This window comes from Gobio gobio (genome assembly GCF_949357685.1).
Source record: "Gobio gobio genome assembly, chromosome: 10".
NCBI classification, from domain to species: domain Eukaryota; kingdom Metazoa; phylum Chordata; class Actinopteri; order Cypriniformes; family Gobionidae; genus Gobio; species Gobio gobio.
The window spans coordinates 26,074,440-26,146,528 of NC_137116.1; the positions used below are offsets into that span (position 1 = coordinate 26,074,440).

A 72,089-nucleotide genomic window follows, 5' to 3' on the forward strand; every position below is an offset into this window, starting at 1 on the left:
TATCTAGCACTCATTTGTGACATGATGATTTAAACGGAGTCTATACCATACCCTTTGTTGAAGTTTAAAAACCGCTGAGTAATTAAATCCTTGGAATGGTTATTACTAAGGAGGACAAAGTGCAGCTGGCTTCCCCTTTGCCTAAGCAGCATGTGGGTGATGTAACTTCATGTTTTAGCCAATGGAAAGCATTCTGCTTATCAAGTTACAGTAGATAAAATAAATAAGTGTCACTGGAAGAGAACAGAGTCAGGACTGCTGGCTCTGTGCTCAGTTACAGTCAAAATGAAGAATAATTCTATGAATTTGCGTGTGCGGCTCCCTGCACTAATTTTTGCATTGGAGGTCATACTTGTGGTCCTCTATGTTGTCTTTGTAACGTACGATGATCATGCTAATGCACTTCTACAGAACAATCAGACAAGGCCCATGGAGAATTCATTGTATCAGAACTATCCATTTTTTGCTGACATTCAGGTGATGATATTTCTTGGATTCGGCTGCCTTCTGGCCTTTTTCCGCCGCTATGGTTTTGGTGGAATGGTGTTTAACTTCCTAATCGCCACATTTACCATTCAGTGGGCCATTCTGGTCCAGGGCTTCTTCCAGTTTTACTATGATGGGAAGATTCATCTTGGTGTGCTGAATCTGATTAATGCTGAGTTTGCCTGTGCCGTTGTGCTGATCTCTTTTGGAGCAGTGCTGGGAAAGACAAGCCCTGTGCAACTCCTGGTAAGTTTATCATTTTTGCAGCACCAGGTGGTTTGATATTAGATAGTCAAGTCACCTTTATTTATATAGCGCTTTTTACAAAGCAGATCGAGTCAAAGCAGCTCCACGGTGGTACAGGAAAATATGCAACAGAATATTGCAACATGTTCCATTGTCCATTGCTACACTACTTAATTACACTCAAAATATACAGTGGAAAGATGTGGTGAACATTCACAGTATATTATATTATACAATTCCCAGCCAAAAAAAAGTTGCTGTTTAGATTTAAATTGGCAAATGTTTAAGAGTCATTGATTGGATCATTATGGATCAGCCTCAAATTGTTCAAGAATCATTTTTACACATGAATTTGCACCTCTGAGTCCAGACCTTAAATTCATTGAAAGTCTTTGGGATGTGCTGGAGGAGACTTGACAAAGTTGCATTGTCAATACAAGATCTGTACCAAATGATGCACCTCTTGATGTAAATAAATTTTGTGATGTTAATTCCATCAAGAGGTGCGTAATTTTTTGGTCAAGACCTTGTGGACTCAGAGGTGCCGATTCATGTGTGAAAATGATTCTTCATGCTCCCTCCCAACCATCCCTTCACAGTTTGAGCCTGATGAATCTAAACAATGTCATCCTGGAATATGGCCATGATGTGTTTAAGCGGTTAAGTAGTCATGTGGTTGTTTAAGAAATGAAAAGCTTAAAAATGTAATTATATGAACTCCATCAATTAGGGTTAGAAGTTATTTGGTTTCCAAACATATAACATGCACTGTAAAAAGAAATCAGGTCTCCAATGGAAAATTTTCTAGTGACTGATCACATCTACATTTTTTAGTTGGCCAAATTGAATTTCTGTGAATTAAATTGCATCAATTCAACTAAAACCTGAACATTTTCAATTGAGGACCTGTTTTTTTTTTTTTTACAGTGTACTAGAAACATAATAATCACTGCAAATAATGATCCAATCATAGACTCTCAAGCATTTGCCTATTTAAATCCAAACAGCGACTTTTATATTAATTATATTATACATTCAGTCACACAAAGTAAAAAGAAAACTTCAACTGTTTTATGTGTGTGATAAAGATCTGCCATGCAAAATTAGTTTATATTCAAAGTTCACTGCCTATACTGCCAAAATCATCTTCCTTCTAAAGCAGCATCCCAACCATCATTGGGAGTTCCTTACATAGGCAGCATCTCTGTGTGAGATAAACTGTTAAAATGTTGCTACACTTGTGAAAAAGAAGTACACTAGAAAACTGTCTTAAAAACTTTTTAAACATTAGTCATTTTCAAGTGCAGCTTTTTTTCAGTCAGCATCAGTTTTGTTTGATATTACGGCCCCACTTTATATTAGGTGGCCTTAATACTTACATCAAAAAATAAGTACAATGTACTTATTGTGTTCATATTGTATTTGCAAAACACCTTTGCTGTTATTGAGGTGGGATACGGGTAAAGTTAGGGACAGGTGTGGTGGTATGGGTAAGAATAAGGGTAGGGTTAGGTGTAAGGGAAGTGTCAACAGTGTAATTACAAATGTAACTACAGAAATGAATTACAGATGTAATTACATGCAGGTATTTTTTAAAATGTTAGTACAATGTAAATACATGTATGTACACAATAAAGTGCATTGTATCAAATTATTAATTAAAATGTTAGTACATACTAGTTAAGGCCACCTAATATAAAGTGGGTCCGACATTACACTTTAACAATTTATAAGTATAATTGGTCCACTTATATTAAATATAAGTACATTTTTAAGTGCACTTTTCACAATGATAAACACATGATACTCATATAAGCATAAAAATCCATAGCACACATACAAATGTGGGGTAAATTCATCCTTTTTGTATTTGCATTGAACTATTTTATTGATGTTTCTCATTATAGGTTTAAATGTATTCTTATTTTTTCACTAAGCTTGGAGCAATGGATTCTGGGTTTGTGTTCTCCGCAATAGATGCATTAGATTCTGCCTTAGAATTTGGTTAAATGATGCATCCTATTGAAAAAAAGAATAAATTATAACTTTTTGGATTGAACATATGAAACCTTTTGTGTCACACTTTTGTTACATTTATTTCAGAAAGATGAATCTCTTGTTGTTTTCCTCAAAGTCACTTTGGATAAAAGGATCTGCTAAATGAATATGTACATTTGTACATATTTCACATCCTCATACATATTGTGTATTGTTTATAGGTGATGGCCTTGCTCGAGATCCCTGTGTTTGGTGTCACAGAATGGGCCGTCCTGAAATATTTGAAGATCAACGATGCTGGTGGCTCCATCCTCATCCACATTTTTGCATGCTACTTTGGACTGGGTGTCACCTTTGTCCTCTACAGACCCAGCTTAAATGAGGGACACCCAAAAGAGACGACAAGTTACCAGTCGGATCTGCTATCTGTGATGGGAACCCTGTTCCTCTGGGTGTTCTGGCCCTCTTTCAACTCAGCACTGACCTTCAAGGGTGACGACCAACACCGAGCCGTTCTTCACACGTTCATAGGTCTCAGTGCCTCCACGATCACTGCCTTTGCCCTGTCCAGCATGCTCAGCAAGAATGGCAAGATCAGCATGGCTGATGTGCAGAACGTAACGTTGGCAGGTGGTGTAACCGTTGGGGCCTCAGTGGACATGATGATTTCACCGGCCGCAGCTTTTATACTGGGGATCCTGGGATGCATTGCGTGCATGCTGGGGTACAAATACCTAAGCCCGTTCCTGGCGCGTCGGCTGCGACTGCAGGATCAGTGTGGCATACACAACCTGCACGGCCTAACGGGACTGATTTCCAGCCTAGCAGGAATCTGCGGCATCCTGGTGGCGACTGAGGAAACGTACGGCCCCAGTCTCTACCAGACCTTCTCTCATCGGGCACCTCCAGAGGGAGACCCTCTGCTAGCGGAGTTGCAGGTGTTTATCCCGGACCTGGAAGCGGGATTGGGTCGGAGCGCAAAGGAACAGGCACTCTTTCAGGTGGCTGCCTTGTTCACTACCATTGCTGTGGCGGCAGTGGGCGGTGTGCTGACTGGCGTAGTTCTCAAACTACCGTACCTGGCTTCCCCCAGTGATGAGAAATGCTTTGATGATGAGCTCTTCTTTGACGTTCCTCCAGATTACAACTGCGTAAATGGGCCACAGGATGTGTGGTCGTACGTTCTCAAGGACACAAACAAAACTGATGCTGACTGAAAAATGACTGATGTTTGACAAGAGCATTAAACAAAAGGAATGAATCTCAATGTTGGACTAGACCATAAAATATTATGAACCTTAGAATTGAGTACTGTGTAGCTTATTATTTTTTTAAATAGTTTATTTTAATATTTGAAGGGATATGGTTCATACTGTAGATGTATCAAATATATAATATATATATATATATATATATATATATATATATATATATATATATATATATATATATATATATATATATATATATATATATATATATATATATATATATATATATATATATATATATATATATATATATATATAATATAAATATATCATATACATATATACATATATATATGAATCACAAATATTTCTTTATATCAATTAATCAATTTTCCATGTATACATTTTAGATTATCCTTGTGAAAAAGTGAAAACTTTGGAATAAGAAAATACTGCAAATTGAATGTAATGTTTTTGGACACTTAATTGCATGTTATTTGCAATTAAATTAAAATGTATTATAGTTTAAATATTAAATGCAGTTTTTTGACCCACTTCTTTATATGTAATGTCATAATTACTTCTATTAAATATGTTAAAGTTTAATGTGAATGATGCTGATGTACATATTTAATCAGTAAACTAAAATATACTTTAATGCCATTTCTATTGAAAATTGTATGTCATGTATTTAGACATTTGTAATTACACATTAGCGAATTGCAAGTTGGTACATGTAAAAACATTAAAATAGTTATTTTTAAGGTAAAACGTTTGATTTGACATTTTTACACATTTTCTTTTTAGAAGTGTACTTGAGTGTCTTGTCTCTCTTTAAGTTCACTCTTTTATTTAATTAAAATGATATCATCTGCAAGAATTTTTTTTTGTATTTTGAGTGCAGCCAATCTGTGTTTCTCATTGAGTAACGACAGCAACACTTCCCTCATTGATCAAAAGATAAAACAGGACTAAAGTTAAACAGTTAAAAAACTGTGAAATATTATTTACATTACATTAACAAGAGATAAATGTTATCTTGATGAAAAGTTATAAATTAACAGGTTGATTATATTTCTTGGGGTCATGCACTATCCCTTATCTATTCGTTTGATTAGACAGATATGCATATTACTGCATGCATACATACTTTCCTTTAAAATACTAGCTCTGGTTATAATTTTATCAAGTTAGGCTATAAATGCATGCAGTTAAAATGGGATAACTATGTCCATTATAAATGTAATGATTTAACCTTGTTAAAACTAAAAGTTCAGATCAAGAAAAGAAACGTTGTGAAAGGGATTTTTTCCCCAGGCTGTTTTGGATGTTTACCATTAAATTGTAACAATACTTGTTTAAAAAATAAAAATTGTAGGTTATATTGTCTTTTTAATGTTTAAAACTGTTATGTCCATAGATATTGGGAAATATTAGTTAAGGGTAAATGGGAATATAAAATTGAAAAGTGTGTGTGTGTGTGTGTGTGTGTCTCAAGGTGGAGGTAGGCCCTATATATGTCTGTAAAAGAAGAGGGTAGACAGTATGATTAAATTTGGAAAAAAAATAATAATAATCCAAGTGCAAAGTGAAAAAAAAAAATCTAAATAAGAACAATACAACAACAAACAATGGTGGGAAGGTGAGCCTGAGAGGCGCCAAACAAAATAAATAAATAGAACAAAACACCTCTAACTTTTTACCAAACTAAACCAAAAGAAAGGTCTTCAGCATTTAAACTAAACTAAACTAAACTAAACCCCAACTAAACTAATCTATCCAAATAAACAAAACATACAGAGGGTGGCACTCTCTCCTAATCCTGTCTAATACATTTCCTATGTTTTGCAGTGTGTGTCATGTCACTTACTTCCCTGCTCCCTCCTTCCAAGCATAATATAAAAACATGACGAGGCTTAAGAGGAGAGACAGAACAAACGCAAGTTGGTACACTCTACATCCACAATACTAACATAGAACTTTTCGATCAAGTATAGTACACTCATATACAGGGGGTAGTCATGGCCAATAGTTAGAAAGTCAGACAGGGAACCCATAGATTGCGGGTTCAATTCTCAAAACTGGCAGGAAATGACTGAGTTGCCCTTGAGCAAGGCACCTAACCCCCAATCAGTCCCCGGGCGCCACAGCAAAATGGCTGCCCACTGCTCCAGGTGTGTGTGTGTGTGTGTGTGTGTGTGTGTGTGTGTGTGTGTGTGTGTGTGTGTGTGTGTGTGTGTGTGTGTGTGTGTGTGTGTGTGTGTGTGTGTGTGTGTGTGTGTGTGTGTGTGTGTGTGTGTGTGTGTGTGTGTGTGTGTGTGTGTGTGTGTGTGTGTGTGTGTGTGTGTGTGTGTGTTTGCAGTGTTCACTACTCACTCCTAATGTGTGTGCACTGACTTGGATGGGTTAAATGTAGAGGCAAAAATTTAGAGTTTAGGTTACCACTTGGCCTTCACGTCAGTTTCATTCACTTTCATTATAACTCCAGTAACAGCAATAAACAAGAACACAAACTAAAGCTAATAACAAGAGGGTGTATAGACACGGCAACAGCAAACAGCAAAAATCTGTTGACATGGTCATATTTATTTGGAAGGGTCAAAGGTGATTGGCAGCATGAATCGGGACAACATCTTTCATAATGAAGAGTGACTGTTTGTCCAATGGAATTTGAAACACAAAAACAGACTAACCCACATAAACACTGTACACCATGGACTTATATACACACGCATTCTTCTGTGTAGGCTACTTTAGCGTACGTCACAAAAACATTTAATGAACATAATTTATTATATTTTAGGGCTATCACAATTAACATTAACGCAATTGAGTTGTGTTTCGCATTTGAACAGACAAAAACACACAGAATTCAAAAAGTGTTATCGTGTATCCTCATAAGCATTCTTAAATGAGTTAAATGTGTTAAATAAACGTAAAGAGTTGTGAGAAATGTGATGCATGTCAAATCCAAGTCATGTGCGACAGGTCTTAAAGTGACAGCAGCCTAATACACCTGCTGCTGTCTGTGATTAATGTTAATCAAGAACAACAGACAAATAGAAAATCTTTCACTACTCTTGACTGAATTGCTTACATAGCTTTAATAAGGATTAATCTATATTCAATTTATAATTTATGCAGTGAACACTCTGTGTCGATTATCTATATGTCTATATTTACCTGTTAGACCTATCTCTGAAAATCTTAAAGCACTGTTTACAAGATTACACGGGTCAAAAACAATAAAAAAAATTGCTTTTTAGCTGGGCAAAAATCTGAATATGCCTGACTAGGCCAATAAAAAAAACCTTTTATTTTACATTTATTACAATGGGTTTATGTGAACATTGTTTTAAGTTCACTTAAACATTGTGTTTAAAATTTGTTAGGCTATATAACTGATATTTCATATAGGCCTACTGTATGTTGAATGGCTATAAAGGGATACTTCAATGCTGGAAAGATAAATGTGTATTTAAAGTGGCACCTATATGGTAGAAATGTGAAATTATTAGAAGTTGGTGCCTTCTAGACTGAGAAAAGCCAGAAAATGTATTTAACCAGATAAAATATAAATAAAAAGAATAAAATAAATAGGCCTACACTAAATATTTTTCACTTAAATAATTGCCAAATTAAGATAACCAAACGAAAATACACTGAATCCGTTTTAAGCTTTGAAGAACCGGAATCATTTTTTTTTTTTTGTCAAATAAAAATAGCAAGCTTATCTCAATCCACACTTTGTATGTTTTTTTCGGGTTTTTTTTAAGTAACATGTCTAAGTGATGTGGGTAAGCAGAGGACGACTCGGGGTAAAAGTTCAATAAACCATCAGGAAACAGCGGCGAGAAGAACTTTCGCGACAATGTTTACTTTAGTAAACTTGACCAAAACCACACTATTAAAAGCCTTAAACAAGGCTTCAGATAAAAAAAAAAAAAAATCAAAAATCAAATCACTTTATTGTCACACAGCCATGTACACTAGTGCAACAGCAGGTGAAATTCTTGGTGCAGTTCCGAGCAACATAGTAGTCACGACATGACATGTACAACATTTAGAGCAGCATCAGATTACACTGATGCGCCCACAATTACTCACAGCACAGTAAACTCTACAATAAACAATAAATAATTTACACAATGTGAGTGTGGTTCTCACAGCTTTAACCAATATACACATACTTACAATATACATATACTTTAAACAATATACTTTAAACAATATACACACTAAAACATACATTAAACAATATACATTACGCTATAATAATAATAATATACAATGTACAGTATACATTGTATATTGTAGATGGCACTGTCTCGGGAATACAGAGATAACGCCTCGCTAGAGCGGCCAGCGCCTTTCATTTGCTTTTCACCAGTCAGCCTACTGCTGCTGTATTTTTTATCGAAATGGTCCCACACAGTAAGCTTTCCATTGCTTCATTTTGTGAGATATATCTGGTTTGTGGTTGCACATGTCGACGCGCTCCGTGAGTGAACAAATAACGCTATACAGCACATCTCATGCATCAAAAAAAAAAAAAAAAAACGTTAAAAACATTTAAACCATTTAACTAATAGTATTAATCGGTCAAAGTTCTTAGTTTCGGTTAACGGTTAAATGGTCAATAGCATCTCTACACTGCTGTGGACGTTGTTTACTTAATTCATGTGTTTACTGTGATAATGGACTGAGGATGGGAGTAGGATTAGGTATTCGGTTTCGGCCGAATCTTAACCAGTGGATTCGGTTTTCGGCCGAACCCCAAAATCTGGATTTGGTGCATCCCTAACTCTATTACACACATGCAGTGCGTGTCCAGTCTGGCGCGTTTTCAGTTCATGCCTATAGAAGCTTAACTTTCACAGGAATTCATTGAAAACACTCACTTTGCTCCACTCCGTTGAATGCACGGGCGGCCGTGCACATTTTACATTCTGTGAGTGAGATATGGGCAGGTTGAAAACATGTGGAACTAACTCCTACTACTGGCTGTAGGCTCGTCTCTCTGGCCGAAAAAGCCTCCAATGACGCTAATTGACAATTTTTGCGTCATCTGAGGTTTTTTTCCAGACAAAAAAAATACAGAAATCTCTGATCTCAGTGGGAGAGGAAGGGAAGCATGGTCATTCGAATATACTACCGGGCTAAAACTGAGAAAAAATAAATACATTTGATTGAGACATCAGCGATTCATAGTCTCTATGTTGTTTTTACATTATTTTGGAGATAGGAAAGTATTACAATATAAAAATATATTTAAAGCTTCAATGACAGTGTGATTAATTGCGAATTAAACAGAAAAATATATATATTTTTATATATTATGTATATTTGACAGCACTAATAATAATGTAGCCTACATAAATTAAGCTACATTTAAATTACATTAATATTCATTTATATATTGCCCGTGACGTTATATACATGATATGAAATGACTCCGCCCGTGTTTACAAAACGTTTCTGCGATGCATGTGGGAGTTGTGCAATAACAGAGCAGCTCTATCAACGGGGATATTCATAGAAACAAAAGCACTGCAAATTCTGCAAGTGTAAGTAAACCGGAGAAAAAGGAACTCAAAATCTACTTTCCCTGACTTTTATCTACATTACGAAACGCTCGGAAGCCCTGCCCCCTTCAGCGTCCATTTTGGGGAAAGCAGGAAGTTGTCTTGTGGGGGAAAACCTCATGACAAACAGAACGGAGCTTTTAAAATATCCACAGATATATATACATCTATATTTATTTTTGTTTGAATGATTGTTCGGTGTATGTGTTGCTCGTCTATAGGCGGATTCGACCGTTTGTTTTGCAGTTGTGCTGAGTGTCAAACTTCACACGCGCGTAGCAGAGGTCGCGACGACAACCGGAGTCCTAAATAAAACCAGGTAATTTTTACCAAAAAAAAACAGTTATTGGTCTAATTAAGAGTTTGGTTCAGATTTAAATGTGGATATTACATACGTTACAGTATGCTGTCAGTCAGGATATGAGTGTGGCGTCTAAATTAGCTGCTTATGTAATGCTGTTGTTGTGTCTCGAGAGCGTTAGCTGCAGAATCGAGCGTGTTATTTAAAGAACAGCAGCACCACAGCTCGACTGTAAGATGTTTTTTCTTTTTGGTTTGCTTTGTCGATGTAGCAAAGGTACTAAAATAGAACCGTGAGCTATAACTCCTGAGTTTGGCTGTGTTTGTAAACCGTATGTTGCTTCTGTTTTTTTCCTCCATTTACAGCAGGTCAGAATGGCGGATGACTTCGATGTTGAGGCCATGCTGGAAGCTCCTTATAAGAAGGTGGGTTGGTAGACGACCGGAAGTTACCGGATCTCAATTTTTTTGTAGGCTTTAAATGATTAACTCATCCAAAATGAGAACAATCTGTAATATTTACATACTGTTCCAACCCGTATGCATTTAATTATTATGAGGAACAAAGCATGGCAAATTCAGAAAATTACTCTGGTTACTTTTAAATGGATAACGTAGTTCACCCAAAACCGAAAATTCTGTTTACTCACCCTCAATTTGTCCCAAACCTGTATGAATTTCTTTCACAAAAGAAAATATTTCAAAGAATATGGATAACAAAACAGGCCCAGGGCCCCATTGACTTTCATAGTAGGTATGGGGAAAAATACTATGGAAGTAAAAAATAGATATTGGATACACTGGGGCCAGTTGCATAAACTAAGCCATTATGTTAAGACAGTGTCTTAAGATCTAGTATGAGCCACTAGCAGTTAGGCAAGTGGCATTCAGTCTTACTTTTCGTATCAAATTAGGCCAGTCTATGTTTTTATGTAACTGATTTAAAAAAAATATGAACATTCTTAAAGAAAAAAATGTATGTCTAACTTGTAAGACTAGTCTTAACGGTTTATGCAACCGGCCACTGGTAAGATAATTAGTCTCGCTACTTTTAATGAAGATTATTGTGTTTCGGTTTCATTTGCGGCACTTTACACTCCAGGTTGCTGAAGAGATCCTCAGCTTTATCAGCAGCGTTATCATATCTGGCTATAACGTCATATAGCCTATAACATGCTCACAACTTAAAAATGTTTTTTTTAAACACATTTTGGGAGGAGTAAAATTCACACATGTAACTAGATGCATTTACATAGTCCAGTTTGGAATGCGTCTTAAACCACCTCCTTAAAGGTCCCATGGCATGGCATTTTTCTATTATTTTATAATGTTTCCTGAGGTGTACTTATATTGTTAGTATGATTTTTACATCATAAAATGTAATAATTTAGAAATAAAAGGCATTTTTTCTATACAGCTGTTTGCCCTGTGGCTGAAGGCCCTGTTACAAGAGGCGTGTCTGCTGTGAGACTTCAGTAAAAACGCCCACTGTTGTGATTGGCTGACATCTTTGCATTTGATATGAGCGGAGGGGGCGTGGTTTAACGAGGTCTACGAGGCACGAGCAGGCACGAGCTGCTGCCAGAGAGATGATTGGACCTGAGTTCACTTCACATCGGTTCTGTCAGTCTCAGTTCAGTGAACTGTTTTAGTTACAGCATATACTTCAGGTTATTAGTCTATTTCTAGTCGGAGGGACTGTCACTCATGTCAGAAAGTTAGTAACTTTAGTAAATTATGGATCAGCGCTGACTGGAGACGCGAAACGTTTAGAACGATTCAGTCCGATTTGGTGAACTGATTCGGTTCACTAAAAAGAACCGGTTCAAAAGAAAGATCGTTCGCGAACCGGACATCACTAATGTACCAGAGACTGAGCTTAGCGATTGCTAACAAAGTTATTTATAGTAGCTACTGAGTTATGAGAGCGCTGTCAGTCAGCGCGAGTTTATTGTGTTTGTATTTGAGAGTTCTGAATAAACACGAGTCCCAGTCACACCGAGTCCGTCTTCATCATTATTACCAACTTTGTAACACATGCAAAGTACCATTACAGCTGTCGAGATGAACGAGTTATGAGTAAGTGTTGATAATACCTTTATTTTTAGATATGTTCCTATCATATGTAAAGCGTCAGTGACGAGCATTGAGTACACAGCGCAAACAAAGACACAACAGCAGTAATCGAATGTAATCCAGTTTATTGTGGGAATAGCTGGCTAGCCTAGCCGGATACCCTCACGCTTACCCCCCTTCTGCTTAATCTCGCGCCGCGTTTGGTGCCTCCGCTGTGGGCCAGATGCAGTACTGGGGGTCGGGGATGTTGGAGGCCGACCGGACAGTGCAGCCCGAGCCTCGGCGTGTGTAAGGTTTATCTCTAAAGATGTGACTCTGCATGTTGAGCAGAAACGACTGTATGCACATTGTAGAACAGATAGACGCGACGAGGACGTACAAAAACACTGACTCACAAGATAGAAAACACGAAAACACCGCTCTGTCGGGAGAGAGAGAAGCCGCAGCGTGTGCACGAATAATAAATAATTAGCTACACATAAGAAATCACTGATCACAGATCAGAAGGAACTGAAAAAAGACTTCTGTTTTCATTTGTACATCCAAACACTGAGAAACTGCCAGCGTTCACTCGTTCACAAGCAATGATCTCTCGAGCGCTTGCATGGGCGTGCCAGATTCTCTGGGTGGAGGAAAGGGAGTTAACCGTTCCTGCTTGGACGTCAAACCAGGAGACTTCAGGATTGGCTAGTCTGGCCTGTCATTTTCTCAAAGGCAGAGAAAGACAGCCAGAACTCGGGGTTTACACCGATCAACATCTCTATCCACTTGGGGACAATATTCAGGCTAGGGGAACTCATATTAATGTTGAAAAACCTCATAAAATGAAAATTTCATGCCATGGGACCTTTAAGTGGTTTGGGTGATCAGATTTAAATTTGAGTCAAGTGTTTCAGAGGGCATTTACACCTGGTCTTTTCTTAGTCTGATCGCTATCCAATCAGTGAAAACGCATGAAGTGAGGGACCAGGTTAAAACAGGCCCATAGTGTACAACATTCAGGTTCCGTAAGTAAAAATCCCATTTATTTAAAAATAATTTTTAAACCATTAAAGACAGACCTGCTATGAGCCTGTCAGTCGGTGGTATAGGCTTTTGTTAAAGCCTAATTTTTTTTAAATAGTCGTGAATAGTGGAATTATTGGTGGAAAAACTACATTACCTACATTACTACATTACATCGGCAAAAAAAATCCCCAATCACAGAATAATGCCAAAAAGAGCTCTTGTAGCATGAAGCACTGAGAACCATGTCCTCAAACTACTTAAATATTTGTCTCTATATGTAGGGCTGCAACTACTAGTCGATAATAATCGATAATGTAAATCATCGACTACGATTCTTATAATCGATTAGTTGGGTCTGCTCTCTATACGCAAAGCTTCCACGGTACTTTATCCAAGTGGCCCAAACATGAGAATTCTTTATTTCAAGCGAATGCATTAGTGTTAAAAAAACATACCAGTCATTCACTTTGACAGATGCATTTGTGTCCTCAGCGCAAAACGTTCATTTTAAGGGTTATATCCTTATTTGTAAATGTTACTAATTCACGAGAGTATTTCCATTTTGCATGAAAACGTGTCCTGACAGCCGATGTGGCGGGCATGCGCATCAAACAGACAGAACGCAGTCGAGAGGGAGACAATTAATATTCAGTGCAAAAACATTAATTTAGCTTAAATATCTACTTTAGGATGCTAAATTTAGGTTTAAAAGTCAACATGTAATTCAAGTATTTTATGAGAGTAGTTACTGTAAAGGGATAACCGTGTAATTGAATATAAATGTAAGAAGTTTCTTATAGCCTATTTAGAGGATAAAGAAATGACAGTAACAGTTTACTTTGTGTGTGTGTTTCTGCAAAACATTCCTCTAACCTGCTAACACTGAGTTTGTGTCTTTGTTTTTCTTCAACAACATTTTAATGTAGGGATTTAAACAGTAATTTTGCTTGATAACTTTTTTGCACATACTGTATATATACCCTTACTTATTATAGTAAAACCATGTGTTTTTGTTTTTGGTGAATTAATTACCATTTGTATAACCACACAAATACCATAGTTAAACTATCGATTTGAAGCAAAACCATGGTTAATTTGTGGTTACCATGGAATAACTACAATAACCCACTGTTATTTATTTATTTATTTATTATTTTTCTTTGTTTGCTTGTTTTATTCGTTGTAAAACCATGGTTAATTTTTGTAATGGTAGATAAATTCAGTTTGTATGTTTTCATAGCACAGCTGATACGTTTGTTTGAAGGACCGCATTGGGCAGGATGTGGAATAGTGCGTTTCGTCAATAAAATAAAAAAGGGGCTTTTATCAGATTAACCGAAAAAATAATTTAGCAACTAATCGATTTATCAAAATAATCGTTAGTTGCATCCCTATAAATATGCATATTTTGCAATAAACAAATATATATATATATATATATATATACATATACATACATACATAAATGTATGTATGTATGTGTGTCAGAATCTTTAAATCAATAGTTTTATATATCCCCCCATCACAAATGCCTGATGGGATTGTAGTTTTTTCCCTCATTAAAGTGGTCAAGTACCTTTGTTTTTTCCCTCTGATTTTGAAATACTTTGTTTGTTTTTTTTCTTCTTTACAAAGTTTGTAATGTTGTTTCCCAGAAGAAAGAAAGTCATTCAGGTTTGGAACAACATGGGTGGATGACAGAATTCAAATTGTTATGGGAAATGTGTGAACTGAACCTCCTTGTGTTGTCATATGGATACTCAGAAACCCTTTTTTTGTCTGTGTCTGACTAAAGTGTAAGATTGTGTAATGTGTATGAGAGAGTTATGTTGTGTCGTGTCATCTTGAATTACAAATAAATGCCCGTCTATCTCTCTTTATAGACTTGCCTAATGATATCTCACCTCTACTCCCCTGAATACATCTTTGATTCCAGTGTGAACTGTGAAAAAAAGTAAGGTAGTAATTGCGCAATGTATTAATGTACTTTGATCCCTTAGGTAAAAAAACAAATAGAACGCCACCTTACACCATCAAATCAATTCGGTTTCAGAACGGCGAATGAATGGCAATAGATGAAACATTATGTGACATGGAGCAGAGACAGTATTCAGTGTTTGTAAAAATCTGTTGAAGAAGAAACTAATGGAGTGGCATAATTTATACTGCCGTTCAAAAATTTGGGGTTGCTAATTTTTTAAAAAACATTTTTTGGAAAGAAGTGTCTTCTACTCACTAAGGCTGTGTTCACACTTGCCGTCTTTTTAACAAGAAAAAGTTGAAGAGCACTCTTTGAGTAAAAAGAAAAGCTGGTAGTGGTAGCAACAGCTGCAACGAGTGCCGTGTAGAGCACAGCAGAGATACAAAATGTCAAGAAAGAGAAAGTTGGCTTTTGAAGTTAACTGGGAGGAGAATGTCAGTTCACAATGGCATTTGTGTGTGCACGACATTATGGGGAAGAAAATAGAATGGCTCCAGACTCATTGTTATTACATATTATTTCATATATTATTATTATATATCATTGTGTTCATATCATATATCTCTTTGTGCTCCGACACTAGCACAATTAGTCGATTTACCGGCACCTTCTCAATTTTTCTTGTTGTTATGGAAACAAGTAAGGTCTTGCTTCTTGCTTGTCATTGGTCAGCTGTCAAAAAAGGCGCTGATGTAGGGCGTTTTTATCAGACAAGTTTAACTTTTTTCAAAATCTTTGAAAAGATGTAAAAAAAAAAAACTGGATTTGAAGCAAAAAGCTGAGCTGCAGAAAAATACTTTTTTGAAAACACGGTTTACTCCATAAGATTATTATGTAAAACAGACGCTGGCTGCTTAAAAAAAAGACGTCAAGTGTGAACACACCCTAAGGCGGCATTTATTTGTAAAAAAAAATCAGGTAAAAACAGTAATGTGCGATTATTAATACAATTTAATTTTTAAGTCTTCAGTGTCACATGATCCTTCAGAAATCATTGAAATATGCTAATTTGGCAATCAATGTTAAAAACAGTTGTGCTGCTTAATATTTTTGAGGAATATTTTTACTTTTTTTATTCCGTATTCTTTTGTGAATTAAAAACTTCTAAAAAAAATTATTTGAAATTATAAATGTTTTGTAACATTATAAAGGTCTTTTGAACATTTTAATGGATCTTGGCTAAATAAATATACTAATTTAAAAAAAAAAAAAAAAAATTTTACTGACCCCAATTCTCCTTTAAATGAATTAAGTGTATAAATATGAATACTGTCTCTCACCCAGTCTTGTGATGGTCTCTAAAATCGCTGGTTTGTGCATGCCCTTTTTAGTAATATCTCTTTATCTTAAAGGGGTCATGAACTGCATTTAAAAAAATGTGTTTATAATGTTTCCTGAGGTGCACTTATAATGTTAGTATGATCAAAAATAGTCATAATTTAGAAATAAAAGGCCCTTTTCTACAATGATTTTTAGGGATGGGTATAGAGAACTGCTTCCAAATTTCCCAGAACCGGTGATTCGATAAGAAACACGCATTTCGGTTCCGCTTATCGGTTACATGTGTGTGCATTTTAATGTGATTTTTTTTTAAACTATTCAAGCTCAAAGAAGACTTGCATACTGTTTTCTGTGCTGCAGACAGACAGACACACACACACACACACATACTGCACACACACATTTGCGCACAGAACGACTTCTCATGATGAATAATGCGCGATAATGAGTTCTCTTCCTTGTCTTTTTGTACAGCACACAAACGGACTAAATATTCTGAGCTTGCTTTCAATAATTAAAGCTGTTTTTGAACAACGAGGAAGCTTTGAGTTCTGAAACTTACAGGATGTTTTAATGGTACAATGACCTCTTCTATGTCAAAAGATTGATTTCAATTCATGACCCCTTTAAAACTGAATCAACCAATAATCATTTCTATCATTTAAAAATATAAATAGAATTTTTGTTTTCTAATTAACAAAAAATAAGTGCCTGCCATAGTTTTCAAAATGAGGCAAATGCTGGAAAAACCCTTAAAGTCTTTTGAGGTTTTAATTTGTATCTTTTTTGGCTGACTTTGATGCGGTGTCTTTTGGGAGGCGATATGACTAAGCCGTGTAAATCCCTGTCTGCTTCAGGACAAGCTGTGAGACAGAGATGGCATCAAGCTCTCACAGTCCAACAGCGCTTACTGGGGAAGATCACATGGACTGACAGCCTCGACTCTGGAATGCCCTTTAGCATCTCTATAGCGTGACAACAGCAAGATTTAAGCTTAAAATAGCAGGTTACCTATACTACGGCTCTGAGGGTCCCCTAAAAACATGGCCTAGCATGTCAAGACCTTGAACGTAACTGATAGTTTTCAGGAGTTGAAGACTGTCCCCGCCAACATCTTATCTAAGAACAGACCATTTGATTATATTCAATTTGCATACGCTTTTCTCCAAAGTGATAAAATAAGGAAAATCAAACAATTTATCATGAAGGAGCCAACTATAGTAGCATTTCTGTCTTCTCTCTTATCCCCCTCCCCTCTCCACATTCCATTGTTTCCTCTCAATCCTCATGTTGTTCTTTTATCAATCCTGTTCAGGGTGAAAGCAAGTCCTCGAGCGCCAATGGTCATAATGAGGAACGCAGCAAAAAGTAAGCAAAAACTATCTGTATTCTGTTCATTCTTCTTGATTTTAAGCTTTTTGTGTAAAATTAGGATCATTAATGAAATTGTGTGTTTTTTGTTGTTGTTTTTTTTCCGGAAGGAAAAGACGCAGCAACAGTCGTAGTCCGAGTCCAGGCCGGCGGAGGAGTAGCGGGGGGCACAAGAAGACCCGAGAACAACGCAGGAGCCGCAGCCGCGAGCGAAGACGTTCACGGAGCAAAGAGCGCAAGCGTTCACGATCCCGCAGCAAGGATCGTGGCGGACGTTATCGTGGACGCAAAAGCCCCTTGTGAGTTTAAGCCCTGATCATTAAATCTTATTTTTCTAGTTTGGTAGGTTTAAAAACGATGACTGCAAGAACAGGACAAAACAAATGGCTGTGGCTTCTGAATTCAGGATTGTAAAAAGCCTCTCTGTCATCATCAAAAGTGTAAAATAGTTAAAGGATAGTATTTCTGTCTTCATTTACTCACCCTCATGTCCGTCCAAACCCATAAAGATATGTTATGGCTTTATTATGACATATAAATTATAAATTTTATTCACATATAAACTAGGGATGTGCGAGACTAAATGATTAAATGATACTGCTGCTGCTAGTTGACTTGGAAATACTAGTCGTTTTTCCATTTTCTTCTGTGTCATGTCAAACTAGTATATAACAATTAACTTTGCTTATAGGATTGTTATGCTACCCATTATGAGGGACAATACGGTATTATTATTATTATTTCGGATTAAATGAGAAACGTGAAAGAAACTTGGCTCTTGAACAGTTTCTATATCGACATCCTACGCTTAGAATACGCTTAAAGGGGTGATGAATTGAGAAATCAACTTTCCTTTGAGCCTTTGGTATATAAAAGTTCATCATGATATAAGAATATCCTGTAAGTTTCAGAGCTGAAAACGTCCTTGTTAGTCAAAGAAAAGCTTTTATTGACACCAGGCCCAGAAAACAAGAGCTCTCACAATATATGTTGACCACTGACGTATTAGGATGCAGAAGCACTGCCTCAAGCCTGCCCACCGACTCGTGGAGCTAATAAACGAGGACGGTTCCAGCTCACGTGCGTAAGACATTGCATTTGTTCGCTTCATTTCACCGCGGAATCAATTGTAAACAGGATAGAGGTCGAGACTGGATTTGCAAACATATTGAGATTAAAACAACACAATGCTGTTCATAAAAAAAACAGTTCATGACACCTTTAAATAATGATTAGTTGTAAGTAGAGTCTGGCTTTTCTTGTGATTTTGCCACCTGTCATGTGCACATGTACTTTTTATATATGAGAAGCGTAATCAAACCCAGACACACAAGTGGTTGCCGTGATAACAATACCTTAACGTGCTGACTTGTGTCGACTAACTTTTATTTGAGGAAAACTGTTTATAAAAAGCTATTTGGTTTGAACTTATTGGTCTTGCGCTGCCTATTGACTCTGTTGTTATGGCCTATTGTTTATTTGAATAAATGTCTATAATGGCTAATGCTTAATTAAATTAGTTTAATACAATGATCAAAATGTAAGGCACTAGGCCTGCACTTTATATCACTTTAGCATAAATATCATGATGTGCGCATCTGTGATCGTCATATCGCAGGATGTGCGATGTCAAGTAAAGGGATTAACGCATGTGATTCGCAGATTAGTTGCAAAGTTTAACCAGCATAGAGTGAAAGTTTGTCATTTGCATGTGTTAAGTCGAGTCAGGCATCAAGCGCATGAGGACTAACTCTTGCTGTTTTCTGTGCACACACACAGAGTCGCGGGTGTGTGAATGCGTTTTTTTCTTCTTCTTCTTCTTCTTCTTCTTCTGAGCTTAAACTTAAAGCTTGTAATTTGTTTATTATTTTCTATGCAGATTCACTCCCCTACAAAATCACTCCAATTATTCTAGAATGATCAATTCTTTTCAAATAGAGCTATTCATCTGGTGAAATTGTTTTTATATCGCAGAAAAACTAAATATTGCAATGTAAGCTTTTTCCAATATCGTGCAGCCCAACAAGGCACCCACATTGCATGTATCTGGCCTATTTTTAGCGGCATTCAGTATGGGATGTGACTGGATCAGATATTTAGACTGAAATTATATCAGACTAATATAAACATACATAGAGCTCATAAAATATGGCAAAAGGAAGCTTAATTGCCCAAACCTTGTTGGTTTTCACGTGTCAAGCGATTATGGTTGAGCTTTCATTTACCGTATTTAATTAGCTCAATATGTGATATTTAGAAGCCATGCAGGTTTGGAACGACGTGAGTAAATGATAACAGAATTAAAATTTTTGGGTGAACTTTTCTTTAAGACAGACCATGGGCCAATTTGAATTTATTGCTACATGTTGTGTATTTGGGAAGTACATCACTGTGCCCAGTGTCTTGCTTAATCTGCGTTTGCTTTGCTAAGAATACAGAAGTACTTTAATCTTGCATTGTCTTACGGCACATTCCTGAAGTGAGAATTTGACTGTATTTTTGGAGATACTGCCTTTTTTTTTTTTTTTGAGGAATTCAGAAAATACAAAACCAGGAGGCAACATCTATCCAGGCCTACTGTGTTCTGGTTCATGGGGTCCACCTTTACCACAACTTCATTGGCCAATTGCTGACAAATGATTTAGCATGCCATTAAGCATGACTTTTTCAGGGTGCTTTCACACTAGCATTTTTGGTGCGCACCCAGGTTTTTGTTTGGAGGATGTGAACGCTGAGCGATGTGAACTCCGGCTTGCACCCATGAACCGTAATCTGGTCTGCCTAAAAAATGTGGTCTGGGGTACAGTTCATATGAACGGTACGGTTAACTGCTGCTATGAATGCAATTGTATTAAATCACGGAAGTGATCTGCTATTGACTGACGCACTCCAAACAGAGAGAATGGATATCTCATTTCTGCCCACCTTCAGCAGAAATTATCTCCCGTGTTCATTAGAACCTTTACAGTACATTCATGGCAGATAGATGTCATTATGTGCTGACTCTTTGGAAACAAATCCAAAGGTAAAAAAAAACAAAACAACAAAAGTGATATGAGCAACTCAATTCATTTTGGCACCTTCTCCTTCATAAGCCGTTACCTAGTAACATTGGTAAGCGACTGCAGCTTCATGACGCAAGTGCACCGCAGTTTGGGCCCAAATAAAATAATGTGAACAGAGACCAGCAGGGGAGGGGGAGTAATTGAACTGTGGTTAAGTTCAGCAATCCAGTCCAAGCAATCGAACAAAGTGTGAAAGCACCATCATTGACCATGGTTCCAGCAGTATTTTTTCCCATTGGGAAAAAAAAAAAAAGATTTTATTATTAAAGTGATTGGCCAATGGCCATTAACAGTGATTGGCCACTTCTTCAGTGACCATGGTTCCTGAAGTAATATTTCCCCATATATTTCCTAAAGTATATGGAGGTAATATTAACAAATAATTATATAAATATAAATGCTCTGCTCTTATGGCATGGTTCTTGTTTGCATGGTAACAGCAATGTCATCTGATTGGTGGATTTAAAGAATTATGGGTAGTGTAGTTCTCCACCTGAATTTGGCTATTTAATATGATTTCTAAAGCATCCAAAACTTGTCTCACACTTGTCTTCTACCAAAGCCAATATAATCACATAACAACCTAACAGCTCACGTTCTGTCTGTTTTGGGTTATCATTGTAAATCAATATTTCTGTGAAATTATTTTTTTTTTTACCTCTGTAACCAATTGTTTTTCCTTGGCTAAAACCGCATTTGATTTTCACTGTATGCTTGCCCCCTTGTACCAGTATGTAGTAGCCCTCGAATGGCCACAGTGGCTGAAAGTTGACTGGTTTAACACTGAGACTAACCCTTGTTTTATGTGTCATAGTATGGGCCCGAAATTAAATGGTGGTCCTGGAGGGAAGACCGGCCCACAACATTTCACCAAACACAGGTGATCTCATCTGTGACTCTGGCTGCCTGTTGTGTGCTGAATGTGTGTGTTTGTCTTGAGTAATCTTACACGGATGGGCAATAAACACAGACTGATGGAGTATTCTGATTCTAGTCGCAGGCGCTCTCGGAGCAGAAGCCCATTTAAGAAGGACAAAAGCCCCGTCAGGTGAGACACTCATCACTGTCTGTCTGCTGTAGTACTGACATATTGTAGTATTTCCACAAGTTATTCCATTGCCATGTTATTTCTGAACAATGAATTGCATTTGCAATAATATCACGATAGATTTTTGAACCGCAAAGGCTGTGACTACACTCGTGAGAGCAAAGCAGTCTGCAGAAGAAGCATCAACTTGGCATGCTTCACTGTTTTTTGGCAGTAGCCAAAACCAATTTTTGTCCCGCTAAAGCCTTATTTGATCAATTATTGTGATTTATGAGCGATGTTGACTGCTGCGCTTGTGAATAGGGCACATGTTAACTGAGGGAGAGAATGAGCAGAGAGCCCCTCCCCCCCTCTCTGTCTTCATACTAAGCACTGTCTTTGCGCTCTCTCCCTTACACATATTAATCAAAATCAACTGACACGATGTAAAAAATTTCTCCGGAATTACCGTGCATTGTGCTCAAATAACGTTGCCTCTTCTCTTACTGTGCGTTCACACCGCCGCCGGCGAGAGCGTCAAACTTCGCTCTGGCCGCCCTGCCATCGACGCTGTAGAAAATTCGTGGACGCGCTGCCGCTCTGACGTAGATCGAATGCTTGGTCTTTTTTGAAACAGCATTTAAAGGGGCTGCAAAGCAAACACTCATGTTGATCGGCGTTTGTGCTGACTGACCACAAGTAGGGTATAACCGTATAATATAACCTCATGAAATCATTTAAATGTGAAAGTTAAAAAAAGCAGATCGATGGAAAGAACTTAACAATTATAGTTACATGTTTGCTAACGAAATAAACCAATTAAAAGCCATTTGTGTGGTGTATAAATAATGTTGCGCATCTTCTTATCAAACCCGCTGCACCAGCAGTGATCAACCTCTCTCTATTTTGCTTGGGAACTAATGTGGTCGGAACCAAAGTTTACAGTGCTGCGTTCTCTAGAATCATCTCAAGCGGAGCACTTCTACATTCCCATTGGTTGCCGCCGGCTGCCGCCGAAGTGCGTCGTAGCTCATTACCATAAAGTTGACCTGATCCCAAACTCTCCTCGACGCCCAAATCGTCCAAGACGCGCCGCGCCGCTCTCGCCGGAGCTCGCCGCCGGGCTCCCATTGAGAATGAATGACTTCCGGCCACTTTGACGCTCTCGCCGGCGGCGGTGTGAACGCACAGTTACATGCATTCCGCACATGCAGCTGACATAAACCACACTTTTAATAAATGGGGGGGAAAGAATTCCTATCCAGTGATAGTGTTTTCTTTTGAGACAAATCTTTTGCCATGTCCTAACAGCTGGGATTAGCACACAACGCCTCCACTGTGCGATTCGCGACCTAATGACTCCTTTGACCCGATTCATTTTAATGAATGGTTGAAACAATTGATCTATGTCCAACACTGAACTCACGAGATGTCACTGTCTAAATCGGTGTAAAACAAATCATTTAATCATAAATACCTCTGAAATGAGAATGCAAGTGTGCTAACTCTTGCTAACTCTCCCCATTTAGCAAGAGTAGCTCGTAAGATTTAGACTTAATAATCCACAGTATTTTCAGGTTATTTATATGACAATGTGTAGTAAATTACCCATAAAATAATTTAGTTTAGACTTAGGGGTGAGGTGAAACCAGAACAAAGCACAAAGAAATTGGAAATAACTGCTAATTGTATTCAATTGCATATGGTAGAAAATTAGACTATTAGTTAAAATACACTTTTTAATGTTTCTTTTTAATATCGATTTGATTATATACCAAAATAATTATCAGGTCTAGCAAAAAAGGATCTTAAGATAGCTATGAAAGCCAGTGGGGAAAAAAATCAAAGAGGGCAAGAAAGCATGACAGTGAGAGTGACCGGTAATATCTGTGTCTGATAATTGCATAGTCTATATATAATTTGGAAGAGGTTGTAAACTGAATAATTCTCAGCCGCAGTCCCGAAGAAAATGAGGGGCCAAAAAAAAAGAATGAGCAACCAAGGGTAAACAATGACGAACAAAAGAAACAAACATCAAGGTAAGAAATTATGCATAATATGAGATGTCAGAATAAGATAAGCGAAAATCACAAACTGTTTCATTGCATTCATTTTAAGTTTATTGTCTTTATTGGACTCTCAGATCCCATGGGTAGGGTACTTTTTACTGTGTGTGTGTGGATGATTATGTCTGTCAGCCACCACCGAAGACCATTTTGACCCAGGTAACATATAGGCCCTGTAACATATAGGCCTGGCAGTTTGTATAATCTATATGATATTGTGTTGGTCATACTATACAATGGTTGTCTTTGTTGCATAAAACAGAAGATGAAGAGCTTAAAAAAAATAGTAAATTAAATCACAATCACAATATTGGTAAAAAAAAAAAAATCGTAATTAGATTTATTTTTCAAAATCGTTCAGCCCTACTAGATAAGGCAGAGCAAAATCAGCCATCTTGGTGCGCATAAAATGAGAAGAGGAACTGAAACTGGTGGATGCAGTTATTTTTAAAAGGTGTTAAAGGTAATCGTTCACCTTCCGTCTCACAGTAATACTCTACATCAAGCCAACAGCTCTCTGTAAACCTGCCATTAGCTCATTACATAAGTAATGTAGAAATTACAGTATATTACAGTCCATTTGGCTTGACATGAAAAAGTTTTAAAAGGTTCACCATCATAGACAGAAAATAATTTAATTATGTTATAGTATGTTAACTTTATTAACTTGATTCGTAATTCTCAGAGTTTATCTAAATTTGGTGTCATATTTACTTATTTGATATCAAAATTAGGCCTTGTCCACACTAATACGTTTTTGTTTGAAAACGCATCTTTTTCTCTCTGTTTTGGCCTTCCGTCCACATTGAGACAGTGTTTCTGTCCTGTGGAAACTGAGCTTTTTGAAAATATTGAACCGATAGATATGTATGTTTATACCGCTATTCACTTTCACACAGTTGCTCTTGATATCGCAATCCTGCAAAGATGACCGAGAATTCCTGTCCTGCGGCAAATCATGAACAGTTACATTTCATACAAAACATATGTTTTATGTTATATGTATATGTTTAATCATACAAAGAGAAAAATCTGTATCACTCATATAATGAGTGTGACCTGGACACATCAGTGAATGGTGAGATATTTACTAAATAAAATGATCGTGCCTGAAGAATAGCGTGAGAACTTTTGAGAGCCTGTTCCATCTGTATCATAACAGTGCGCTTTTATGAGGTTTTACGCGTTGAATTTAGCATTTTCCGATGTTTCCAACTTTTGGAAAAACGCTAGTGTGGACTGAGAGCACTTTGAAACGAAATTGACATTTTCAAATGTATCCGGATTAATGTAGACGTAATATAGAGTCATTGATTAAATTCATTAATGTTGTTCAAAATGGTCAAAAATGCACAAAAACACAATGTATTATTTTATTAGAGAATGTTAAGGTCCATTTGGCCTGACATGAAAAAAGTAATGCAATATATAATATAATTTATTAAAGTTGCAGTAAGCGATATTTGAGAGACGCTGTGAAAGTGCATCAGACTGAGCACCACAACACACTTGTAGCCAATCAGCAATAGGGGGCGGAGAGGGAGTGATCAATAGGGAGCTTTGAAGAAAGACTGTAGAAAGCGAGATGGCTGAGAGACATTACTAAAGATAAGATGTGTAACTGTGTATTGGATTATACAGAACTCAAAACATTATTTTAATGTCAGTGCAATATCTTGTGGCCAAGAGATATGAATTCAAACCTAGTAGTTTATAATATACATGAAAAACTTTATCAAATGGTCATGATCTTTATTTATGACTACAGAATGGCTTATGTCACGGGAATGTCCATGAGAGATTAATTTGCTGTCATTAGCTTTTTTCCAGAGGGAATGACTTGTTTCAGTGGTTGATAACGTGTGTTTCTTCAAACAGGCAACCGATAGATAATCTGAGCCCAGAGGAGAGAGACGCCCGTACAGTGTTCTGCATGCAGCTTGCTGCCAGGATTAGACCCAGAGATCTGGAAGAATTCTTCTCCGCAGTGGGAAAAGTATGATGCCCCAGATTTGGCTGCAATTTTTGTGTCCTTTTTCTCCTTAATATATTGAATATATCCATCTTTTAAGGTCCGTGACGTAAGGATGATCTCGGATAGAAACTCTCGAAGGTCAAAGGGCATTGCCTACATTGAGTTTGTGGAGGCCACTTCAGTACCGCTGGCAATCGGCCTGACGGGGCAGAGAGTTCTGGGAGTGCCTATCATAGTCCAGGCTTCGCAGGTCAGTGCATTAACGCAACGGATTGAATTACTAATCCAATGCATGCAAATCATTTTGTTGAATTGTTTGCATATTTCAGGCTGAGAAAAACAGAGCCGCAGCCATGGCCAGCATGCTCCAGAGAGGTGGTGCAGGGCCCATGCGGCTGTATGTGGGCTCCCTGCACTTCAATATAACTGAGGACATGCTCAGGGGCATATTTGAGCCGTTCGGAAAGGTGTGGTTGGCATTTGAAAATTGGTTTTGCATGCATAAGCAGTTAAACCCGGATAAAACTAACATGGGGTGAATCTGCTAATTTTTCTGAGTTATTTTTCTCTTTTCAGATTGAGGGCATCCAGCTAATGATGGACAGTGAGACGGGCAGGTCGAAAGGATATGGCTTCATATCAGTGAGTTCATCAAAATCCAAATTTACTAATGGTAAAGGGATGGCCCCTTTAGCCATGCCACATTTTATTCTAGTCAGTCAGTGGATGACTACTCAAATGCTGGTCCTTCCTTATTGGTCCTTGGAGTAGGTCTGCACGATTTGAGGAAAGAATATAATTGCAGTTTGTTTTAATAATAATTAAAAAAAAAAAAAGCTAAATAGTTTTCTTTCTTTTTTTTATCGCCAGGTTTGCTGTGCTTGTTTGTGAGCTGTACAATTTGGCCAAAATGTATGTTTATATGACTATATTATAATAATAATAAAAATGGTTGTTATTAAACAAAATAAGAAATATTACTATTGTAAAACTTGTTAAATTGATCTGTAAAATTAAGAAATCTAGTATTTAAGAAAAATAATATAATAATAATTTTACAATACTAATATTCTGTCTTCAATACTACTATAATTTCCTTATTTTTAAATAAAAATATAATCCTTCAAGCTTTTATTTTGGCTGCAAAACCGCAGGGAGTCCTTAAATCTTCGCTTTTTGTTGAAAACATCCTGTGTATAGGCGTTTCTCGTTACATAGCATATGCAGCGCATATATTTGTTTAATTAAATCCCAACCTTTGTGATATAATAATTGCACCAAGCTATGTTGAGATTTTGGATTTATTTTAATTCATCGTGTAGTTGTGAGGTCATTACTGTGATGATATCTGAATGACCAATTTTTGCAGCTTTTTTTAATAAATCTTTCATTTCAAAAAGATGAGGACAGTCTTATTTCACCATTCCCATGCTGATTAGCTGTCTTTTTGTGCAGTTTGCAGATGCAGAATGTGCAAAAAAAGCCCTGGAGCAGCTAAATGGTTTTGAGCTTGCGGGACGGCCAATGAAGGTGGGTCATGTTACAGAGCGTTCGGATGCCTCCTCGGCCAGCTCATTCTTGGACAATGATGAGCTGGAGAGAACTGGCATTGACTTGGGCACGACAGGTCGCCTTCAGCTGATGGCAAGACTCGCAGAAGGTACGGATTGAACACTGCGTGTTTCTGTCTCTCATATGTGCCAATGACTGTTTCAACCTACCAAATAGTATTACCTTGTTGTGAACTCATTGAAATGTGTCTCTGGGATGTTTTTTAGGCACAGGACTGCAGATTCCTGCCGCTGCCAAGCAGGCCTTACAGATGAGTGGCTCTGTGTCCTTTGGAAATCTGGCAAATGGTGTGTCTTTGAGTCCTTTTTTTAATATTCCTATCTTAGAATCCATTGAATGGGCTGTGTATATTGATCTAAATACCTTGATCTAAACGAATGCAAAATCTGGTCTATATAGCAGATACAATGAGTAACCATGTCATATCTTTCGCATTAACAGAGAAAACAGATACACAGATCTTCCTCAACCTCATTGTACTTATATCTCATTCATATAAGATGCATACGATTCCTGAATCCTACAATGAGGCTGTTCAAATGTTTTAAATAAAATGCTAAAAGTGTGAACAGGTCCCGATCTTAAACTGTGCAAACGTAACACAAACAAGGACGGCATTCTGTCATATGGACTTAAATGCAGAAGTTACTGAAGTCAGCATTTACGTGTCCAATTATAAGGTGATTTGTGTTTAGTAGAAAAGTTGGGTGCAGATGAGGAGAGAATGAGCAAGTCCAACAAGGACTTTTGTATAGAGCAGTCACTGCTCTAGTCAAGCACTTCACTATCCCTCCACTGACTACTTTTGCATCCACATTTAAAGAGTGACCAATGAACTACCAGTATGTAAAATCTTTAAAGTGACTGCCGTCAGTACACATTTGTGACTAATGTCGATCTAGAGCAGTGCTTCTCAAACCTGTCCTGGAGACCCCTCACCACTGCACATTTTGCATGTCTCCCTCACCTAACACATCTGATTCAACTTATCAGCTCATCAGTACAGACTGCAAAACTTGAAATGGTTGTCTGATGAGGGAGACATACAAAAGGTGAAGCGTGGGAGGTCCCCAGAACACTGATCTAGAGTGACTTAAAAGTCGCTTGAACTCTGATATGACTAGAGGTGTAACGATACATCGTTATTAGGGATGAAACGGTATGGAAATTTAACATCACGATTATAGTGACCCAAATTATCACGGTTATCAATATTATCACGGTTTTGTTCAAACGAGATGAAAGTGTTCAAATAGAACAGATGCACACACTTAAAACATTTCAACAAGTTTTATATTTGAAAATCAACAAACAACAAATAACTAAAGCAGCTCTATGCACTTTTTTAAGCTAGATTCTGTGGGATTTCCTTCCTTATAATGGCCGTTGTCAATAGGAACGCATAAATAATAATAATTTGTCATAAATATAATCTCTAATATTATCTCTGTAAATATATTCTCAAGCAATATTCTCATCAGTGTTCAGCAATGATGCATTTAAATCTAGCATATTTTGTGTAAGAGCCCAAACAGTATCCTGGTGAAATAATGCATATCCATATTTCCGTTTGATTTGACAGTTTATTTGATTCAATATCAAAATGTGTGCATCATACCTGACACCTAAATGATCACTTTACAGTCAGTTTTATGACTGTCATTCTCTTCAAATGCTATTGAAGTCAGAAACGTGTATAACGTTACCAAGGTTGTATGTAACTTTAGAGACGGTCCCTAAATTCGCCAGTGTTATGCCAGTCATATCAGATGCGCTGTAGCTCTTCTGTTTTTGTTTGAAACTATTTTCGCTGCTGAAATAGAACTAAAACAGTCAACCTCTGTATGATGAGTGAATCTCCTGCGTACATCGCACACACATCTCCGCTTTTAGTGTAGATTTCAGCGAGTGAGAGCGGCGGGTGCTCTGAACATATCCCCGGCTAATCTGAACGCCTCTGATTATGAGACATTGCATTCAACAGCCAGAGTGGCTAGTGTGCAGCCGAAATAACGTTACGTTACACCCGCAAATGGCGGTTGTTGTTAATGTCAAGCCTGATTATTATCCCTTAAATGTCACCTTAGTCTTGTCTGAATTTGTTAGTTCGCTTCACGTTATTATCTCTCAGACGTAGTTTTGGTATTGAGGTCAAAGTCCACTTGCCTTGCGTTCGTAGTTTTGAAGTGTTCCCCCTATTACAGCGACTTTCTCCTGGCATGTTCTGCAGACAGGGTGACCATCTTCGATTAAAGGGTTAGTTCACCCAAAAATGAAAATTCTGTCATTAATTACTCACCCTTATGTCGTTCGAGACCCGTAAGACCTCCGTTCATATTCGGAACACAAATGAAGATATTTTTGTTGAAAGCTGATGGCTGAGAAAGGCTTCAGTTAGGCCTCCATTGGCATTCAGTACACTTATATTCCCAAGACCGATAAAAGGCACTTAAAATGTCATTACAAAGTCCATCTCACCACAGTGACTCTACAATAATCTTACGATGCGACGACAATAGTTTTTGTGCGCAAAAAAAAATCAAAATAACACCTTTATCCAGCTTGTTATTGCCTTCCACGACGCATGCGCGAGAATATGACGTAGCGCCGGGGCTCGGGATTCCATGAAATGCACACTCTAACCCCATTTTGAGCACTACGCCGAGACCTAAAGCACGATCAATGTAGAATCCAACAGCTGAGATACGTGCGTCTTCCTCTGATTGTAAACAAATCACTTCTGGGTCATCTGTCCGAACGCCGGATCTGCGTCATATTCTCGCGCATGCGTCGTGGAGGCACACACGGAAGGCAGTAACAAGTTGGATAAAGGTGTTATTTTGATTTTTTTTGCGCACAAAAACTATTGTCGTCGCATCGTAAGATTATTGTAGAGTCACTGTGGTGAGATGGACTTTGTAACGATGTTTTGAGTGCCTTTTATCCGTCTTGGGAGTATAAGTGTACTGAATGCCAATGGAGGCCTTTCTCAGCCATCAGCTTTCAACAAAAATATCTTCATTTGTGTTCCGAATATGAACGGAGGTCTTACGGGTCTCGAACGACGTGAGGGTGAGTAATTAATGACAGAATTTTCATTTTTGGGTGAACTAACCCTTTAAGTTCCCCTCAGGACTTTTGTAAAAGCCAAAAAATGACAACGCCTCAGATTTGGTCCTTTTAGAAATCGGATCAATCTCCCGGCGCTGTCACTGCCTTCTGCCATTTCTTCTCATTCAAACAGCGGTGCGCTGCGCCAAACTGACGCTGACTGGACAAGATTTACCGCGAGTTTTCACAATCGTGATAATCACACGCGGTTTTAATGATAATTAAATTTTATACGATATTACTAACCGTCACTAAATTTTATCGTGGTTTATCGTGAAATCGGTAATCGTTTCATCCCTAATCGTTATATGTCAATATATCGCGATATGTTTCGTTGATGTAAAAGATATGATTCATGATTTATAGTTAGTTTAATCCAAGGCTCAACTTACTGTATTTATAAGGTATAATTTACCCAAATAATGTCAGTTCTGTCATCATGTACTCACCCTCATGTAATTTCAAACCTACATGGTTTTCGTTCAACTTCCAAACACAAATGAAGATATTTTTAAAGGGGTGGTAAAACACATTCTTTTGAAGGCTTGACTGTGTTTGTGGGGTGCACTGTAACATGTGTTCATGCTTCGTTTTAAAAAAAAAATCCTTATTTTTCATATATTTGACCTTTATTCTACACTGCTCTGTCCCTCCTTGTAAAACGGTCTGATGCTTTCCGGGTTGTATGAAGCCAGTCCCTCAAAAATACGCGATGGGCTCTGATTGGTTAGCTGGCCCAGTGTGTTGTGATTCGCTAACCGCCTAGTGCACGTTTGTAGGAAACGTCACACCCCTTACCTTTATCGGAGGCTGTGCTTTGGTCAGTATTAGAAACAATGGCGTCAATAAAACCATATGAGCCCCAATCAGACCCAGAACATTTGAGTGAAGATGATCGAGCAGAACCTGTTCAGTCCTCAAGAGTAAAGACTGCGGATCTATAGTGATCGCTACTGAATGGCACTTTAACTTTTGTATTTTTAGAACGATTATAGCCAAATATCTGTCGCAAGAACTAACCCAAAACGAACACTAAGCACTGGCTTTACTAGTAAGTTAGCCAAATCACACAGAACCATGTTTAGCAAGCCTGTAGATAAACAATACATAAAAGCTCTAATCAAAGAATCATTTACACTAATGCCAGGTTCGCTGTTGAGATTTTAACGTTAGTGTTTGTAACGTTAGGTGTTCGTCGGATAACGTTAAGTATGAATGAGCATTTAACAGACTGGTTTGCAGAACAGCGTTGTCATCTGTTTACTTCCTTGCTACAATGTACAACCTATTACAGGAAAACACATCGATGAAAAATAAATCAGACTTACAGGTTGTGGCCCGTAAACAGCTTCTGTTTGTAAATTCCAGCTTTCAGGACAGAGGTTGTGCATATCCTGTATTGAACTCGCGAAGTTTGTGGAAGTTGTCCTCCGTGAAATGTGCAGCGCGCGCGTCGTGCATCCAGGCACTGGCAGTGTTTTTTTCACGCAGCAGACGTTGTGCAAATCCGGCATTGAAATCGCGAAAACGGTGGATGTTTTCCTCCGTAAGATGTGCTGCAGGGAGCCCCGCGCGCGCCTGTTCCCCGCTGTCTCATACACACGTGCATATAACATGCTGTATGTTAAACGCTCTGCAAGGCACCCCCGTCCCAAGGAAGGCTGAACAGAGCAAGTACCCCAGACCTGCAATCCGGATGAATATAACAGCGTTTCCTTGGCATCGCGGCAACAACACTCCAGCCTAACTATACCACAATAGCACCGCGATACAAAATGGCCTCACCCCCCCTTATTTAATATTCTCGGAGGAGGGGTTTATGTAAATATTGAGCCTGTTGATGTCACCAACCCTGGAGGAATGTCTGTAGTCGCCTAGCGGCCGTTTGCTGTAGTGCTTAGAAACTGATTTCTTTAAAAGCAAATATCTCCCTTTGCTTTAAACTTTGAACGTTGTTACTATGCAGATGTTGTTTATGCTCAAGCAGCAACATTACACGCTAGCTAAAGTTAGAATAGTGAAATCGTGGTTTACCACCCCTTTAATGAAACCTGAGAGATCTGATTCTGTCTGTCCATTTAAAGTCCATTCCTCTAAAACTTAAAAGATCCAAAAAAATGTCATAAAGGCATCGTAAAAATAATCAATCGAGTGGTCTAATCCAGATCCAAGTCTTCTGAAGAGACACGATGGCTTTATATGATGAACAGATTTACAAGAGATGCTTGCGTGATGCACTAAAACAACACGAGTGAGTAAATGCAGAATTAATTTTTGGATGAACTAACCATTTACATTTTGGGAATAGTCATTTTTACACGATTGCTTGCGATTAGAGCTGTGATTGATTGCATTGATCATCTGAAGCTGGCAATGGTGAAATATTTGTGGATTATAAAATAGGCATGCACAATATTATCGGCACAACATCGGAATCGGCCGATAAAGGCTTAAAATATAAAAACCGGCATGGCCGATATAAAAAAATTATGCCGATATGCCTTGCCGATATGATAACGTGTTGATATGCGCCTGCAATAACTCACGTGTGCAAGGAGTGCTATAGCGATAAGATCATGTAAGCCGGTCATTCTTGGAGTGAAAACAAGCAAATACATTGCATGTATGGTGATTTATATTTACAGTTTTTAAATGTTGCCTTGAATTTGTGAATGCGTGTATAGAAGGACATGACCGTCAACACAGGGTAACTACAAAACAACTAACAAAACTAGCCCAAAACGAGCACAATCGCGTCTCCCCACTCTCTTTTTTTTATTTGAAGCTAAAGACCGCATCAACTGATGCCATACCACCCCTATTTCATGTGCCCAAACATTAAATCCAAAAATAAAATATTAAGGTTACAACTGCATCTGTCTTGGGTGAAAAATTACTGACTTTATTATTGTTATTTTCAGAGCTTTAAATATACTCTTATTTTAAAAAGAACTTTATATTAACATTTATTTAACTTTAACAAGTATCTTTTTAGTAAGGAGACCACAGAAACCTGAAACCAGAATGAAATTTATTATTTTTTTGCTCAAAATGGTGGAGGGAAAAAATAAACATATATCGGTATCGGCATCGGCCAAAGTGAGTTGAAAAATATCGGTATATCGGATATTGGCAAAAATACAATATTGTGCATCCCTTATAAAAAAAAAAATATTCTTTTGATAATAAAGTAGTAATAAAAAAAAAAAAACCTCTTTATTTTGTCTTAAAATATCACGATTTGTATGGTTACACCCCTAGATATGACTGTTCAAACTGAAGTCGCATTGCAAAACATCAGACCTGTATCTGATTAAGGACCACATATGGAAGTGGCCCAAATCAGAATAAAAAGATCAGATTCCATGTGGTTTGTGCTGTTCACACTGTTATAAAAACAAATTGGATCTGAGTCACATATCCTATGAGCCTATGTTGCTGATGTGGTTAATTTGAAATGCACTGAGGTCTTGAGAATTTGCCTCCAGAGGAGATTTGAAAAATCCAAGCAGAGCTTGTTGACCTGCTGTCCTGTTCCCACCAATTATTTGTTTTTCAGAAGGCTAACAGTACATTTTTGTGGCAGTGACAGTTATTTCAATTGACTTACAGTGGGGCAAAAAAGTATTTAGTCAGCCACCAATTGTGCAAGTTCTCCCATTTAAAAAGATGAGAGAGGCCTGTAATTTTCATCATGGGTACACTTCAACTATGAGAGACGGAATGAGGAAAAAAAAAAATCCAGAAAATCACATTGTCTGATTTTTAAAGAATTTATTTGCAAATTATGGTGGAAAATAAGTATTTGGTCAATAACAAAAGTTAATCTCAATACTTTGTTATATACCCTTTGTTGGCAATGACAGAGGTCAAACGTTTTCTGTAAGTCTCCACAAGGTTTTTACACACTGTTGCTGATAGTTTGGCCCATTCCTCCATGCAGATCTCCTCTAGAGCAGTGATGTTTTGGGCTGTCTCTGGGCAACACGGATTTTCAAATCCCTCCAAAGATTTTCTATGGGGTTGAGATCTGGAGACTGGCTAGGCCACTCCAGGACCTTGAAATGCTTCTTACGAAGCCACTCCTTCGTTGTCCGGGTGGTGTGTTTGGGATAATTGGCATGCTGAAAGACCCAGCCACGTTTCATCTTCAATGCCCTTGCTGATGGAAGGAGGTTTTTACTCAAAATCTCACGATACATGACCCCATTCATTCTTTCCTTTCCTTTGGTTTCATCTGACCATATGACATTCTCCCAATCCTCTTCTGGATCCTCCAAATGCAAACTTCAGACGGACCCGGACATGTACTGGCTTAAAGGGAGATTATCAGTGGTCTTGAATGTCTTCCATTTTCTAATAATTGCTCCCACAGATGATTTCTTCACACCAAGCTGCTTACCTATTGCAGATTCAGTCTTCCCAGCCTGGTGCAGGTCTACAATTATGTTTCTGGTGTCCTTTGACAGCTCTTTGGTCTTGGCCATAGTGGAGTTTGGAGTCTGACTGTTTGCGGTTGTAGACAGGTGTCTTTTTACACTGATAACGAGATCAAACGGGTGCCATTAATACAGGTAATGAGTGGAGGACAGAGGAGCCTGAGCTGTGAGAGCCAGAAATCTTGCTTTTTTGTTGGTGACCAAATACTTATTTTCCACCATAATTTGCAAATACATTCTTTAAAAATCAGACAATGTGATTTTCTGGATTTTTTTTTTTTCTCATTCTGTCTGTCATAGTTGAAGTGTACCCATGATGAAAATTACAGGCCTCATCTTTTTAAGTAGGAGAACTTGCACAATTGGTGGCTGACTAAATACTTTTTTGCCCCACTGTATTTCCCGAATCGCATGAGTGATGTAATGCTTACCTGTGATCGTAACAGTTATTTGTGATTTTGTGCCTCTTACAGCCTCATCCGCACCTCCTGTTTCTAATCACGGGATGAACCAAGCTATGAACCTTCCAACCCAGCCTCTAGCCACACACTGTTTACAGCTCTCCAACATGTTCAGTCCACAAATGTGAGTTGCACTAATTATTAAAACTTTCCATGACTATATGGTGTATGATGTCAAATAAGATGTGTCCTGGTTAAAATAAACTTTTTGATGTGTTGCTTTGTAGGGAAAACGAACCTGGCTGGGACATGGAGATACAGGATGATGTCATCGAAGAGTGCAAAAAACATGGAGGAGTTATTCACATATACGTCGACAAGAACTCTGCTCAAGTAAGTGATCACCTTTATACAGTGGCTATAAAAGTCTATACCGCTGTTAAAATTGCAGCTGAAATGTAAAGTCCATGTCAGATCTCTTTCCACCTTTAACCCTCCTAATGCATATCCATAGTTTTTAGTACAAAAATTTAACTTTGGATGTTTTAAGACTCACTTTTAAATAAAAAATGTGAGATATAACAATTTAAACTAAATTGCTACACCTTTTGCGTTCGGGCATTTAATTAATTATTTTTCTACAAATTCTATAATTTGCCTCCATCCCAATACTGAACAACGCGACATACATTCACATCACACGTTAGTGGTACAGTTATACTCACAGAACACTAGAGTTATTCACAATCACCAAAGTTCATTATTTGCATGCGTTTTAAAGCCTTGTCGGCTCATTCGCATGCACTTTTTTTACATGCGCTTTTCAGAGCGCGCGCACTAAAAGCCTGTCAAACACGTGATTACAGGACTAAATAGTCGTCTTACTGCGCTAATACTGTCAAATACACGCCAGGTTAACATAAACACAGTCGGTTATGTCTAAAGTGAAAGTAAAATCGTGTGTGTCTGTATATTAGATGCACGCAGGTCTTAAATTGACAGCACAGCCTAGTGAACACGCTGTCCTTAAAGGGACAGTTCACCTCTAAAATGATGTTATTATTTACTCACTCTAATATTGTTCCAAACCTGTATTTATTTCTCGATGACAGAATTTTCATTTTTGAGTGAAATATACCTTTAATGTTAATACAACAACAAAAGACAAAGAGAAAATCACTCACTGCTCTTGACTGAAAAACTAATACAGTAGCTTTAATAAGTATCAGTGTATATTTTATAGTGAAGTCTATGTAGTTTTATTTTTATTTTTCTGTTTTATTTGTTTTTGTTTTTCATTCATTCAATTTCATACTTAAATGCAGCTGTACAGCTCTGAGCTGCCAGTGTAAATCTTTATATATATTTATTTTATATTATCCAATACACTAGGAATGTGCACTAGGAAAGGGTTTTTTTTAAATAAAGTTTTAAGTTTAAGTAAGGTTTTTCAATTCTTTTAAGTAAAATAAAGAAAGAGTATTGCAATAAAAAAAAGTATTTTTTCTCCTTAACCTCTTGCTGCTCCTGTCACCTAAGAATAGAATAACAAAAAATGTATGTGACAAGCCATCAGAACCGAACCAAAACGAAAACCGTGGTTAAAAACCGAGGTATGTATTGAACCGTGGACTAACTGTATTGTTGCATCCCGAATATTACACACACACACACACACACACACAAAAAAAAAATTCAAAATGTAAAAAAAAATTAATGAGAAGGACCTGATCAGATACTATATGGTTTTAGTTGAAAAATATTAAATTATGACTTAAAGCTTACATTCCACAAGATCCAAACAGTCCCAGTATTGCAACAGGTGTATACAACTTTTTAATGCATTATGAGGGTTAATATTTGGTCTTGTTTTGTGTGTGTGTTTTGTGAGACTCGCCCTTGCATTTTATGGTTACATTTAAGATCATTAAAGCCTTTTGTCCTCCCAAAATCCCCCCACCCCCAAATTGACATCTTCACTTTTGCTCTTGTTTGGCAGGGAAATGTTTATGTAAAATGTCCAACCATCCCAGTAGCAATGGCTGTTGTCAGCGCTCTGCACGGGCGGTGGTTTGCAGGTAAACCCATTTTCTCCTATCGACCAAGTTTTTCTCTTTTATAGGACTGCCTTGAATGGGCTGTGTGTGACAATTAAACGCAATTGCTTTCCTTTTTACAGGGAAAATGATCACAGCTGCCTACGTACCCCTCCCTACGTACCATAACCTGTTTCCAGACGCTGCCACAGCCACAGAGCTCCTGAGGCCCATGAACCGGTGATCCAGCCCGTCGCTTCGGCTCAGACCCTTGCCACCTACTGACCCTGCTTCATCTGGAACTCCAATGCATCCGTACCCCTTCCCAAATGAACTGCTTGTGGGCCTGAGACAGTCTTGTCATTGAGGGCCACTTAATGTATGAAGTTAGATTTCACAGTTGGACTGCATTTTCAGTCTTGTAATTGCAAAAGCAAACTTCAGACCAGCTCTCAGCTTTATGTACAGTGGTATATTGATAAGTGAACCTGTAACACCGTCACCCTCTCTAGATGAGTTCTTGACTCTTGAAAACCAGTTTGGAAGATTCTGGGGTTTTTTTAAGGTATTTGGCCTCTTTTGTTTGTTTTTGTAAGGATAGAAAGAAGGTTTCTTCTGCTGTTTGGTCGTCAAGTCAAGAAAGTTTTCAATGGTCTTCATCTTTTTAAGACAGGCATTGTGTTGTGAACTATTGGTTCATTTTTTTCATTCTGTTTCTTCAATTTTAAGCAACAAAGGACAACCAAAAAAAATTGAGTATTGTTTTTTTTTTTCTTCTGGAGAGAGTCAACTCAAGCTGTTAAGCTTTCTAAAACAATGTTGAATTTATAACTTTTCATAATCAAGAATTGATTTTTCTAAAATCTTCTACGATTAAATGACTTTCACAACACTGTGTAAAAATAAGTTTTGTCTTTGTATTAATAATGTTATGACGTCCATGTTGAAAGACAGCCTGTTTTATTAAGAGCAGAACTCCTCTAGAGGGAGCTGTTAGTTTGTTTTACAGTCTAGTTTTTCTAATAATGAAGTTTTCATAAGTTTAAAGGGAAAGTTCACCCAAAAATGAGAATTCTGTCATTACTTAAAGCTAGGGTAGGCAATTTTCTTTCATAAACACTTTTTGGTACACTGGTTGAAACCATCTCAACATCCCAATAGCAATCAATAATGGAAGTGGTCTAAATATTAAAACGTGTACATACATCATCTGTGGAAGTCTCAGGACCAAAAGCAAACAGCGGCAGCCTTTTCAGTTTTTCCTGAACAGTCATCTCATGTCGTATTCCACTATCAATGCCGTACTCAACCTGCAGCAGTCAGTACAAGTCAAAGCTCTAAGTTGTTACATTCACTATTATTATTGTAAAGTTATGTGCTTTGAAATATGTTACGAGGTCTCTTATCATGCTTTGCTGAATCTGCTCTGGCTGTGCATGACATGCACGCATTCATGTTTTCCGGTGGGCAGATATGTTGTATGCACCCCTTCAATATCAAATTTGTATAGGAGGAGAATATTTGGCATCCAACTCAAAATAACTGCTTTCAACGGATCAATCTTTATTCATAAACAAATTTATTGTGTATAAAAGTCGAAGAACATTCAATGGAGACTCCAAAAACTGCATCTATCTTTTAATCTTTTGAATATGAAAACACAGCATTTGTCTTAAAGTGGTGGAATAGTGCAGAACAAAGTGCAGCCATTATGTTGCCCTAACAGGGCATTGTGTATCAAAAAGTAAAATGAAAATAAATAAATAGACGAATTATGAAAAAATGACATCTATATAACAAAATAGCCCCATAGTATTCAATGGCTGACTGTAGTAGGTGATTTCATATAATTATGTAAATGTAAACTCATTACTTGTCTGAATTTCCACATTATAATGGAATCGTAACTAGTCATAAAAAGAATTAGGGTCCTTGACTGATTAGAATGAAATGCATCCATTCCAAACTGGATAAAGGGTCCTCAATACTTTGGCCCTTACAAGACATATCATAAAATATGATATTTTTCCCTATCAAATTAAGGTCTACTGTACAGTAGAGATGTCAGATAAAGGGTTAAGATATGTTTTAGGTGTGATATTATGAAAGCAAAAAGCATTAAACAAGACCAAAAATCTTGATTTATTAACCTGTTAACACAGTATTCCCCATTATATGTACTTACAAGTCATTTGCCCACCGGCAACTATAGTTTCCGCTTGGGCTTTTGACTAAGTATACAAAAAACTATAGATCTGTTGTAAGAATTTTGTTTGGATGATTCTAGAGACCTTCACGATTATGTAGATATATACACTCACCTAAAGGATTATTAGGAACACCATACTAATACTGTGTTTGACCCCCTTTCGCCTTCAGAACTGCCTTAATTCTATGTGGCATTGATTCAACAAGGTGCTGAAAGCATTCTTTAGAAATGTTGGCCCATATTGATAGGATAGCATCTTGCAGTTGATGGAGATTTGTGGGATGCACATCCAGGGCACGAAGCTCCCGTTCCACCACATCCCAAAGATGCTCTATTGGGTTGAGATCTGGTGACTGTGGGGGCCATTTTAGTACAGTGAACTCATTGTCATGTTCAAGAAACCAATTTGAAATGATTCGAGCTTTGTGACATGGTGCATTATCCTGCTGGAAGTAGCCATCAGAGGATGGGTACATGGTGGTCATAAAGGGATGGACATGGTCAGAAACAATGCTCAGGTAGGCCGTGGCATTTAAACAATGCCCAATTGGCACTAAGGGGCCTAAAGTGTGCCAAGAAAACATCCCCCACACCATTACACCACCACCACCAGCCTGCACAGTGGTAACAAGGCATGATGGATCCATGTTCTCATTTTGTTTACGCCAAATTCTGACTCTACCATCTGAATGTCTCAACAGAAATCGAGACTCATCAGACCAGGCAACATTATTCTCCACTACATTTTTCCTATTTGTAGTGGAGATGAGTGGTACCCGGTGGGGTCTTCAGCTGTTGTAGCCCATCCGCCTCTAGGTTGTGCGTGTTATGGCTTCACAAATGCTTTGCTGCATACCTCGGTTGTAACGAGTGGTTATTTCAGTCAAAGTTGCTCTTCTATCAGCTTGAATCAGTCGGCCCATTCTCCTCTGACCTACAGCATCAACAAGGCATTTTCGCCCACAGGACTGCTGCATACGGGATGTTTTTCCCTTTTCACACCATTCTTTGTAGACCCTAGAAATGGTTGTGCGTGAAAATCCCAGTAACTGAGCAGATTGTGAAATACTCAGACCGGCCCGTCTGGCACCAACAACCATGCCACGCTCAAAATTTCTTAAATCACCTTTCTTTCCCATTCTGACATTCAGTTTGGAGTTCAGGAGATTGTCTTGACCAGGATCACACCCCTAAATGCATTGAAGCAACTGCCATGCGATTGGTTGATTAGATAATTGCATTAATGAGAAATTGAACAGGTGTTCCTAATAATCATTTAGGTGAGTGTATATGTCAACAAAAAATACTTATTAGTAACATGAAAATAACCTTTCTTTGGGAGGGTTTGCCTTCCAAAGAAATGCTTATGGAAGTCTATGCTTCCTGGAAGTAGGGGTAGGAAGTTGGCAGCCTCATGTGACAGGAAGGAAGTTAATACCTTTTTTCCCCCCTTGAAATCCTTTATTTGGTTGTTTGCTTGCATGTCATTGATATATAAAACATGGATAATATCTAGAAAAATACTTACAAAAGGAAATGATGCCCAATAATACCAATGGGCTTAAATGGGTTAAGATGTTTTGTGAATACGGCCCCTGATTTCGATGCGGGGAAAATACATAAAGAAAAGTTGCCTGTTAATGCTTTATATTAAATAAAGGTAGGTCTAAAATCACTTAGCCTATCAGTTATCAATATATCGTCCAGCCCTAAAACATTTAAAGTTTTTGTCAGTGTTTATTTGAAAACATCAAATTATGCAGAATATATTATGGTACATTTTTAATTGATGAGTTGTCAATACAATATATATAGCCTAACAATATATAGGGTATGATTTTACTTTCATACCTTTCGGTAGTCTGTAAAAATATACCTCAGATTTCTTGTCAAATCTGTTTGTAGTCAATCTCAAAGCTCTTTCCCGTTTTAAATGTGTTTTGTGTGTTTTTCGCGGCATTCATGCTGAAAACCAACTCAGTCTTTTGCCCCTCAACGGGCGTAACCGCAGTCACACTCTGACACCACAGCACATATGGAATTGTTACAAGCTCCTTTTGAAAGAGAGATCTAATTCTATAATTACATGATGAAGGATGTGACAAAAAGCTATTTTTTTCCTGGGAGTTCAAAAGGTCTAAAGAAATAGATAAAGTGTTAGGTGATCTAACAGACTCCCTTAGCGAACTTCCTCTCCCTCTTGCAGCGACATCTCTTCTCTGTTGATGACGCTTGTACTGTCGCGAGGGCGAGACAACCTGTCAAGGTCATGGTAATATAAGAATAACCTGTAAGTTTCAGAGCTGAAAACTTCCAGTGTGTGTGTGTGTGTCTGTGTCCACGAGAGTGTGTGTGATTTAATCATTGTGTTTGTTTGATATTTTGCGAGTCCTCTGAGCATTTCCCCAGAAGATACCCATATGGACTGACTGAAGCTCATTAAATATGCAAATCTTATCCAATCCTAGCCGTGGGCGTTTACTTCCAAGTGTTCAGTGCGGCACGCCCATCAAATCCGAGTGTTTTTCAGAGAGCCTCAAAACCAAGGCAGAAAATAGCCTATTACTTATTCATTATGATGTTTTTGAATGTAAAAACCACACAAACGTCATAAGTTGACCTCAGATAACAGTATAAAAAAATAAAAAAGCCAGTTCATGACCCCTTTAAGTCAATCCATTGTGCCATCAGCTTGAAAGATGGCCCTGGTATAGTCGAAAAATGGGTGGCTAAACTGATTCAACATCTCAATACAAGCAATAATTTATTCCACCCTATGGGATTTGGGTTCAGGGTTCAACTGTGTGTTTCTGGGAAAGGTTAAAGGCTATCTAGATAAGAGTTCTTATGTTGGTGCTGTCTTTATAGATCTAAAACGAGCTTTCCATACTGTTAATTACAAAGTTCTTTTATCTAAATTAACATATTTCAATTTCTCTGAACAAGCTCTCAAACTGGATAAAATCATACCTATCCAGTAGAAAGCAACGTGGTTGTGTTAAAGTCCTCATGAAATCAAAATCGATCTTATTTAATTTGTTAGCCCACATTACAGGTCTTAGGGTGAACAACTAATCCGAGCAAGCTAATACACCGAAAAAAATTGTTTGCCGCGGTAATCTTTAAACAAAATCTGAAAAGTAACTTCCGGTCTTGAATGGCGTTCCCTTTCCGATGACGACTATGCGCCGGCTTGGGTTTGAATATCCTTAACCACTCCCCTCCATCCGTTAGTCTGCTATGAGCGCGAGATGGAGAGGAGGAGCGCTGAAGTAAAACCCTGCCCTCTATTCAATATTCCGTTTCACCTGGAAATACGTCACAGCACTGAAATAAAGTCAGTTGCAACTTCCGGTTCACTGGGACTTTAATGATTCAAAGTCCCCATTCTGTGAATGTCCAGTAGGGGTCCCCCAAGGCTCCACACTTGGTCCAATCCTGTTTACACTGTATATAAATGATCTGCCAGAGGCATGTAAAAATGTTGATGTTCAGATGTATGCAGATATGCTGTAATCTTTACACATGCTAAGAACTACCAAGAGATGGCATCCACACTTACATCTGCAATGGCTCACATTGATGACTGGCTCACTAAGTCATGTCGATCTCTACCTAAACATAAAAAAATATGAAGGTGTCACATTCTAATGCGCCTCCGCTGCATGGCTTCTTCCAAAGCGGTGGTAGTACACGCAGGGGTGGAAAAGGGGTTTCGAGGGAGGACGGAGTTCCAGCTAAAAAAAAATGGTTCAATTTTATTTATTTTTTTAATTAAAAGGATTTGTATATTTTAGCAACTCAATAATCTACAATATAATAGCCACATATACACGTAATGTAATGTATAATAATAAAAACGTAGCAGAATATTCTGTGATAAAGGCTGCATAATGTCAACTTTTGTGATTGGCCAATACCGGCAGACTGCAGCCAATGGAAATGCTTCTCCATTGGTACGTGCTTGAGGTAAATTATCTGGAATGATGAACTGTGATTTTTGACCGAAAACCCGTTACTTTAACTGTTCTGAATTAGGATATATCTGGATCAATGTGCACTGACCGCCACAGTGTTCATGTCAGAGAACTCAGAGTCATGGATAGATGATAGCCTTTTAATGATTGCTTTGTATTAACACAGATGGACATGTGCAAGGTTGATCTAGAACAGTTAAAGAGAAATAATCATTAACATATAAATCACTTAAGTGATATAAATAAACTCAACATAAAGTGTCTTCATCCTTAAACTTCAAAGGATTGACGTCAATGATTCAGAGCATAACTCACGTGAGATAAATAGATTGCATATGCATATAAATGAATAAAACTTATAAACAGTATCTGCAACGAATACACTTGTAATACAACATTAATATTCAAATAACACTGGACTTACTTGTACGTTACTCATACAATGTCCTTAAAGTGCGAGCAATCCAGCGACTAGCGCTACGCATATTCTCAGTCTACTAAATGAGCGTAAGCTGCGCATGTTGCGCAATATTCTGTAACTTGCAGCGCTGATTCTGCGCACATCTCCGGTTACTATGCTGAACATGGAGAATTCAGAACATTAACAGATGCCATAACAGAAACTTTGAAATGATAAAGCTGTGTTAACATGCCTGAAATGATCCTGTCTATAAATATAATAATAATAATACATAAATGGTCATCTAAAAATGATCCGGGCGTCTTTCCCGAAAAGAGCTTGAATTTCCGTTATATCGAGTGAAATCAGATCCAGAATCGCACAGTGTAATTCAGAAATGCATGCGAGATATGCACAAAACACACACAAATGGCGAACCATGCTGGTCAAAATTGGAAATGCAATGAAAACACAGGCCAAGCATGTAATAATGATACCTGGAAAATAAAATAAGGATTAAAATGGATTTAAGGTAATACAGAAAAAAAAGAAATAAGAATGGTAAAAGCAGTTCTAGTCTAATTGTAGCCTAGATGTGAGGCAATCCATTTAGGCTAAACTCTTTGCTTATAGTATTTTATTTAAAATATGCACACATTCAATATTCACTATGTCAAAAGTGCAAAACGTGTCTTATAACATATTTTAATAAAATATGGCGAAATTCCATAAAAAAATATGAACAGTTTACATCACTGTATTATTACTGTGGGTCGTTGAATACATCTATCATAAACAGTTGTCAAATATTAAATGTTAAGCTACTTATATCTCACCACGCACCCCAAAAATGATAAGAGACGTTTCTATTGTTATAATAATGATTGTCTAAAATGTCTACACATAAAGGTAAAAATAGTATTATTTTAATTTTAAAAGTGTTTGTTTTCCAGTAGATGGCAGCAATCCTCCACTAAACCAAAGCACATGTTCACTTTATCATCATGAATGAAAATGAGAAATGTAGATATTTTTTAAAAGTGGATTTTAGGCTACATAAAATGTTGCCATTTTATATAACTGTATTAATTTGTAATAATTTAAATAGAGGCAAAAAAACAAAAACAAATCCCCCTTAAACTGCACAACTTTACAGTAAAAACATTAATAAAGCTTTCTGATATTACAATGTGTGTGGTGGTGTGGTTACGGCCCTGCTTGTCTTGTGTTTTTTAGCGGGCTTAGCTAATGAGGCCAATTAGAGAGAATTATTAATATATATATTTTTTATAACAAGGGGTTATCAATGATGCTTAGGCTATATTATTAAACTAACCTAAGACAAAATGTAGAATTCAGAAAATAATGTAGATTTTTTTCCCCAAAAGAATATACTGTAACAAAAGCCTTGTTTGTGTAACCTTTTCCCACACAAGTTTGAAATGTTCCAAATGACCCCCAGACATTTTTTATAATAGGTTTGTGTGAATATTGTTTTAAGTTCACTTGGACTTGATATAGCTTTTATTTATACTCTAATGTTGAATGTCTATCATTAATGTTTTAAAAGAAGGAAAAAAAATTCAGAGACATCGGTAGCAGTTTTCATAAAAATATGCCATAACAACAAATATTTCAAATATACTGTCTTTAAGTTGTTTCTACATAAGTTTAGAGAGTAACTGTGGAATTATTACAATGAAAAAATATTAAAAACGCAGATGTTGAATGTGCGATTAATTAGTTACTTTTTTTAATCGATAAATATATAACTGCCTTACAACTAGATTCACCTTTACATGTTTAATTGTTCATTTTCAAAGCACTAAACTGAGATGTACAGTAACCATCCAAAACATTCAACAGATTTATTTAACCTGGGGACAATTTATTTAGAAGGTTTTTGTGACCTCTTAAACTGTGCAACTCAAAAAAAAAAAAAAAACGTAGTGAATTTCGGCCATTTCCACCACTGAGTACACAGGCCTCTGTGAAAGGGGACAGTGTGATACCATTTAGGCGCACCACTTTTGGACAAAACGTATTGTCAGTAATAGACGGAAAACTCTGGAATAGTTTGCCCCTTCCAATAAGAGAATGTCCTACATTGAAAACCTTTAAAACTCACTTAAAACAGTTGCTTCTAGAAAACCAGACATGTACTCACACATTTATCACCCATACATTTTCACTGTTTATTGAATGCAGTATAGAGGTGGATGAACAATGTCTTTGCCATTATGTGTCTTTGTTTTTTGTTTTATCAATGTATATGTCATTATTATGTGTATATTTTACTCTATAGTGAATGAATGCTGTTTGATTGTGGGCTGTCTTCTTGTTAGTCTTATGTTACCTGCCTAGGGACTGCAGATGAAAAGTAGTTATTTTGACTAATTCTGGCATATTTACATGATGTATTTTTATACAACAATGTTCATTTATATGCATAATCCCTATCAAATAAACCAATAAAATAAAAATAAATAAAAGAAGTGTACTTTGCAAGGCTGTGGGTTCAACAAACAAATGATACTTTTATTCAAAGGGGTCATCAGGTCACATATAAGACACTATTGTCAGGATGTACCAGCGGACAGAGGTGTAAAATAAGTGACAGGGACAAAAATGCACAGTCCAGAGTGGTTTTAAGAAAAATAATACAGAGGAAAATAAATTTGCTATACACGAATGTAAGTTGGCTATGCCAATGTACAGGACCAAAAAATACAAACGAGATTAAATCTCTCCTTCACACTACCTCCCTGCCCTAAAATGGCTGTCTGAAAAAATGAAAAACATAATTTTAGGGGAAAACCTATAAGTTACAAACAGGTGACAAAGCATAAACAAACAAACCTTCATGACATTTCAACCTACAACATATATTATTTACATCTATTAGCATGTACAGAGCTCAAAACAATAAAGATAAAACATACATCCCAGGCTCTCTCCCTCCCCTATGAGGTCAGAACCCAATGGAGTAATCTTTGATGAGCAAATGCTAGTTTAAATATGGCTGCAAGCAGCAATACTGGGGCCAAGTGCAACAAAAGCAAATAAGGAAGCTCGCAGCAGACCAAATGAAAAAATTAGTGAAGACATTTGAAGCAAAAATGTTAAAACCCCACATTAAAACATTGAGTTGTATAGAGCCAATTTCATATTTTGTTTAATTATAGCGCCACCAAGAGGCACAATCCTACAATAGTTTTTATGTGTTTTCGGAGTGAGCCCATACATATGTGTGTACATTTTTGTGAAAATATCTTGTTTTGTTTAGGAGTTATAGACTTTTTATTTGAAAAAACACATAAAAAATTACTGACACCTGACTTTGATTGGATTGTACTACCCCTTACTATCAATATTTTGACATTTGGGTATTAACTTATAGCTATCGACCTTTGTTTCCAAACTTCTGATGCTGGTTTCGTCTCGATCGGACGAGTGGGTTTGAAGATATCAGCTAACGTTTTATAAACGCTAAATTACCACGCTGCACAAACCAAAGGCCGAAACCTGGCAAGTCTGGTGTCGTTGGACTCGGCAAGGATTCAGGAGACAAAAAACATTACTCCCATGAAAATAAGTCAACCACACCCAAAGTTATAAGCGTTTGAAAAAAAGAATTATTTTTATTCTTTTAAAAAAATTTTTATATCAGACGACTCAGCATGCCGTCCTGAATCTAACGAGACCACTTTGATTTTTGGACAGACGGTTCAGAAGTTATAAGCAAAAATAGCAATTTTTTGGAATCTCTGGACCAGTAGGTGGCCCTGCGCCGAAACGCTCCATGTTGCCTCAGGTCATGCTTGTGATGACATGTACCAAGTTTGGTTTGAATACGATAAAGCGTTGCGGAGATATTGCCTTTTGTATTTTTGCAACAGCTACGTAAAATTTGTTTGCGCGTTTATCGAAAAACGATTTAACTAATCAACTTGAATTCCATAACTTTTTGTCAGCATGGTCTGAAGATGATCTGGTAAAATGTTTGTGAAAATTCCTCGGAGGAGTTCGCAAAAGTAGGTTAATTAAAAATGGCGGGAAAATCATCGTCAAATTATAAAACGTCATATGTGCAATCGAATCGGCTTGAGCCAAGGAATCAGAGGAAAAAAAACAGTCTTCCGAATCCTCCGGATCCAATCATCTCTCCCACGTTATAGAGAGTCTCAAAGGAGTCTGAAAAACAAAATATGAGAAATATATGAGCTTGCTAGATCCTTTGTTTTATATTTAAAATATCAGTGCAAACAAGAAAATAATAATACTGTTTAAAACAATGTTGGAGGAATAATGTCTGCGGATTGACCGTTATTTGGCTGGACGCCGGAGGGATCTGGATCAGGTGATGATGGACCAGGATCGGGCTCTGGCTCCAGATCCGCTGGAGGAACAAACGGCTCCACAACATCCTCAGCACCGAGACAACAGCAGAGGAGCGAGCGCCTCATAGCCTGACACACGTTCCTGAAGAAAGAACGATCTCCTTTCCTCTTCTTACAATCGGCAGGTTTTTCTGAAATGAAGAAAACAAAACTGAATTATTAGAAACATCTCTGACGCCAAATTAGGCTGTGATATAATGACATAACTTACATTTTACTGTTAAAGGGGTGGTTGCATGCGATTTCACTTTTTTAACTTTAGTTAGTGTGTAATGTTGCTGCTTGAGCATAAACAGTATCTGCAAAGTTACAGCGCTGAAAGTTAGATATTGTCTTTTAAAGTTATGGCAGTTTATTGCCTACAAAAACGGCCGGTTTGGACTACAACAAGCTTCTTCCCGGTTTGTTGATATCATAAACCCTTGCTATTAACATAAACACTGCCCCCGTGAACACGCAACAAAGTGGGCGAGGCCACGTCGCAGTCATTACGAAAGAGAGAGAGAGCTGTTGCAGAACTACAAACTACATTTGGCCATCTAACCAATCTAAGACCATTGCGTTTTTCAGAGGGATGGGCTTCATAGAAGCAGGAAGCAAACGAGCCGCTCAAAGGACAGTGGAGACAGCGGTGTGGAATAAAGGTAAAATATAAGAATAAAAATACGGCGTTTTAAAAAAAAAGAAGTATTAAGACATGTTATACTGCGCCCCATTAACACAACCAAGCTTAGAAAAAAACCACGGAACCACCCCTTTGATTCCAGAAAGAAAATTTCAGCAAAAGGAAATTAAATGTGACTGTACTGTGACTGTCAGAATGAAATATGAAATAGCAAAAATCTCCATCTGTACACTTTACACCGCCCAGCTTTATTTCAGTCTCACCTGTTGAGCTCCTGTTCACTGGTGAAGCCTCCATAAGGCCATTTGAAGTCTCCGTTGGCTCGACGGGAACTTGACCTGGCAGCGGAGGGCACATCCACTCTTCGAGGCTGTCGGACCTGGACAAACAACAGTCGCTGGAACTGCCCTGTTCGCTTAGGCTATCCGACCGATCGCCACTCCATTCGACGATGTACGTGCCTCGGCTGCTGAGGCTCAACGACTCTCTAGAGAACCACCTCACTATATTGTCAGAGAGGGACAAAGATGATATGGACATGATGCTTGGTGAAGATATTTCTTATCATATTAATAATCAATGTCAATTTATTTTTCAACTTTCTATTTTCAATGACACATTATTTGATAACTGAGCAATAACTTCTTCAATAAAAGCCTATTCTGACCTCTGCGTAAGAGTTTAGATGGAGTGGATGGACGTCCATCGTCCTGGCTCTCCCGGCTGCCGCTCTGCCACTCCCTCTTCCTGTCCGTCTGACCTGTGGACACAGAAACACAAAACTCAGAAGACAGAAGTGCTAAATGTGTAGGAAGCTCCTGGATCTGTGTCTGGGTCGGTCATCAGAACAGAACAGGGTCTCCAAACCTCCTGACCAGCCGTCTGAGAGAAAGTGGCTCTCCTGGATTTGGAGAGGCTGGAATATTTCAGAAACATAACATCCCATAAACAAATGAAACACCTAAAGCACTCACCTCCTGTTTCACCCATCATATTCGCCATCGACATCCTCCTCCAATCTGGAATAAAAACAATACAAAACACAAAACACAAAACACAACACAACACAATACAATACAATACAATAAACTCTCCTCAAAAATACTCCTCCCAGAAAAATAAAAAAATAAAAAGAAATAAAATTTGAAACTCCTAAAATAAGAAAAGAACAATAAGATAGCACTATATAAATAATAAGAACTAAAACTCAAAAATATAACTCTGTGTAAAGGATATCTCCTGCGTTGTTCTTCCAGAATAAAACTTGTCTCAGGAATCGTCCGAACAGCTTCAAAATCTCAGTCAGCACAGAAAATATTCTGCAAAAGTTTTTGAATTCGCCTCGTCTCTCTCAACAACAGATCGCGATCAGTGCGCCTGCATATGAGATCAGAATCAATTCATAACAATGTTCATAACATGCGTCGCCATAGCAACTACAACTCAAATCATTCATATGAGCAGAGCACGTGACCGCGCATCGATCTAAACACATTTATTGAATAGTTATGAACTTAATTTGGACGTTTTCTTTAATAAAAAGTCTGAATCTGTTTCATTGAATCAGTTCAAAACTTTGATTCAGTGATTCCTCTGCATCATCATCACTCAGAAATGCTAGATATCTCTACAATTACCAGGCGGACGTTTTCCAGAAATGTCCCCGTTTTTTACAGCTCGTTCAAAACAACCGGCATATACATTGCAAAAAAGCCCAACATACAGCAGCTGCTGGGGCATCATGTTGTAATTCTTTCACCAGCGGATGGCGCTGTGAGCTGCGCTGACTCTACTTGGTCGCGCACGCAGCTTCATGATGAACGTCACCGAAAGCAGACCGCCATTATCGTCAAATATCTAAAGAAACATCGTTATCACTTTCAAGGTAGTAGCATACTACCATACTAACATACTACATATAGTACAAATTACTATATGTGTGTGTGTGTGTGTGTGTGTGTGTGTATATATAAAAGCTAAACAATTACACCTTACCCTAGCTCACAACAAATACATGTGCAGAATACACACATACTTAAATACATGCTTAAAATAAGCCTAAAATGCAAAATAACAAGACCAATTAAAGATAGTAACAGTTATTTCAAGCACAAACGTAACAAATATAATACAATTATATTTGTTAAATAGTTTTATTCCATATTTATGTTGTTTTATTTGTGTAATGTGTTTTTGTTAAATCATGTTCTAATATTGTTAATATTGTATTGTATTGTTTAATATTGTTACAGTGGTGGTTTTACTATGAACTGTTTTCATTGTTTGATTGTTTTTTTGTTTTTGTTTTTGCGGGTGCAGTGAATTGTATTAAAACCAGACCAAAAATCGTAATAATAATAAAACTAAATCATAATAATTGTTAATGTTAATAATAATATAGGGAGCCCAGCCCACAACGACAACAAAAAACATTCAAAAATATATTGTCCCTGTTTTTAATTAATGGACAGGCCTAATAACAAATGAGATTTAGTGATATTTTGACCACTCAAATCGGAAATGTCCAAGTTTCCATTTCAGAAATCTGGTCACCTTACTCTGCATGCATCAAAATGTGTTGCTAAATACTTTTATTTATTTATTTTTTACTATATTTTTCTATATTATTGCATATGAATAAAAAATGTTTTAAATAATGTTTCCTTGTATTAGTTTAATGGTGAATTTTTTAGTTCGTATTATTTTAACTTTTTTTTCATGGTATTAAAATGAAAGTTTATGTATGTGTGTTTGTGTTTAGTTGAGTTTCATACTTCAGGCTTTTATGGCGCATATACTATGATATTATTAGACTATGATTAAGATTTTCAAAGAGGGGAAAAAAACACCTTAATTTTATTCAGAAGCTCAAACTGAGCAAAAATGTGTAATTTTGTGCACCTGCTGATATTTATATTGTCAAAACGTAAGATGAAATTCTGATAGCTTGTAATGTCAGTCAGTGAGATCTTTATAATAGTCTTAAAATGCATATAAATATCTGTTGTCACTCTATATTCCCCAATAATGTCTTAGTAAGATTATATTGAAATGCTTTCACGATCTAAGCTCTGTAGTTTTTGATGACTGAGAGATGAACAAATAAACTCAAAAGCCTGATGGATCATATTTGATACTCACATTTTAACATGGGTTTCCTAAAACATTATGTATGGATAATCAAACTATCAATCAGACAACAGTAGATTGTGTGCAGATGTTTTTTCAGCAAAGTTTTGATTATGTTTATCATGATCAAAGAGGCCTTAGAAATGTACATATCAAATATTATACAATAGGCTTTATAGGGTTAATAATATTAATATCTCTCACTCTGGGCTGCCAAACCCCTGCTCTTATCGATACAATTAAACTCGCTTTCTGTCGTTTATCAGTTGATGCTCAAGGTCTGGGGGAGTAAGGAGGAAGCATCCCAACTGGAGAAGTGCGAGGCGGCTGCTCTCATTGTGGAGGGAACAGCTCATCAGCTAATGTCGTCGGATGGAGAAGTTGATTGATCCATACCTAGGAAACTTCAGTGAGGTCTTGTGTTAGCAGATTGTTTGCCAAGAATATAAGCTACCGTGCATTGGGGTGTTTTCTGCCATTTCAGGTTGAGTTTATTGAGATCCATGCCCTCCAGTCAGACCAGGAGGAGATAGACAGCCGTTTGTGCTCCGCCTGCATCATGCCGTCAAGCTGGGATTCAAGTCGGCAGTAGTGAGGACCCTGGACACCGACATCTTCTTCATCCTTCATCCTGCATCACGCTGACACCATCAACCTTGTCATCTACCTCGACACTGGCATGGGCCGCCACCGTCAGCTGGTCAATGTCCCAGAGCTGGCCACTCCTCTTGGGCAGCCGGACTGCAGCAGCTGCTCGGCTACTGTGTGTTTAGTGGTGAGGACTGCACCAGCACCTTCAAAGGCAAGGGCAAGGTGACACCGCTCAAAAAGCTCCAGAAGAACCCCAAATTTCAAAAGGCTTTCAGGTTGGTGGATGAATTTTAGACAATTGAATTTGAATGTATTGAATATAATATTTGGAGAGAGCAAACTTAGCAATTATCCCAACAATCTTCCTCCAGTCAGCTGTGCGATGAGTGGAAGGTGAAGTTGGAAGTGCAGGAGCAGCTGGAGGTCTTCACGTGTGTGATGTACAGTCAAGCATGTGAGACATCAGTAAAGCCGGTCAGGAGCAAGATGCTCAAGAAGATTGTGGGAGAAGACGAGACCCTCAGCATTAAGTCGAGAGTCGATTTTGCTCGCCTGCCCCACTGCCAAGACTCACTCATCCCTCACATCCAGCGGGCAAGCGGGCAGCTGAGCCGATCTTCCGGAGGCCTTAAACCCTATGACGAGGGTCAGGGGTGGGAGAAGACGGACGGAGGGATTTTGGAGCCTGTCTGGTAGGGATGGGCGATATCTTATCGTTTGCGATATACCGGTAAAAATTCTCCCCACGATAAGAATTTGCCTTCCCGCGATAATAACGATAAATCCTAGTTGATGGCGCGACCCATCCGCACCGTGCCACCGCTGGCCGTCTCTTGATGCCCTAAACGTTATTACTTTATGATGGCCGCGGTGGCTGCGTTCGTCACTCTGTATAGCTGAACGGGGGTTGGAGAGAGAATTTCTTGTGGTGCCCCCTCAGCACTTGGTGCTCTACGCGCAGTGCTTGATAGGAGCTGCGGCACTGAATCCGCATCTCACGTGCAGAACGAAAACAACTATGGTGGAAGCTGCGGAAGAGTTCATAGCTAAACGAGGGGCTACCTGAGGGCAATCTGAACCATACAGATGTATTTTCACTCGCTGAGCACTTGGACTGAGCGCTTAAGAGATTCGCTCTGTCTCAATCGATCGGTAAAGCACACTATTTCAGTTAATCTCAATGAATGCGCAGTGTATATGACGCACATTAAACACTAGTGTGAGGCGCGCGACTGAGAGCGCTCAGTGTTTCACACACACTCAAAGAGAGAGCGAGAGAGTCTTATACCAAACAGAATTGACGTGCTACATGTAAACAATATCCTTTGTTGCATTTTCCTGTAAAGTAATGGCGTTTATTTGGAATTATTCAGCCTTTCGTGAACAGGAAGAAAGGAATGCACAAACGGGAATCTCATTGGCTGGCGCGCACCTATTACTGTGCCTGTTTTGATTTCAGCCAATCAGTTGGAATGAACGCTGACAACGTGATTAATATTCATGAACCCAGAAGCTCATTATTCCTTAGTGCAGTTTATTTTTATTAGTAGAATAATTCGTGGTATTATTATATTATCAACTCAAATTACTGAAGTTCTATCATTAAATCATTATTTTCAACTTTTTTGTAATCTGAAGACATTTTTGGGATAATTACTTTTGCTGTTTCTGCTATTTTTACCACTGTTTGCACCATGTATGAATAAATACAGAATCGGTTTACATGTAAAACTTTTCATTGATTTAAAAATTATTTTTGTTTGTATTGTGTGACGTTTTTTAGCACAGTTGCACTATTTAAACATTTCCTGCACTTTTACAGAAGACAATTATATCTGCAACTTTTCAATTTCTGAAAAGGCTGGTGTGGAATTTTACATAAAAAAATTATTAAAAAATTTAAACATGGGGAATGATACTACATGTATCGTCATTGATATCGTTATCGCAATAAATACTAGAAAATATCGGGATAAATTTTTAAGTCCATATCGCCCATCCCTACCTGTGATCAAAGCTGAATTTATCATCATTACTCCAGTCTTCAGTGTCACGTGATCCTTAACAAATCATTCTCATATGAGGATTTGATGCTCAACAAACATTTATGATTATTATCAGTGTTGAAAACAGTTGAGTACAATTTCTATTTCAGATAAATGCTGTTCTTTTGAATCTTCTATTCATCAAATAATCCTGGGGAAAAGTTAGCAGATTCAGCACAAGAGACTTCTTTTTTTTTTTTTTGTTAAGTAGGCCTACATATCCCAGTCTGAACTGTAGAACTGTAAGGCTTTGAATATTAACACCTGAGCACTCTTGTGGGTTTGCTATTGTCACAATTAAAAACCGTATAAGGGTAAAAACATGACAGGCAGACATGATATAAGCAACACAGCTACAATGAATAACATCGATACTGGGTGTGCGAATTATCAAGAATTGACAATAGTCAATTGTATTGGTGGCACCAAGGGGCCCCCAAATAAAATTATGCTTAGGGCCCCATAAAGGCTTGGGCCGGCCCTGCCTGTCAATCACATGAGATCGCATAAATAGAACCATTTCACTCAGATATACTGTAGCCTATGTCACAATAGGGAAGAAATGACTATCACAAATTCTGTTTTATGCCAACCTTATAAGAACAGGGACGCACACACCTCATTCTCATTTGCAAAGCATTTATTGCATGGAAATTCACAACATAGCCTAGTGTATTAATCGTGTGAAAAAAAAATTCTACTCAAAAGTTTCAACCACTAGCATACTAGTATTCTACCATTATTATTCTGTCTCTACATTAGGAAAGAGGTCCCATTTTATTTCCCCAAACCGTTTAATATTACAGATAGGCTTAACAAGAAAATGATTTAGTTTCAGAGCAGCAAAAGTGGAAGAGATGTTAATTGAGAACTGAAGAGCCCAAATCCACAAGATCAGCTGTATTCTGCAAGACAGGGAAATAAACATCAACAGTAATCTAGCCTGATATGTGCGTTCATGAGTAAAACCAAATCAAAACCAATCAACAGATTAGAAAACTAGCTCAAGCATGCAAATTCATTGCTCTGTACAGTAAAACTTACACTTCATTACGCAGGAGTATGAGATGTACAGGTATTTGAATGTGCCGACACAAGGATCCGAGAAGACACTGTTGGAGGCTGAAATGGAGCATCTGTTTTTCCCTTCACATCTACACCATAAAATAACCAATTGATGAAACAAAAACTTGATTTAAAAAAACAAACAAACACTTGATTCAATTATTGTTCAAATCATTTTGTTATCCTCCCTGCTGTGAGGAAACACTTAAACTATAGCTTAGGCTTAGAGCTTTAGCTGGTCTCCCAGACTGGTTAGCATAGTTTGAATTGTTTGTCTATCAGGGCAAAGACTGCATTATATGTGAAAATATGTGCATGTAAACTGACCCATTAGTGACTATTGTCTGTGAATTTAAGGCGTAGCAGTCCGTTTTGGCAAGCTGAGAAGCAGGTCGTCCAGTAGAACACGTGCTGCTATCAGTTCGCCCGTAATTAGCGCTTTGAATCTGTATTTTAGTTCCATCCTCTGAAAAGCACAGTTCAACTTTTTACAATCTCTTGGAAGAAGTCATTACTTACTATAACTTTTACCATTTAGTAATACATTTGGGATTATCAGATGAAACATTAAAAATTAGCAACAGTCAAGTAACAACAGAATACACACCACAGATCAGGTCATTATTCGTATTTTCACAGACCAAACTCGAACCTACAAAGGAGAGATGTTGTTAAGCAATTAAAAAAAGGTAAATGTAAAATAAAAGTAAAACAGTCTTAGTGAGTTGTTGTGTGTGCTGCACAGTGCGATCATGCCTTTTAAAAGAATATCAAAGGGAGATTGTGGTTTATGTGCATTGCCTTGTGAAAAAGAAGTGCGCTTAGTTGTACTGATTGTGCTCTTGTTCACAAATCTTAAAATTGTATTTTTTACTAAAATTCAATTAAAACTCAAATTTTAAAAAATGCACTTTGTAATAATGTAAAATTAACTGTTTTATTTACATTTTAAATAATTGCACTTTAACCATTTCAAAGACATCAGAAGAAATTATGAAATTACATATAAAAATGTAGGGTATTTAAATCCCATAAGTAGGCCAAAAAGCACCATAAAGTTCAGTTAATTTAATTTAATATATATTTCAACTATAATAGATTTTAATTTAATTGCAATTAACATGCAATTAAATATCCAAAAACATTACATTCTGTTCAAACAGGATAAAACAGAAGGAAACAGGATAATAAATACTCACGAATTTGAGGTGGGAGGCAAAAATAGGAGACTGCAAGGTACTTGTATGTACCAATGCAGGGATCAGTAAAGACTGTATGTGTCGCAAAAACCTCACAACTTTCCAGGCCATTGCAGCTTTACATGTCAAAAAAGGAGGCTTACATTAGTCATTGCAAATGTATCCCAGCTAACAAAATATATTCGAAGAACATTTAAGAAAACATTATGGGAATATTACTTTTTAATGTTTCAAACTTAGGCGCAGAATCAGGTTTCACATTTGTAAAATCAGCCTCTCTGCAATTATTATACCAAATAAATAATATAACTTGTCCTTTCACTTATATAAAAAAATCTATCAGAAAAAAATACTAGATATCATAAGAACAGCTGAGAGTGGACATGGTTTTAGATTGTTTTAATGCTTTAGAAAACAAAGAAACAATGAACATTTGTTCATAACTTTGAGAGAACCTTGCCAGAATGTTCTGAGATTGTCCCTTGTTAGCTGGGATGGTTTATAAAGAAGATCAAGAATATAAATGTACATTCAAATAACCACATTTTAAAGCAGTTTGATCTATCTACCTTTTTGACACAGGAGCCAGTGCTTTGGGAAAATAGCAGTTGGTTTTTTCGAGCTCAATGGATGGACGTCCTTCAGAGCAGGTGATTTTATCTGTACGTCCATAGTTTGCAGTATTTATCTGAATCTTGCCATTTTCTTTGTGGGGATAAACAATTATAGCATTTCTTAAATTAATCCATGTGATCTGATTTCTTGAAACAAAATAAGAATTCATGTAAAAATACCTCACCACATTTCAAGTAACTGTATCCACCATGGCAAGTCACACTTGTTTCTGGAAGAAGTTAGAGGACAGAAGATTGTCAAAGACTTGCACAGAAACTTTAAACAGGAAATGGAGAGAAAAAAAAAATCAAACCTGCTTGGATGCAAATGTAGCTGGTAGTGTAGTACTTGTAGGTTCCATAGCAAGGATCTTGTCCTGCAAGTCCTAGAGTGTTTAGCTCGCACTCTCTCAGTCCATCACATCTTTTAAAGGATAATAAATGTCAATAGCACTGACAAATCAACTAACTTAACACAGTGTAAGCAAGAAACTCTATTCTATTCTTCTGCATTGAAAAAAACAAGTACAATTTACATAATTTTTATTTGTCAAGCTTTTGCACGCATATTTTTAAAGTAAATTTCACATATGGTGTTAAGTAAACTCTACTTAACTAAGTTAAAAGTAAAACTAACTAAAACTAAAAGTAAAATTAACAAAGAAAACAAGGTTTACACTTTATTTTAAGGTGTCTGTGTTACAGTGTAATTATAAGTACTGAGTAATACTTACTAGGTAGGAGTAGGATTAGGGTTTGGTTGAAGGTTAGTTGCATGTAATGGATGTGCATAATTTACTGTTATTACTAAAATATGTAACAAGGACACAGTAGAATAAAGTGCTACAAAAATAACTAATTTTAACTCGACCAATAAAAGGTTGAGTAATTTCTACTTATTTGAGGTCACCTTTGAAATACTTCAAATACTACTTGAAGTATTTCAGTATTATTAATACGTAATAGTTGCAACACTGCACTTGAATACAGAGACCTCAATACTTGGTACACAATACACAGTGACGGTAACATTCAATGGATCGTTTTTGAGTATGAATGTGTCATTTTGAATAGAAAATGAACTCCAAATGTCACAAAATGGCAAGTTACTAAACCTAACAACAAAAATAGCGATGATAAAACAGTCTAAATAGTGCTGGAAAACAGCGAAAAATCAACCTCATTAATTATTCAAACCCCAGTGATGGGAACACCAGTCTCAGAAAAGTTAAGTAGTTTTACTTAATTTTATAATGTTGATATTTACGCTTTCATTTCCACAAGCTTGAATTGAGTACTAATATAGAATTTAATTCTTGCCTGAACTAACTTTTTCATGCATAAATGTACATTAGTTTTTTTTTACTACACCACAGAATAATTTGTATCATTTATTTTTATATATTTATTTAATTATTTATTACAATGCATATTAATAAACATTTCTGTCAATATGCCATCAGTGTGGAATCACAAACAAAAAGACAATTAAAAAGATAATTACCGTTTAGAGACCGCAGGAACATCCATTGAACACCGAGTATTAGATGTTTCAACTTGAGGTCGTCCAACGCTGCAAATGTTGCTGTTTGTGCGGCCATATGTTGCTGATTGTACACTGATCACACCAGAGTCTGAATATAAGAAAAACATAATTACATAATATATATATGTATTATGTAATATATAACAAAATATATAATAAATAACTTGATTGTAACACTAAAATCTTACCACAACTGAGACGCTGGACAAACCCATCACACGTAACTACTGTCTCTGAAAAATGAAAGAGCCCCCATTAAGGTATTATTTGTCATTTGTAACAAAGTGATTGACAAACTATATACGAGGAGAAAAGATAAACTTCAGATACTAAATAATAATATTAATAAATACAGGATGGTGACATATTGACACCACAACCCACACACACAAACAACAAATATGAAAATTAAAGACTTCACAATTAAGGCATATAATCTTTGCTTAGCTGGTGATTGTTGATGTGGTTCATGGTTAAATGAAATACCTGCAGATATCAGCAATCTGGAGTTTTGAAGCACCACTGTAAGACAACAACATAAGATAAATGATTAAAACGCCAATGCTACTCTTAAAGCCATTTATGCTATTTTCTGTCCTAAATGTAACCAAGAACAGAGCTGCTGTAACGTCTAAAAATGCAGCTATATATTAGTGCTAACTGTGCATCTGATTTTTCTGATTTTTAAACGTAGTCAGACGAAAGAAACTTACTAGAAAGCAGAAGGACACTGAGCGAGAACATGGTTCTGTTGTTGCTGGTGAAGGTGTAGGGCCTCTGATCAGTTGATTCATATTTATAACAGCCTTTTGTCTGATTGCTTGTCAGATAAAATAGTTTGCTCTTCCAATGTTCCCTTGTGTACACTTACACACTGGTGTAAGAATATGATCTTGTGCAAACACTTAAATTGTTATAGAAACTTCCTGAATGATTTCTCAGAAAATACTTAATGCAAATATTGCAATAGTGCAAATACTTAAAGAGCACCTATCATGGAATTTTGAAATGTACCTTTCATGTAGTGTGTAACATAGATCTAAGTGAACAAAAACATTCTGCATAGTTTGAAATATGACAGTACACCGTATATATAGTTATTTTCTTTCAAAAGTAAGAGTCGACTCTGAGTCATTTTTAAGAATCGTTAGAAGACCGAAGCTTTTTCTCTGACTAGATGACGTCAACTTGTCAAGTTATTTGAATACGATACGCCCACTTATTGCGCTCCAAGACGCCAGTGAAAACTAGAAAACATCATGGCGACGAGACGCTGTGTTCTGAAGTGCGACTCAAAAGCAAACTTTTTTCATCTGCCCAAGGATGAGCATTTGAAGACTAAGTTGCTTGAAGACAAACCATACATCGTCGCGATTGAGTGTTTATTAGTCGTCAAATGTATGTTTCGCGATCTCAGGAAGTTTTTATTATGGACTTATTTTATGGCACATGGTATCTTCTTCGTCTGTCTGTACATGGACTACATGTGCACAGAGCGTCCTCCGGCTGCCAGTATGAATTGAAAACAACACATACTCAGTCGCTCATGATTAGGCTATATCTGCGCATTTTGAGGAAGTATTGAATAAAAAATACTCCTCTGTTTAGAAATTTGACACAGACATATGAGAATCTATCAATATGTCTCCTCATCTGCTCACTTTTGAACTAAAAGCCCTGAGGGATGTTGATTTGTCGCGAGTCTTCGTGAGGAGAATAGAGGAGTTTTTTTTATGAATGAGATCAGCTGAGGCTCATATTACAATCAAACGGTACAGACGCGGTTTTCATATTCATAACTCCTGACACATATTAACAAATTACTGTCACTATAAGACTTTGATGGGCGTTCCGTTTCCGAAAATATCTGCACAGACTACACCAATCACAACTGACTGGGTCATCGGACCAATCACCGCAGATTAGCGTCACGTAAAGGCGGGGTTTTGAAAAGTGAATCACTAAAGGAATCATTTGAGAATCGCTGTCAAAACAGGTAAAAATAAATGCATATTATAAGAAAACTAAAGTCTTTTTTGTCATTGCATGCATGCAAAACTGTTGTTGGGGACTTCTAAAACAATATTTGGAACATTTTAAATGCCATGATAGGTGCTCTTTAATGCAAATATTTCCCATAAAAAGTTTTATTTAAGTGATAGTGTGATCTTGTGCAAACACTTATATCCTGAACAAACAATTTATTAGGAGTTAGTGCAAATACTTAAATATCAATGATTGATTAATGACATGTATCTAGTGACCAGTTGAAGAAAAAAAGAAAGAAAAAAGTAGTATTAATACTTCAAATAGGAATCAAAATGTTTACAATATTAATAGAAAATTGGGTAACACTTTACAAAAAGGTTTCATTTGTTAAAGGTCCCATGGCATGAAATTTTCATTTTATGAGGTTTTTCAACATTATTATGAGTTCCCCTAGCCTGAATATTGTCCCCAAGTGGATGGAAATGTTGATCGGTGTAAACCGAGTTCTGGCTGTCTTTCTCTGCCCTTGAGAAAATGACAGGCCAGACTAGCCAATCCTGAAGTCTCCTGTTAAGACGTCAAAACAGGAACGGTTACCTCCCTTTCCTCCGCCCAGAGAATTTGGCACGCCCATGCGAGCGCTATATTTGTTTGTCCTCGAGAGATCATGGCTTTTAAACGAGCGAGGCATGCCAGTTGTTCAGTGTTTGGATGTACAAATGAAAACAGAAGTCTTTTTTCAGTTCCTTCTGATCTGTGATCAGTGATTTCTTCTGTGTAGCTAATTATTTATTATTCGTGCACACGTTGCGGCTTCTCTCTCTCCCAACAGAGCGGTGTTTTCGTGTTTTCTATCTTGTGAGTCAATGTTTTTGTACGTCCTCGTCGCGTCTATCTGTTCTATGTGCATACAGTCGTTTCTGCTCAACATCAGCAGAGTAACATCTTTAGAGATAAACCTCACGCACGGCGAAGGTCGGGGTGCACTGGCCGGTCGGCCTTCAACATCACCGACCCCCAGTACTGCATCTGGCCCACAGCGGAGGCGCCATACGCGGCGCGAGATTAAGCAGAAGGGGGGTCAGCATGAGCATATCCGGGCTAGCCAGCTATCACCACAATAAACTGGATTATATTAGATTACTGCTGTTGTGTCTTTGTTTGCGCTGTGTACTCAATGCACGTCACTGACACTTTTCATATGATAGGAACGTATCTAAAAATAATGCTATAATCAACACTTACTCGTGGTACATTGCGTGTGTTACAAAGTTGGAAATAAGGATGAAGACGGACTCGGTGTGACTGGGACTCGTGTTTATTCAGAACTCAGATACAAACACAATAAACTCGCGCTGACAGCTCTCTCATAACTCAGTAGTTACTATAAATAACTTTGTTAGCAATCGCTCCGTCTCTGGTACATTAGTGATGTCCGGTTCGTGAACTAATCATTCTTTTGAACTGGTTGTTTTTAGTGAACTGAATTAGAGTTCACCAAATCGGACTGAATCGTTCTAAACGGTTCGCGTCTCCAGTCAGCGCTGATTTACTAGAGTTACTAAGCTTCCTCTCCTAAAAGAGCTTACACGTGGCACGTCCTTTTCAGGATGTCTCGCCCGTGTACTTCTGGGTGTGGCCGGTCGTTGACTTCCTCCGATGGGCACGATCTCTGCTTGGTATGCTTGGGCGTTCAGCATGCTCAAGCAGCGTTCGTGGATGAGTCATGTTCCCACTGCGGGAACATGACCATCGTGGTTCTGCGGTCGAGACTCAAGGATCTTCGGAATGAAGTGAGAGTCCCCTCAACCACACCCCGATCTACCGTGCCCCCCGTGGCCGGTACTTCGGCTGGTGGTCAGGGTGACCTGAGGGTTACGGTGTGGAACAAAGCCCCGACGCTCATGCCTCGGGCCACACCCCCCTCTAGCGCTCCGCAACCCGTGAGTGTTCAGACCGAAAACGCGGGGCCAGCTCCGGCTCCCTCGCGGTCCAGGATTGACCTCAACCCACCGGTCTTTTTGGGTACAATGAAGTAGGGGCTGTAAAACCCGGACTTCATCTCGGCTGGAGGGACAGGTTCGATCACACCCTTCGCCAGTAGGGTGGCAACCTCCGCTTGCATGACAGGGGCATTGGCCCCGACCCGATCTGCGTCATATTCTCGCGCATGCGTCGTGGAGGCACACACGGAAGACAAGAACAAGTTGGATAAAGGTGTTATTTTGATTTTTTTTGCGCACAAAAACTATTGTCGTCGCATCGTAAAATTATTGTAGAGTCACTGTGGTGAGATGGACTTTGTAACGATGTTTTAAGTGCCTTTTATGGGTCTTTGGAGTGTAAATGTACTGAATGCCAATGGAGGCCTATCTGAAGCCTTTCTCAGCCATCAGCTTTCAACAAAAATATCTTCATTAGTGTTCTGAAGATGAACGGAGGTCTTACGGGTGTCGAACGACATGAGGGTGAGTAATTAATGACAGAATTTTCATTTTTGGGTGAACTAACCCTTTAATTATTCAAACCCCAGTGATGGGAACACCAGTCTCAGAAAAGTTAAGTAGTTTTACTTAATTTTCTAATGTTGATATTTACGCTTTCATTTCTACAAGCTTGAATTGAGTACTAATATAGAATCTAATTCTTGCCTGAACTAACTTTTTCATGTAGAAATGTACACTAGTTTTTTTTCTGTAGTATTTACTACACCACAGAATCATTTTTATCATTTATGATATTATACAATGCATATTAATAAAAAAAATTGTCAATATGCCATCAGTGTGGAATCACAAACAAAAAGACAATTAAAAAGATAATTACCGTTTAGAGACCGCAGGAACATCCATTGAACACTGAGTATTAGATGTTTCACCTTATGGTCGTCCAACGCTGCAAATGTTGCTGTTTGTGCGGCCATATGTTGCTGATTGTACACTGATCACACCAGAGTCTGAATATAAGAAAAACATCATTACATAATGGATTGCTGTTAAATATATAAAAATAAAAAATAGTATATATAATAGATAGCTTAGTTGATTGTAACACTAAAATCGTACCACAACTGAAACGCTGGACAAACCCATCACACGTGACTACTGTCTCTGAAAAATGAAAGACCCCCATTAAGGTATTATTTGTCATTTGTAACAAAGTGATTGACAAACTATATTCGAGGAGAAAAGATAAACTTCAGATACTAAATAATAATAATAATAATAATAATAAATACAGTATGGTGACATATTGATACCACAACCCGCAAACACAAACAACAAATATGAAAATTAAAACTAGACTTCACAATTAAGGCATATAATCTTTGCTTAGCTGGTGATTGTTGATGTGGTTCATGGTTAAATGAAATACCTGCAGATATCAGCAATCTGGAGTTTTGAACCACCACTGTAAGACAACAACATAAGATAAATGATTAAAAGGCCAATGCTAATCTTAAAGCCATGTATGCTATTTTCTGTCCTAAATGTAACTAAGAACATAGCTGCTGTAACGTTTAAAAATGCAGCTATATATTAGTGCTAACTGTGCATCTGATTTTTAAACTTAGTCAGATGAAAGAAACTTACTAGAAAGCAGAAGGACACTGAGCGAGAACATGGTTCTGTTATTTCTGGTCAAGGTGTAGGTGAAGCCTCTGATAAGTTGATTCATATTTATACGGCCTGTTGTCTGATTGCTTGTCAGATAAAGTGGTTTGCTCTTCCAATGTTCCCTTAAACATACTTGAAAGTAAATACACTGGTGAAAAATATGATATTGTGCAAACGCTTACTATTGTTATAGAAACGTCCTCAATCATTTCTCAGAAATTTGTGCAAATGCTTAATGCAAATATTTTTCCATAAAAATTGTAATTTATGTGATAGTGTGATCTTGTGCAAACACTTACATCCTGAACAATTTCTTAGGAGATATTTTCCCATAAAAATGTATTTGCATGAATATCAATGACGGATTAATTATATTTATCTAGTGACCAGTTGAAAAAATAAAAAATAAATAAAAATTGTTTCATGGTTCATGGTTAAATGAAATACCTGCAGATATCAGCAATCTATTGTTTTGAAGCACCACTGTAAGACAACAACATAAGATAAATTATTAAAAGGCCAATGCCAATCTTAAAGCTATTTATGCTATTCCCTGTCCTAAATGTAACCAAGAACAGAGCTGCTGTAACATCTAAAAATGCAGCTATATATTAGTGCTAACTGTGCATCTGATTTACTTGGATGAAAGAAACTTACAAGTAAGCAGAAGGACACGGAGCGAGAACATGGTTCTGTTATTGCTGGGAAAGGTGTAGGTGTAGCCAGTGGTTAAAGTGGGATTTGGCAGGCGGGGGAACCCTCAAATTTTGTGTAGGTGGAACATGGAAAAATGACTCACCGTGGGAACAGGTCTCAGGTTACGAATGTAACCTCTGTTCCCTGAGAACAGGGAACGAGATGCTGCGTCAGCTGACGCTACGGGGAATGCCTCCAGCGTGACAGGTGTCTGAACTACTATCGAATCACGGCAATCCTATTGACCGGCGACAGCCTATGATGTCATCCTGGTGCGACTAGGAAGTATATAAGTGCGCCTTGCAAAAATGACACCGCTTTTCGTCTGAAGTCTGTTTGGCAGGCAGGCCCCGAGGCATGGCAATGAGACGCAGCAGGGAACAGAGGTTACATACGTAACCTGAGACGTTCCCTTTCGAAAGGGAACTCGCGCTGCATCAGCTGATGATACAGGAAATGATATACCCACGCCGCCATGCCGAGGGGAGTGCATGCCTACTGGCAGTGACAACTGTCAGGACAAGCAAAATCCAGTGAAATGCCTGAACCATTCCCCCTCTGGTCACACAAGGCTGTCAGTGACAGCATTTCCTACGGTCATAGCCCAAGCTATAAGCCTAAGTAGGAAACTTCGAACACTAGAGAAGTCCTTCCCAGGCCGCTCAAAGGCCTGGATCCAACCAATTCAACAGAAGGGGCTCCTTTAAGGGAATGTGGCTAGGGGGCCCTAGGGCGCCCCAGCCAGCCACTAATGCCACCAGGGAGGCCTAGCCTAGTGCCGCTTCCGTGGGACACTTTGGCTGGGCCATCCTTGTCTGTTTGAGAACAGAGCCTCTGGACACTTTCCTCCTGGAGAGGCATCCAGCCCAAGGTACTGCGAACTGGCAGTATCCTCCTCAGATCGGATCTCAGAGACGGGCATCCTGGAGAGCAATACTCAGCATAGTGCTTTCAACCCTTGCTAGCGAGGGGAGTTAATCTGCTTGATCCTTGGATCTACTGAGCTCTTATTTTTATAGAAACACTCAGGAGGCCAGATTCAGTCGCGCTAGTGTAAGACCTCAGATGCTGCCGGCTAAAGGCCAGATTACTGATAGCAGGTCCCCACTAGCTGTCAGCGTCAAGCCAGTTAACCGTTCCCAAACTGAGAACCCAACCTCTTAGGGAGGCCTAGTGAGGCCCATTATCTGATAGCAGTACATGCTAATTGCCCGAGAATCCAAACTCAGAAACTCACCTAAAGGGAGGCCTGGTGAGGCCTACTACCTGATGGCAGCCGAAGCCAACTGTCAAAGTAGCTGGAAAACGGAAACTCGTTTTCTCAGGGAGGCTTAGTGAAGGTCTATTACCTGATAGTCAAGCTACGCCAGCTAGCCGAGCGTCCTGACTCGGGAACTCACCCTCAGAGAGGCCTAGTAAGAATTACTACCTGATAGCAAGCCTTTTAGGGAGGCCTTGAGAGGGCTACTACATGATAGCAAGCTATGCTAGCTACCCGAGCATCCTGACTCGGGAACTCACCCTCAGGGAGGCCTAGTGAGGCCTACTATCTGATAGCAAGCCTTGCTAGCTACCCGAGCTTCCTGACTCGGGAACTCACCCTCAGGGAGGCCTAGTAAGGCTTACTACCTGATAGCAAGCCTTTTAGGGAGGCCTGGAGAGGCCTACTACCTGATAGCAAGCTATCCTAGCTACCCGAGCATTCTGACTCAGGAACTCACCCTCAGGGAGGCCTAGCGAGGCCTACTACCTGATTGCGGGCCTGCAGGGAGGCCTAGTGCGGCCTGTTACCTGCTAGCGACTCGTGCTAACTGTTTCTCAAGTGACTGAAGCCCAGGAACATGCCCTCGGGGGAGGCCCGGTGAGGCCTGCCTAGTGAGGCCTACTGTCTGATTGCGGGCCTTCAGGGAAGTCTGGTGAGGTCTACTACCTGCCCATAGCTCATGCAAGCTGCCAAGTGTCTGAAGCCTAAAAACATGCCTCTAGGGGCGGCCTGGTGAGGCCTGCTACCTCACGACAAGTCTTCAGGGAGGCCTAGTGAGGCCTACTGCCTGATAGCAGGCCTTCAGGTAGACCTGGTGAGGCCTACTACCTGCCAATAGCTCATGCTAACTGCCAAGTGACTAAAGCCCAGGAAGGTGCCCTCAGGGGAGGCCTGGTGAGGCCTACCACCTGATAGTCCCCCATGCCCGCTGCCAGAGGCATCCTGGTCCCGTGGCTCACCTTTAGGGAGGCCTGGTTTCATTGAGGCCTACTTCCTGCTAGCAATTTATGCTTGCTATAAGGTGGCTGGGCTCCAGGAACTCGCATCCGTATTTGAACGGAAGATGGCTTAAACCCTGCCCCACAAACACTGGCTAAGTAGCTATCAATTCTGCACAGCACCAACCTGCATTACTAGTGAAGAAGGGGGCGGGCCTTGGCCGGATGACTCTACATGAGAGGAGGCTGACATTAGGATACTAAAAAACTACATTCACTCAGTGAAGGTTACCCGGGGCACAATCACTTTTAGCGGATGCCTCCGTAATCCCTAGAAAGCCTAGGCCAATATAGATCTATACCCGAGGCCCGAGAGGGCAACTTTTAACCAGACAAAGGCACTCTGGCAGAAGTGCCTGTCATTTACTAGAGCTGGCTCTAGATCTAACTGTAGTTCTAGCGTTAGTCTGAACCTGCATTCTCGAAAAACTTAAACTGAGAGAGGATGCAAGCCGCCTTACCCCGAGGTGGCTACCAGTCACCAGCTTAAAACTAGGAGAAAATATACGCCTAGCAATGTGCTACACAGACCTACTCACACATTAAGGTCTTGGCAGATCTAAAAACTGTTTTTCACCCACAGCGAGCAGAACGGCTATTTTATATATTTCTCATTCCCTTGCTGGCTCTCTACTAGCAACACTAGCTCACCATGGAGCCCATGCAACTGGTGTGTAATGATCGTTCTAGCCACCTAACAGAGGAACTACAGGCCCTACAGAAATATCCAACGATCCACAGCGATCCCCGAAGCCTTCTACAGGGAGCATAAGTCAAAAAATATATTAATATTTTCCCTCTTAAAGGGGACTTACCCGCTCGCCTGCGGCGCGCCATGATTTCCACCTACAAGTTTAATTTACAATATGTATGCTTAGGTGCACCACTACCACGGGCCTGAGGCGGGGCGCACTCACAGACCAGCCAGGCGGGCCCTAGAATATCATCATCCCGGGCCCACCCAGGCCGGATGTAAGAAGCGCCTGGGGCGATGATGAAGAAGAGAAATGAGGGTCAATGTAATTCTTAGCTCACCCTCAGGGAGACCCATCATCAACGCTGACTGCGGTTTGTGATACACAGCTCCCGGGAGTCTGCCTCTCTGCGCCCCACCCTCGGCCGAGGGTGCGTACGAGAGGCAATGCTGGCCCTCAGGCCCCATCTCCGGTCCTCGGACCGTGACGCCTCCCGCCTGCCTGGGACCCAGATCTCTGTGGTATGCAGGTCCTCAGACGCTGCTGAATGCGCCTCCGCGATGATGGCCCTCGGGCCCAGTCTCCGCCTGTTGCGCAACCACCTCATCGGGAAAACATCCCCTGATCGAGATCCCTCAGCAAACCTGCCCGGTGCGCATGAAACACTGCCATGGTGTAAGAAGTAGCACTGGGCTGACCTGCTGCCGTGTATGCCCTGCCATTAAAGCGACACAATGTTTAGGTGGCAGGGTTGGAGCTCTCAGTGTCCTCGCCCACCCAGATGCGAGATTGCAAACATCCCATTAATCGGTGGCGACGACACACTCATATTCTCTTATCCTCCCGTCATACCGCTGATGTCAGTGAATATGAGCCGAATATGGGTTATTCCATGCCCTCTCAATCTAAATAGGAAGATCAGGAAGGAATGAAAGCCCAACTGAGCCAATGATTTATGGCTGGGGAGAAATCGATCATTTAGTCTAACATGAGCGACCTCTCCTCTAATGCGGCAACATGGCAGCCGCAGCCCACCTGCAGCGCTTTTCATAACATTCAACGGTTCAGCATACACAGTCGTGATGCCTGTGAAGATTAATCTCCCTTCTCACAGCCATTCCTAGAGCACTTGCAGATAAGTCTCGTCAGCCGCCAGATCGCCTGAGGGAAGAACGCCTTCCCATGACGATCAGCGAGCTCTATCCGAGAAACCCGTGACGTGCGTCCGCGCTCAGCCTTGGCATGAGCGGGACCGCATGATTAGTCTCGGATGCCAAACCCTCTTACCTCAGGAAGAGAACCAGATGAGAGCGGAGCGATCTCGGATTGACAAACGCTCACATTATACAAAGAAACAAACAACTCAATAATATAAGAGCTGACTGTGCATGCTCTTGATCCCAGGCAGAAAACACACGGCTTGTGTTTATACAATAATGAATATGGATGACCTTAACTCGAAGCATTCAGACAGAACAGTCCCTGAAGACAAAAAAGCAGTGTCATGTTTGCAAGGCGCCCTTATATACTTCCTGATTGCACCTTGATGACATCATGGGCTGTCGCCGGTCAATAGGATTGCCGTGATTTGATAGTAGTTCAGACACCTGTCACGCTTGAGGTGTTCCCCGTAGCGTCAGCCCCCGCAGCGCGAGTTCCCTTTCGAAAGGGAACATATTGAATATCGTGGTATAGCAATACTTTGTGGGATAAGATTGTCACTGTGGCACCAAGTATCACAATACTTATTTACTTGATATTTTAATGGTTTTATTTTGGTCTATCTACATCTACACTGATATGATGACGATAATGATGTTAAAATTGCTGACCACCACAATATGGGACACAACCTTGTCTTTCATAATGTATATTCAAACATAAATAAAAATGGAAAGTCCGAAACTGATTAAAATTGAACACACCAAATTGGCTGGACACAACTACAACAGAAATAAATCACAACCTAGATAGACCTGTTGCAGAGTCAAATGTCAAAATGCAGAATCAAATTTTGCTGTATCATAAAATATAAGAAACAACAACAACGGTCCAAATATTGTGGCTATTCTCACATCCAGTCAAAGTAGCTCCTATATTGACTGGTGCTGTGACTTGATTTGCCCTTTTACAGTATTTCACAATTTCTAAAACACTAAACCCCATTCTCTGAACCCAATGCTCAGTGTCCTTGACCAATTTGTCAAATCAGTCCCTTTGTAGGCAAAACCTTAAACAAGTTCAGGTAGTTAAGACACTGTTTGCAAATCTCATCCACTCTTTTTGCAAAACTCTAAACACATTCTTACTCACTAAAGCACATTTTGCACTGTGTTGCAAAATGGTACATACATGTGGCAAAAGTTAAACACAACTACAACACAGCTGTCATCGTTTACACACAACAACTCAAAATTGTTCACACTTGTTTCTATTGATGTGATCAAATCAGTTGTCTACAATATAAGCCAGTTCAGAGCACACAGGTGGCCCAGGTACATTGAGTGTTGATACCACAATGGATGGAAACAATGTGAGAGGAAGAGGAGGAAGAGTTTGTGTAAGAGGTGGGGGACGAGGAGGAAGAGTACAAGGACAACGAAGAGCAAGAATAGTAATTTCAGATCAAATTAGGGCAACTGTGATAGACCATGTTCTTGTTCATGAAATGACAATGAGGGAAGCAGGACAAAGAGTACAACCCAATTCGTCCAGATTCTCTGTGGCCACCATAATCAGGAAATTCAGAGAAGAAAACAGGTAAATGTATTGTTTTTCTAATTTGTGCAACTAAAAGTTTACTGTATACATTTGATATAGTACATCAGTTTGTCAATAGAAAGGGGAGTGGGGGAAAAAAGAAAAAAAGATTTACAATACATTTTACATATGAATGTGATGCACTGTAAAAAAATGATTGTGATTTTAACGGTGTTTTACTGTAAAAATGCTACGGTGAAAAACAGTTAATTGGTTAACAGAAAGTTTCCGTACTATATACGGTGAATAACAGTAATAGATCTAACCTTACATTTCATTTACAACACCGTTAAATTTACAGTTTTTGGAAGTGAAAAAGAACAAGTCATTGTCTAATTTACTGTGAAAACCCGTAAATTGACATTCCCAGAATTCCCTGCGTGACACTTCGCATTTGATGTATTTCCATTGCAATAACTATGTTTCTTCTTTGTTTTTTCTTATCGGTTATGTACATTAGGGTTTTATGTTACATCTGATGTTGTCAAATTAATGTTTATTGCATTTTTACAATTTCATGTGTTTTACCATGATGTTGTTTAGTGTTTGTGTGAATGACACTGAGCACCTTCTATATATTGTCCTCTGCTTGTGATGAGCTTTGATTCATCACGTGATTCTCATCACCACTGTGATTGGTGGTTGTCCATATATATATCAAAGGTACATAACAGATATTAGTATTTCAATAGGTTGGTAATTTAACATTATTTCAGTTAATGAAATATGTTTTTTTATTGTAAATTGTTTACAGTGTAAACATAATCATTACAATATAAAACTTTAAATTTTACGATTTTGAACTGTTTTTTTAAAAAACCGTAATTATTACATTATTAACCTTTTAAATTATATGGTGCTGTCCCTAAAAACGTTACTGCCATTTTTTACGGTAAAGTTCTGGCAACCACAGCTGCCGTTTTTTTACCGTAAATTTTACGGGGATTTTTTTTACGGTGTGTCCATTACTATTGTTTCTGTATGTATACATTTGTAAGAGCATTTTCCCTTTTGTAGAATTGCAAGACTACCAAA

General features: G+C 38.3%; 4 protein-coding genes across 4 annotated transcripts; 2 read left to right on the top strand and 2 right to left on the bottom strand.

Moving 5' to 3' along the window:
• Positions 1-285: 285 nt before the first annotated feature.
• On the top strand, positions 286-3,947 carry rh50 (Rh50-like protein; the record flags this gene model as incomplete). Its single annotated transcript, XM_079826315.1, has 2 exons — positions 286-732; positions 2,952-3,947. The coding sequence occupies 2 exons, from the start codon at positions 286-288 to the stop codon at positions 3,945-3,947; spliced, it is 1,443 nt and encodes a 480-aa protein (XP_079682441.1).
• A 5,479-nt stretch (positions 3,948-9,426) lies between these two features.
• Positions 9,427-38,127, top strand: rbm39b (RNA binding motif protein 39b). Its single transcript, XM_079827573.1, is given in 20 exon segments — positions 9,427-9,508; positions 9,748-9,845; positions 10,193-10,252; positions 14,794-14,864; position 17,488; positions 17,491-17,540; positions 17,654-17,842; positions 21,423-21,488; positions 21,603-21,656; positions 23,588-23,674; positions 25,580-25,697; positions 25,774-25,926; positions 26,006-26,143; positions 26,253-26,318; positions 27,132-27,336; positions 27,455-27,535; positions 35,272-35,383; positions 35,487-35,592; positions 37,199-37,277; positions 37,379-38,127. Coding segments are annotated over 18 exon segments (1,728 nt in total). The 5' UTR covers positions 9,427-9,508; positions 9,748-9,845; positions 10,193-10,201; the 3' UTR covers positions 37,480-38,127.
• Positions 38,128-46,334: 8,207 nt separating this feature from the next.
• On the bottom strand, positions 46,335-50,115 carry LOC307132550 (uncharacterized protein). Its single transcript, XM_079826943.1, has 5 exons — positions 49,821-50,115; positions 49,514-49,606; positions 49,110-49,349; positions 48,146-48,352; positions 46,335-48,015 (listed from the first exon to the last, which is right to left on the bottom strand). The coding sequence occupies exons 1-5, from the start codon at positions 49,852-49,854 to the stop codon at positions 47,939-47,941; spliced, it is 651 nt and encodes a 216-aa protein (XP_079683069.1). The 5' UTR covers positions 49,855-50,115; the 3' UTR covers positions 46,335-47,938.
• A 4,701-nt stretch (positions 50,116-54,816) lies between these two features.
• Positions 54,817-59,844, bottom strand: LOC307132328 (rhamnose-binding lectin-like). Its single transcript, XM_079826570.1, has 12 exons — positions 59,749-59,844; positions 59,522-59,557; positions 59,224-59,268; positions 58,994-59,123; positions 57,804-57,913; positions 57,675-57,719; positions 57,445-57,580; positions 56,876-56,991; positions 56,284-56,328; positions 56,004-56,142; positions 55,656-55,765; positions 54,817-55,516 (listed from the first exon to the last, which is right to left on the bottom strand). Coding segments are annotated over exons 1-12 (945 nt in total). The 5' UTR covers positions 59,780-59,844; the 3' UTR covers positions 54,817-55,514.
• Positions 59,845-72,089: the final 12,245 nt, after the last annotated feature.

Bases quoted from the DNA above. Each gene is read 5' to 3' on its own strand.
- LOC307132550 (XM_079826943.1), bottom strand. From the start codon at position 49,854: ATGTCGATGGCGAATATGATGGGTGAAACAGGAG. The intron at 49,607-49,820 runs GTGAGTGCTTTA...CTGTGTCCACAG, and splicing joins TATGATGGGTGAAACAGGAG to GTCAGACGGACAGGAAGAGG. The intron at 48,353-49,109 runs GTGAGACTGAAA...TCTTCATTTCAG, and splicing joins AGTGAACAGGAGCTCAACAG to AAAAACCTGCCGATTGTAAG.
- LOC307132328 (XM_079826570.1), bottom strand. From the start codon at position 59,779: ATGTTCTCGCTCAGTGTCCTTCTGCTTTCTA. The intron at 59,124-59,223 runs GTAAGATTTTAG...TCTTATATTCAG, and splicing joins TGTCCAGCGTCTCAGTTGTG to ACTCTGGTGTGATCAGTGTA. The intron at 56,143-56,283 runs GTGTGTATTCTG...TGTGCTTTTCAG, and splicing joins GAATAATGACCTGATCTGTG to AGGATGGAACTAAAATACAG.